At 35.4% G+C, this 70,236-nt stretch overlaps 6 protein-coding genes and 1 non-coding gene across 14 annotated transcripts; 3 read left to right on the forward strand and 4 right to left on the reverse strand.

The window, feature by feature from the left end:
• The first annotated feature begins 3,262 nt into the window (after positions 1-3,262).
• Positions 3,263-5,477, forward strand: LOC112749524 (transcription initiation factor TFIID subunit 14b). Its single transcript, XM_025797797.3, has 6 exons — positions 3,263-3,619; positions 3,812-3,900; positions 3,991-4,212; positions 4,348-4,535; positions 4,619-4,740; positions 5,100-5,477. Exons 1-6 carry the CDS (start codon positions 3,503-3,505, stop codon positions 5,190-5,192), a joined length of 831 nt encoding a protein of 276 aa, XP_025653582.1. The 5' UTR covers positions 3,263-3,502; the 3' UTR covers positions 5,193-5,477.
• A 1,082-nt stretch (positions 5,478-6,559) lies between these two features.
• LOC112749525 (WEB family protein At2g17940) lies at positions 6,560-7,837 on the reverse strand. The gene is made up of 2 exons (XM_025797798.3): positions 7,464-7,837; positions 6,560-7,352 (listed from the first exon to the last, which is right to left on the reverse strand). Exons 1-2 carry the CDS (start codon positions 7,605-7,607, stop codon positions 6,843-6,845), a joined length of 654 nt encoding a protein of 217 aa, XP_025653583.1. The 5' UTR covers positions 7,608-7,837; the 3' UTR covers positions 6,560-6,842.
• A 5,381-nt stretch (positions 7,838-13,218) lies between these two features.
• Positions 13,219-35,535, forward strand: LOC112749526 (uncharacterized). Its single transcript, XM_025797799.3, has 35 exons — positions 13,219-13,730; positions 13,845-14,566; positions 15,205-15,330; positions 15,410-15,495; positions 15,886-15,994; positions 16,413-16,508; positions 17,056-17,118; positions 17,209-17,268; positions 17,426-17,494; positions 18,218-18,299; positions 18,458-18,510; positions 18,621-18,686; positions 18,764-19,996; positions 20,657-21,649; positions 21,754-22,089; positions 22,425-22,680; positions 22,773-22,995; positions 23,083-23,473; positions 24,732-24,881; positions 24,966-25,187; positions 25,290-25,511; positions 26,179-26,826; positions 27,142-27,402; positions 27,490-27,837; positions 28,096-28,508; positions 28,589-29,018; positions 29,280-30,578; positions 30,940-31,200; positions 31,290-31,580; positions 31,658-32,143; positions 32,930-33,361; positions 33,510-33,788; positions 33,921-34,469; positions 34,776-34,982; positions 35,126-35,535. The coding sequence occupies exons 1-35, from the start codon at positions 13,673-13,675 to the stop codon at positions 35,243-35,245; spliced, it is 11,640 nt and encodes a 3,879-aa protein (XP_025653584.1). The 5' UTR covers positions 13,219-13,672; the 3' UTR covers positions 35,246-35,535.
• A 2,206-nt stretch (positions 35,536-37,741) lies between these two features.
• Positions 37,742-42,708, reverse strand: LOC112749527 (ureide permease 1). 7 transcript variants are annotated; one of them, XM_072218622.1, is made up of 9 exons: positions 42,575-42,702; positions 41,903-42,401; positions 40,774-41,076; positions 40,424-40,562; positions 40,072-40,246; positions 39,365-39,384; positions 39,170-39,264; positions 38,692-39,066; positions 37,742-38,107 (listed from the first exon to the last, which is right to left on the reverse strand). In XM_072218622.1, exons 3-9 carry the CDS (start codon positions 41,008-41,010, stop codon positions 37,949-37,951), a joined length of 1,200 nt encoding a protein of 399 aa, XP_072074723.1. In that variant the 5' UTR covers positions 41,011-41,076; positions 41,903-42,401; positions 42,575-42,702; the 3' UTR covers positions 37,742-37,948. The 7 variants fall into 7 exon arrangements, with proteins under 7 accessions (XP_072074723.1, XP_072074721.1, XP_072074722.1 ...); XM_072218620.1 differs by lacking the exon at positions 41,903-42,401 and having other exon boundaries at positions 42,575-42,708; XM_072218621.1 differs by lacking the exon at positions 42,575-42,702 and having other exon boundaries at positions 41,903-42,549.
• A 1,857-nt stretch (positions 42,709-44,565) lies between these two features.
• On the reverse strand, positions 44,566-46,254 carry LOC112749529 (uncharacterized). Of its 2 annotated transcripts, none has more exons than XM_025797802.3 (3): positions 45,992-46,254; positions 45,391-45,827; positions 44,566-45,306 (listed from the first exon to the last, which is right to left on the reverse strand). In XM_025797802.3, exons 1-3 carry the CDS (start codon positions 46,071-46,073, stop codon positions 44,743-44,745), a joined length of 1,083 nt encoding a protein of 360 aa, XP_025653587.1. In that variant the 5' UTR covers positions 46,074-46,254; the 3' UTR covers positions 44,566-44,742. The 2 variants fall into 2 exon arrangements, with proteins under 2 accessions (XP_025653587.1, XP_025653586.1); XM_025797801.3 differs by having other exon boundaries at positions 45,980-46,204.
• Positions 46,255-47,334: 1,080 nt separating this feature from the next.
• LOC112749530 (E3 ubiquitin-protein ligase At1g63170) lies at positions 47,335-51,959 on the reverse strand. Its single transcript, XM_025797803.3, has 5 exons — positions 50,472-51,959; positions 49,369-49,488; positions 49,089-49,221; positions 47,967-48,131; positions 47,335-47,872 (listed from the first exon to the last, which is right to left on the reverse strand). The coding sequence occupies exons 1-5, from the start codon at positions 51,041-51,043 to the stop codon at positions 47,699-47,701; spliced, it is 1,164 nt and encodes a 387-aa protein (XP_025653588.1). The 5' UTR covers positions 51,044-51,959; the 3' UTR covers positions 47,335-47,698.
• A 792-nt stretch (positions 51,960-52,751) lies between these two features.
• Positions 52,752-52,825, forward strand: TRNAV-AAC (transfer RNA valine (anticodon AAC)). The gene has a single exon. It is a non-coding gene; the product is annotated as a tRNA-Val (tRNA).
• Positions 52,826-70,236: the final 17,411 nt, after the last annotated feature.

Below are 70,236 nucleotides of genomic sequence, written 5' to 3' on the forward strand. Positions count from 1 at the left end.
TAATTTAAAGAATAGATAATTTTTCAGAGACAAATTTAACTATTAACTCTTTATTTACAGTGTGAATTTGTCAAAATGACATTGGAAACCATTTCTTCTTTTATAGAAACTTAATTCTTTAAAATGTGTAGCAAGTATAAAGTTCAGTTTGCATAAAAATTTTAATTAAATTCCTTTTAAAAAAATAGTTTAAATAATAAATATTTATATTAAAAATAATTTATAAATGAATTATTTTATATTTAATTTTTTAATTTTAAAAATATTTATTTTTAAAAATAATAAAAAAATTTATTATTAAAAAAATTATTTTTTTAATTTCTTTTTAGATATTTAAATAATTTTTTAAAAAATTATAATTTAATTTTTAAAATTATACCAGATATTAAAATATTATTACTTTTTATAAATCAAAAACTTTTTTAGACGAGTCCTAACTCCTAAGTGCCTTTTGCCACATACGGTACTTTTTTTCGATTTGATGTTTTTTTTTTTCTTGCAATAATAGAGTGAGAAAGCTTATTTTTAAATTTATAGCTTGTTAGGTACATTCATAATTTTGATCCAAAACTATATCTATTGAATTTGATTTTTTTTAAGATCTTGCTATGAATTTTATGGTGCTTCTAAAAATAAAAAAGCACACTTTCGTAACTTTTGAGATGGGTTCTAAACTCAGATCTACGTTCTAAGGTGTTCTTTCATTAAATTTACAAGTTTGAGGTCTTATTCATTTCTAATTTGCAGCAAATTACTCAGAAATGAAATGATGAAAAAATTTAAACTATATTTGTTATTTGTTAATAATAGGGTTAAGTATGATTTTGGTCCCAAAATAGAGGCCGAAAATCGATTTCGTCTCCAACTTTTTTTTCGTTACAAAATGGTCTCCAAAGTTTCGGTTTGTTTTAAAATCGTCATTCAGATGAAAATACCCTTCTCTCTTCACCCCAAAATCAACCACCACCACCAGAACAGAAGTCTACGTCTAACCAGAACCACCACCACCACCACCACCACCAATATCATCATGGTCATCATCATCATCATCAGAACTTTTTCCAAAATCAACCAAAATCACCCAGAAGCCCAAGTTGAAAAAGAACCCACCACCACCACCACCATTATCATCATCAAGGACGAATCTAAGTAGAGTGGTGTGGGGGCAAGCGCCCCACTACAATTTGAAATTTTTTTGAGTAGTATATAATAATAATATTTATTTGCCCCATTATATTATTAAATTTGACCCCAAAAATAATTTTTTATTAAACTTTTGGTACTTAATCGTCAATTTAAAAATTGGGTAAAGTATGCTTTTTGTCCTTAAAATTTGACAAAAATTTCAAAAATACCCTTAAGTTTTATTTTGTTTCAATTTTGTCCCAAAAGTTTTCGATTTGCATCAAATATACCTATAACGGCTAAATTTTCAAAAAAATTAAGACCAATCTAACAATAATGCATGAAAACTATGCTTGATTTACTTGTGTTGAGGGTTGTTCTTATGAAATTGTTGTTGAATTGGTCTTAAATTTTTTGAAAAATTAGCCATCTGAGGTATATTTGATGCAAATCGAAAACTTTTAGGACAACATTGAAACAAAATAAAACTTAGGGGTATTTTTGAACCTTTTGTCAAACTTCAGGGACAAAAGATATACTTTACCCTTAAAAATTTTATATTAGATATTCGTTAGAATGATCAATTCTCATATTTAAACGAAATTAGTATTCTTTTTAAAAAATCAACTCAAAAGAATATTATTGATCTTCTTTTTAAATTAGCTTTAATTTTTGCGTAGCAACTATATTAAGGCCCAGTTTGGGTAACTAACTTAATTAAGCTCATTTTGATAAAATAACTTAAACAATAAATAACTCTGTTAAAAGTAACTTATAAATAAGTTATTTTGTGTTTGAATTTTTAACTCTAAAAGTGCTTATTTTAAAGAAATGTAATGAAAAGTAGAAGTATTATGAGAGAAGTCATTTTTTTTTAACTTCTCTATAAGCTCCAAAATAGCTTCTTAGAAAGTTGCAATTTGGTTTTGAAAATTGCACCCGACATTAATGCTACTACTTTTCATAAGTCAAAAGTTAAAAAAAGCTACTTCTAGAGTTTTCCAAACGGGCCCTAATTAAAAGAACTTTTTTAACTATGAATATCAATAAGAGTCGGCTTCTAATTGTATTGGGAAGTGAATTTTTACATAATTGTTTAGTAATATATATGAAAAGAGAGAAATTTTGATGGTAGTGTTAAGAGAAAAATTACTTAATTTTTTAAAAATATAAAACCTAAAAGAATAGAATTTTAAATTATATATTATTATTTAAATTACTATTTTAGTGTTTTAATTTGTATATTAGATATTTTGAAGGCTAATCATATTTTACAATAACAAAATATAATCATAACAATAATTATGCTATATGTACATAAAAAATAATTATCTGTATAAAATATATATTAAGATATAAAATACACCTTGAAAATAAGTTAAATAATACATGTATTTATACATAGATATATAGTGGTTAATAATAATTTAATTTTAATTTTTTATATACACATATAATTTTTATTATAAATTATTATCATGTTATATAAATTTTGCCTCCACTACCAAAATTTTCTGGATCCGTCACTGATCATCATGGTCATCATCATCATCATCATCATCATCATCATCAGAAAATTCAAGCAACATGCACTTTGAACAATAATTAACAAATTCAGCAACAACAATATTTCAAATTCAAATTTCAGCAACAACAATATTCCACAACAAATTTCACAAAAAATCGAGTTCAAAAAAGAAGAAGAAGATGATGGTGGTGGTGGTGGTGCGGTAATGCGGTCCGATGCGGCAAGGCGGTAGTCCCCCTTCTCTCCCTCATCCTTCCCTCTCCCCCCTTTCTTTCTCTCTAATTCTCTGTATCCCTTTTTTTCTTTTTTTATTTATTTATTTTATTTTATAATTTTTTTAATGAGAAGTAATTTGGTAATAAAAAAATAATTTTGATAAAAAAGACAATTTTAAAACAACTAAAACTTTAGGAACCATTTTATAGTAAAACAAAAATTGGAGACAAAATCGATTTTCAACCTCTACGTTGGGAATCAAAATCATACTTAACTCTTAATAATATAAACTCAATAAGAGGTAGCTAGTAATATCTCCTTTTTTTAATGATGATAAACAAATATTATTTTTAAGAATTTTATGTATTCTCATAAATAATATCGGAGCCTGTCATGTAAGCATTTCTAACTAACTTTGATTAAAAAAATAGGAAGCACTAAAGTGTGGACAACCGCCAAGGAATCAAACGATAGCAAAGAAACACAGCAGAAAATCCCAAGTGCCTGAGCACCGAGGCCTAAGGTTGTGCCTTCAATTCCCTTCCTCACTCAAAACTAGAACCCTAAACCCCTAATCTCCCCTATTTTCCGTCTTTCTGAATTTCCGCGCAAATTTTTATTTATTTTTTTCAAATGTCTCAGCCTTTGCCCCTCAAAAGACAAGGTGAACACCACCCTGATGATGGCGCCTCTCCTATTAAGCCTTCTCGCCTCAAAATTGCACTATCTTCCGAGGATTTCGACAAAAAGGTATCATTTTTTTAGGGTCCTTAGCTTTGATCACTGAGGTTTTTCAGTTTTAATCCCTTACTGTGCCACCTTGTTGCTTTGCTGCTTTGTTTTTATGAGTTCCGTTTTCTGAGCTTGTAAAGTTCAATTATTGTAATTTTTCACATTCCTTTTTGGAGTGTGAAATGACAAAGCTTTCATTTTTGGTTTCAGAATGCGAACAAGAGGCTCAAAGATGTTGAAATCTGTGTCCCAATAGTGTATGGGACTACTGCATTCTACCTGGGTAGGAAGGCCAGCGAGTGAGTTCTATTCTATGATTGTGCCCCCTTTTTTTCCCCTTCTTTTTCTCTGCAATTTTCTTTGTGTCTCTAATCCTTGGATGCTGCTAGGTCTCAATCTCATAAGTGGACTGTGTATGTACGTGGTGCTTCAAATGAAGATCTTGGAGCAGTGATAAAGCGTGTTGTGTTTCAGCTGCATCCTAGTTTTAACAACCCTACTAGAGTAGTTGAATCACCGCCTTTCGAATTATCCGAATGTGGTTGGGGTGAATTTGAAATAGCAATCACCCTCCATTTCCACAGTGATGTCTGTGATAAACAGCTGGATTTGTGAGTTTTAGTTACTTATTATGCTGTCTTCATGTTTGTTTTGAATTTGATATGTTTAGACTTTAGAGTTGAGGAACCAATTTTCATTTATTTATTTTTATTAGTTATGAATGGTACTGGATTTTGTGCTTGTAGGTATCACCATTTGAAATTGTATCCAGAAGAGGAATCTGGTCCTCAGTCAACAAAGAAACCTGTTGTTGTTGAATCTTACGATGAGATTGTATTTCCTGACCCGTCTGAGGGTTTTCTGGCACGTGTGCAGAATCATCCTGCTGTTGTTGTGCCTAGGCTTCCTGCTGGTTTGAATTTGCCTAGCCCAGGTGAGTTCTTTCAAATGTTCTTTTTCATTCCGCACTCTTTGTGAAGAATCCTTTAAATGTTTCGATTATTTTGGCTTATGCAGTACCAATTGAAACTGGGAATGGAAAGGAGAGAGGTGACACCAAAGATCATCCTCTAAGCCAGTGGTTCTTGAACTTCTCGGAGGCTGACGAGCTCTTAAAACTTGCAGCAGCTCGCCAACAGGTTGCATCCGCTTTTGCTCTGTTATCCCCATTTTGTCATAGTAGTTAGATTTATTGATGACATTTGTTCTGCATTAATTTTGTGGGGATGCTTCCCTCCCTAAAGAAGCATAATTATATGCAGTTATGGGGATTAGAATCTTGAATTAAATACAACAGATTAATTCCCTCTTTGCTCGTAGTCTAGTTGTAATTTATTGTGCACTCGCACTAGTTACATTTTATCTTGCTTGCTTGTTGAAACTTGAAACATATTATATGGTAATTTTTTTAAAAGTAAGGCTTACTGGTTGAAGTTTTTTTTTTAATCCTTTCCCAATGTCATATGCATTATGCTGACTGTATTTTGCACTGTCCTAGGTTCAAGCTCACATTGTTAAACTGCGACGACAATTGAGTTTGGTGGAAGGGATGCCTCAGCTGTCAAAACCACCATCAACTTATGAATCATAATATGGTTTTCTCTTCTGAAATTCTTAGGGTCCTCTTCTTTAGGGTAAAGTTGGAAGATTAGTGATTGATATGTATATTTGCATATGGTAGCAACTTCAAAGACCTTCCTTGTAGATTGTCTCTTAATTTCTATATGTAGAAACCACTAGATTGGAATCTTAGGTTTGTGGTGATGTGTACCAGACTAACGGCTATGTCCTCATATTTTATCTTGAACTTAGATTTCTATGTAAATTTCCTATTACTATGATTATTAACAAGCTTGTCCACTTAAAGTTGACTTCATTTTGGTGTAACCAATTCTCTCTAGATATTTTCAAGTAATATTATGATCAAAGTGCACAACTTTGTATTTTATTTTATTGTTTTATTCTTTTCAAATTAGAGTTAACTACCAATTTGGTATCCGAAAGATTCAGGCACCGACAAAAAGGATTTTGAAAGATGTTATTGACAAAAAAACTCTTGAATGATTTTAAAATTTGACGAACGTGTCTATCACTTTCACTTTGTCGGAGTCCATTTTTGATAAGCATAATGTTGAGATGGTCACCGGATTTGGAAAATTTGTCTAGCTTTGAAGGTAAATTACTCATCTGGCATTATAAATTAATTTAATCAATGTTCAATTCCGATGGCTGGATTAGTAATTTAGCTTTAGAGTCAGCTAGATCATCTAATTTTTGGGCTACCTCAGCATTATGCTCATCGAAAATAAGCTCCGGCGAAATGATAGACATGTTTGTCAAATTTTAAAGTTATTTAGTGACTTTTTTATCGATAACATCTTTTAGGATTATTTTTGTCCGCGCCTGAATATTTCGGGTACTGAATTAGTAGTTAATTCTTCCAAACTACTATTAAAAAAAAAAAGAAGGAACATCACCAACAGGTTTGATACTATTTTTGTCCGCACACACCTTTAATAAGTACTAAACATGACTTTGAGTCTTTGACATATAAAGTAGACCAAGAACAAATGTTATCTTATCTTATCTTATGCCGCTAAAAATAAGAAAAATTTTTATTTTATGTTGCCTATATGATTATGAGTAATTATTCTTGAAAAATTATTCGTTTGTTTATCAAACACTACATAAATATAACTATGCCGATAAAAAAACGACTTTTAAAATATGATATAATACTAATTTAAACTTTTATTTTAGTTTTTTTATTGATTGTATATATACAACGGCAACAATAAAGTTTTATCTCATTAGTTAGAGTTGATTATATGGATCAAACAATGTCATTGAATTTTATTATATATTATGTCTAAAGTGATATTCTTTAATGATTGTGAGTATAATAAAAGTAATATATCAACAGTAGTTGAGAAATCTTTTTAGAAAGAGTGGAAAGGATTTGAGAGAAGTGCTTTATTTATTTTGTCTATATTATAATCATGATTTCATACACTTCCAGAAACCTCTATCCCTTGCTAATGAGGCAGTAAACATTGGCAAATACAAGTCACAAAAGTAACAAAATTGAGAGAGGACACTTAATTGATTCCTCCTCCTTGTTTTACACATGAGAAATCAGAGAATAATAATGAATTACAAGTAATTATGACTAATCAGAAGATTAGAACACACATCATTATGAATAAGGAAATATTCATAGTAACTGAAAGCATGCTAGTGCTTAGGCTCTTGGAGAATCAAGTTCATGGCTTCCCTTCTTTTTAGAGAAAAACCATCCTAACAAAGGCATCATTGGCTTCTTCTTACCCTTTTTGATTGAAGGGGGTCTCTCAAGAATCTTTTCATGTTCCCTATTGGGAATAACTTGAGCCAGTGCATGAGGACTAGCAAATTTCACATATCTTCTTTTCTGAAACTCTGCTGCTTCCTCATCAGCTTGAACTTGTGCCTTGATCTCCACGTTATTGTTTGTTCCATTTGAGATGAACTTAAGGTCTTCAATCTCTGGATCACAATCCTTTTGTCGAAGCAGCTTTGATTCCCTCACCTTTGCTTCTTCTAGCTCTTTCTTGGTATGCTCGAGCTCCTTTCGCAGCATCTTGATTCGTTGAGCCATGGAGTTAGCTTCTTCTCTGGCTTTCTCAAGGCTTTGCTTTGTTTCTTCTAACTCAGATGTCAATGCTCCAACTTTGGATTGTGCATTCCCAGTTTCACTCCCTTCAACTTTCATCTTAATCATGCATGCATCCACAAAATTAACAACATTAATTAACTCTACACAATACTAACTCTAAAACCTTATTATATATACATTGATTATACAGAAAAACTGAAGTGGAACCTCTTTGAGCTTGTTGGCATAAATCTCTCCAACTAGTACTTTCTCTCCGAACAATGAAACTGCTTCCTTGACAGACTTGAAAGGGGCTCGAGTATCGATCTCCGCGCGTCCTATGATCACCAATTTACCTTCAGAACTCTCCATCTGTGTATGGTTATGCAAGATAATTAACTTATAATTACAATATGTTGATATACATATAGTTGCCAAAAACTATGGTTTGAAAAATGTACTGAATCAATCAATGTCTTAAGGGCAAGGCAGCACAAAGAGGTCCATTAAATAGAAACCATAGGGAGAGTTGGAATTCTTATAATGTGATTAGTAATGGATATTGGTGCTGTAATAATTGGGCATAGCTTTAAAAGAAACTTAGTAGAATATAATCAAACATACATGGGTTTTATTTTCTTGTTTTCTTTGCGTTCACTTCACTGGTATTTGGCTAATTGAAGTTGACAAGAGTGGTTGGAGGGTCTTGATAATTTAGTTAGTTCAATCTATTTGAAATCGAAGTATTTGAAAGTACTCTATATAGCAGCATCGATTAGGACTTGTCTCCTTTCTCAACTATACTGGATACACTATACAAGTACTGTGGTATCATTATTTATGTGTTCTTATATTATATTATATGGTGGACCCTATACGTGTGTATTCAAAAAATTATATTGGTGATTAAATAAGGTGACTAACGCCCTTTAGTTAGACCTACTTGAAAATTTTAACAAACATCATTACTTAAATGAAATATACTGAGATTTGTTATATGTATTAACTATTATGGAATGGACGCGTTGGTTCACTTCTTTCTTTTATACTCTTAAGATGTTCGCGTCAAATACTTTGTTGTGTAAATGTGTAATCGTAGTTGTATGCTTTCATGTATATGGGGCTATGGGCTAATCTTCTAATTTTTGTGGTAATTTGTATATGGGCTAAGCTGATTAACCTTATGGTAGTGCTGACAAAACAATGCGAATTTATGGGCTGCTTTGGGCTTTCTCATGGTGATTTTTTTCATAGTAGATGTTTTAATAATAATGTTTTCTTAACCCATTGACCAGCCAACAACCTTAAATGGAATTCAGTATCCCAATAGATTAGTTTTTGGCATGTCAGAATGAGAATATCTCGGTGGATCCTCTCTAGTAGAAAAAAAATTGGATGGTATTTAGTGTAGATTCTTATTTTCATTACTCTCTCTCCTATTTAATTTTGGTTTCACTTATAGAATTAAAGGTGAGATCACACTTTATTCTCTCAAATGTTAAAAAAAAAAAATAGAGAGAATTCATTTCCGAATACCTTAGGACACCAAATAATAATAATAATAATAATAATAATAATAATAATAATAATAATAATAATGTTTTCTTATGAAAATTACATTAATTTTATATTTGATTAAATATATTTTATTAAACTATTTAACGATTCACAATGTAATCTTTATATAAAGATATCATTATTGGCTAAAATAAAACTGAGTAATATTCTAAATCATTCTTTAAGTATTTTTAGTAAAAAGCTTTAGCATCGAAAAAATTAATTACTAAATTAATCTTTAAAAATTATTTTTATTAAACAATACAATTTCATGTTAGTTTTATCATTACTTCATTAGTGTGTAACAGTATATGTATGAGTTTTCAAATCTAAGTTGATTTAAACTAAACCGCTCATTCAATTTAATCTAAACTGAAAACACCATACTAATTTAAATTTGATTGAATTTTATTTTTAGTAAATCGCATAGATTGAGTCAAATTTCAGATCAACTTTTAAAAACCAATCTAATCCAATTCAAATCATACAATGTGCTATAATATTATTATTTTATTATTATATTTAAATTTTTACTTATAATATGTTCAATTTGTTATAAATTTTTATGTTATTCATATATTATTATTTAGTAAACATGTTATGAATTCAGAAAGATATTTATTTATCTATTTTAATTAACTTATAATTTTATTTCTATTGTTATGTTATTGTTGTTTTGTAAAGCACTCGTCTTTTGGTCTTCTGTGAAAATTTTTTGTTTTAGTTAGTAAAACTTAAAAAGGTTTCAGAGTAATATCCTAAATTACTTGTTTCTTGATTATTTCAATGAGTAATACTATATAGACAAATGTTTCCGTAATCAAGTTCAATCAAATTGGTATAAAGTTCATCAGAAAAAAAAAACACAAATTAATGATATGGCACATAAATCTTTGCACATAACACACAAAATTTTGCTGCGAATATATTTATTAGTTGGGTGAGTCAATGTTCTAGGTACGTAGTTCTCTACAAATTTTCATACTGTACATCAAAATTTATCTATGCACTAAAATTTTTGTACTATACACCAAAATTTATGTGTTGTGTGTATTTTATTGGTATAGTATATGTATTTTGTTAGTTGGGCGAGTCAATATTCTAAATATGTAATTTTTCAAAAATTTTTGTGCTACACATACATCAAATTCTTATGTTATGCACTAAGTTTTTTGTGCTGTACATACAAAATTTTGCATATAATATACAAATTTTTGCTGCGAATATATTTTATTATTTAGGTGCTATGTGTATTTCATTGGTTAGGAGAAAAAAAAATGAAAATGACGATGACAATAGTAATAATAAAATAGGATAAGAAGAAAAAAGAAGAAGAAAAGATTAAGTTAAATAACAACAATATAAAAAAAAAAAAAGAAGAAGATAGCAGTGGCAATGGTAATAACGACAACGACAGTATCAATAACGACAATGATAATAACATTAATGAAAAAAATACACCAAAAAAAGAAAATAATAGTGACGATAATAATAATGATCACGATAACGAAAGAATAAGAAGAGAAAGAGAAAAAAGAAGAAGAAGAAAAAGTCCCATATTTAAAAGAGATGAATGTACAAAAATATAATTAAAACTTTAGTTCAAAATATACTTAAATGTCTAATTTTTTTATATTTGAATATTAATAGAATTATAAATTTAGACATTTTAATTTTCATGATAAGTAAGTCCGTCTTTAAAAATTTTTAAAACTTATAACTTAATTGATAAAAAATCTAAAATAATAACATTCGTTTATGTAAATATCAATACTTTTAACAATTGCAAAATAATATAGAGATTAATTTGTCCATTATTTTGCAGTAACAATAGTCAAGTAGCGAGTTAACACTCGACAAACTCGCACGCGAGTGAATACTTATACTTAAAAATATTTGTGGTGTAGTTTAAATTAATTTTGAGTTAAAAAATCATCTTATTTTAATATTAATTTTATTTATAATGCAATAGATTGAATGTTAGTTTTAAAAATTCAATTCAATTCGATTTAATTTAAAATAATTTAAATTATATTAAATTTATAATTTTATAAATTAAAAAGATAATACATAACAAATTTTAATATTAAATTTTAAATAACTAATAATGTTATAACAAGTATTAAGTTTAATTTTAATATACAAATAACATAAATATTTTATATAATTATATAATTATATTTATTTTTTTAGATAACTGTTCACGTAGTTAATATAAAAAGTAATTATTTTTTGTTAATGTGACGTTACATACTTGAATATATATATATATATATATATTTTACATGAACAGTCATCAACATTAAATTTTATAACACCATCTTATAAGAAAGAAAAGCAAATAACAGACTATAATAAAAAATTATCCAAATTATCTTTTTCTCCTCAAAATCTAAAACTTATAAATCAGATATATTTTATAAAAGATAAAAAAAAAATTGTATTTCTCGTATATAATTTGGAGAGTTAAACCTTAAAATGGTCTCTAAAATTGGTGTTATGCACTAAAATCGTTCATGAGATTCCAATTGCACCAATTATGTCTCTGAGATTGAAAAAAATGCACCATATTAATCGCTGACCTATTTTCCATTAACGACGTGATGACATGGCATGATGACGTGAACTGTAAGTGACACGTGTCACTTCATGATTTGGTCACGTGTAATGGTATGATGATGTGGTGACCAGTGACATGTGGCATGCTGACGTGGATGGTTGTGCCGTATGTCACAATGTTATTTGGTCACGTGTCTGTTTGTGCCATGTGTCGCAATAGTATTCGTCCACGTGTCATCCATTATGTTATTGTTGTATATACACCAAATTAGTCTCTCACTTTGCATTAATGGTGTGTTTGTTTGAGGTGACAATGGGAGGAAGAAAAAAAGGGAGGGAAAGAAATAGGAAGGAAAATAGTTATTTTCCCTTGTTTCATTGAGTAGAGAAATGGAGGAGGAAGGAAAATGGATGGAAAATATTGGTGGGACCCACTAATTTTTTTCCTTTCAACAATAGAGAGAAAATGGAGAAAAAATTAAATCTCTCTCTCTACTTCCAATATTACCCTTTTATTTTTTTTCTATATCATTTATAATATAAGGATAAAATTGTCTTTTTATAACATTTCTTTCTTTCTTATTTTCCTTTCATCCAAACACATTTAAAGAAAATAAAAATCCACTCAATTTCTTTCTTTTTCTTTCTTTCCTTTCTATTTCTTTCCTCTCTATTTCTTTCCTTCCAACCAAACATAGAAGTGACTCATTTTATTCACTGAAATTGAAACTAGTCCTTTTACCATTTTTTTTCTCATTTTTTTAATTTAAAATTTTAATATCTTGGATACACTAACTTCAATTCTATTTTTTCATATATCATTTAAATACAAGTGCTTTTATAAAAAATTTTAAGATTTTAGTTTCGATTATATAATTTTTTTATAATTTAACATTGGTAAATTTTGTAATATATAAGTATGTTATTATAAAAAAATAATTATATAATTGATTAGACACATTTTTTCATAAAAAACATGTGTTTTTAACAAGAAATTAATAATTAAAATAAACATTTTTTTCTTATAAAATACACGTTTTCGTTATGTGTAAATGAGTTAGATTGAAGGCACTTCAAGCACTCTCACTACCATCTTTGGCCTCTGCAATCTAGACGAAAGAGGTCGGAGATGGTAATGAGAAAAGCTTAAAATGCCTTCACGTCAACTCTAAGATGGCGGTTATTAGGGGTATCCGCAAGAAAAAAATATTTTATAAGAGTACTGAAAGAGGTCGGAGAATGGAGATGGTAGTGAAGGTAGTTGAAAAGTCTTCACGTCAACTCCAAGTCGACGGTTAGGGTATTCGTAAGAAAAAAAATAATTTATAAAAACACTTTTATTTGAAGAACATGTGAAAAAATAGAATTGAAATTAATGCATTCAAAAATATTGAGAATTTTGAATTTATAGAAAAAAATAAGAAAAACTGATAAATGGAATAGTTTTGTGCACGGCATTCAATTTTAGGGACTAAAATGAGTCATTTAATGCAGGGACTAATTTGGTGCATATACAACGATGACATAATAGATGACACGTGGATGAATACTGTTGCGACACATGATACAAATGGACACGTAGCTAAATAACATTGTGACACATGGTACAATGATTCACGTCAGCATGTCACGTGTCACTGGTCACCACATCATCATACCATTACACGTGGCCAAATCATGAAGTGACACGTGTCATTTATAATCCACGTCATCATACCATGTCATCACGTCGTTAATGAAAAATGAGTCAAAGATTAATATGGTGCATTTTTTTTAATCTCAAGAACATAATTGATGCAATTAGAAATTTTAGTGCACCACATCATCATTTTGGGTTTTAACTCATAATTTGGACGATGATTCATATAATGGTCATATTTCATTCTTATTTGCTGCTTAATACAAAAATGACATGAATTGTGCAAATCTCGGTGGTGCCGAGTGGAGTTACCCACTTTTCCCCCTTGAACACTCGAGAACGATAACAAGAACGCAAAAGAGGAGGGAAAATCAAACACAGCCCCTATTTTAATCTCTGCGTTTTTCTCTTAAGCCCTAATTTCCATTAATACATTCTAACCCCACACACATCATTGTTCTTCTTCTTCTTCTTCTAACGAGAACGAGAATCACAATCTCCGTTGCTCTCAGCTCAACTTCATAGTGCATGGTGCTCTGTCACTGCCACTTGCGCAAATTCCCTTCCCTTTGAACCCTAGAATCACACCATAGACTAAGCTGAATCCGAATTCTTCAGTCAACCTATTAGCCTAGGGTTTTAGCCCCTTCTCATTTGTTGTTTCACGCCTAAACCCTCCAAAATGAGTCCCGTTCAGAATTTCGAGCAACATTCCCGTCACCTCGTCGAGCCTGACCTCCGTATGTTTATCTATTTCTCATCTCTCTTATTTCGTTTTTATTACTGTTTAATTGCCTATAGAAATCGCTAAAGTCTTTTTTTTGTTTATTTTTTATTTTTGGGGGCGAAAATAGCGATTCAGACGAGGTTGAATATGGTGATGGAGGTTAGGGATAGTCTTGAGATTGCTCATACCGCTGAGTACTTGAATTTTCTCAAGTGTTACTTCAGGGCGTTTTCTGCGATACTTCTGCAAGTTACTAAGCCGCAATTTGTTGACAATCCCGAGCACAAGCTTAGAAACATTGTGGTTGAGATATTGAATAGACTGCCACACAGCGAAGTTCTACGACCGTTTGTACAGGACCTCTTGAAGGTTGCTATGCAAGTGCTTACCACCGATAATGAAGAAAATGGATTGATTTGTATCCGTATAATCTTTGACCTTTTGAGGAACTTTAGGCCAACTCTTGAACATGAAGTGCAACCATTTCTTGACTTCGTTTGTAAGATATACCAGAATTTTAAATTAACTGTTAGTCATTTCTTTGACAACATGGCAATGACTGGGGAAGAGGTCAAGCCCATGGAGACTTCACTTTCAGATCAGGGCATAGGCGGTTCCAGTGCCACTGCCACTGGTTCACAGCTTAATCCGAGTACTCGTTCCTTCAAGATAGTAACGGAGAGTCCGCTGGTTGTGATGTTTCTGTTTCAATTGTATAGCCGTCTTGTTCAAGCTAACATCCCTCAATTATTGCCGTTGATGGTTACTGCTATATCAGTTCAGGGCCCTGATAGGGTTCCTCCCCATTTGAAAACTCATTTCATTGAACTCAAGGGTGCACAAGTTAAGGTAAGTTGCTTGTTGTGAAAATCTTAAGGTTGGCTAAATACTGGACAAGAGTTTAAATGAGGTGTTTTTTCATTAGATGGAAAATTGTAATATTTCATTAATTGAAATTTCTCACAATGTATCTGGCCATGGTTAGTGAGATATATAGGAGAGTTCGCGTCACAATTTTAAATCATGGCAACTATTAGGCGGTTGTAAGAGAGACTTAGAGATTGAGACTCGGAGACAAAGATTGAAAGACAGACAGAGACTAAATTAAATCTTTGTATTATTAAAATTTTAGTTCCCATTCCCAGAAATTCTCGTGTCCTTTCTTTTTGGAGGTAGTGAAGGGACTGCAATTTTATATTCCAGAACTGAAATTTTAGTTCAGTCTCTCTGGCCACCAAACACAATTCTGAGTCCCAGTTCCAATCCCAGTCTCAGTACCTTAGTATTTTGAATTGCCAGCATCTCATACTTTTAGCACACATAGTTATAGTAACAAGGAACTTTAGATTTCCACTTGTATCATAGAACATATTGGGTAAATAATGTAAAGACCACGTTTATATTGAAGTTCTATTCATTTCCTTAATTATTCTTCTAACTGTTATCCTACTTACCATGATTAATAGTTTCATTTCTTGTTATTGCAGACAGTTTCTTTTTTAACTTATCTGTTAAAAAGCTATGCCGATTATATAAGGCCGCATGAAGAAAACATATGTAAAAGCATTGTGAGTTTGCTTGTAACATGTTCTGATTCAGTATCTATTAGAAAGGTAATTTTCTTGGGTTGTTTTGCCTTTCTTCTATTGAGTTTCTCTTTCTTTGTTCTAAACCCAAAATTGTTGGATGCAGGAGTTGTTAATATCCCTGAAACATGTCCTCGGAACTGATTTCAGGAGGGGTTTATTTCCTTTGATTGACACTCTACTGGAAGAAAGGTAACATTAGTATCTATTCATGTATTGAGCTGGAGATATCTGTAGATAATTCCAAAAGTGGGATTCTTGTGAATAATATTTCATGAAGTACAGATGATCACTAGATGTGTGCAGTTCTTAATGTGATACCACATATTTGTTATTATTCCTCAATAGTAATAAATTTATCTATGACGATCATGACATATGTTTGTTAGGAAAGAACTAATGAACAGTTAAGCTCCATGAACTATCTTCGTATTGGGAACTCATCTGGCAAGTTTGTTTGGGGTCATAACTTATAACTAGGGCAAGTTGTGTAGTAATGTATGTTTTGTGTAGTTTATTTATGCTTCAAGATTTGTGTCCTCAGTGTTAGAATGTTTTCTTATGGTTATTCAAACTCTTTAGGGTTTTGGTTGGCACTGGGAGAGCATGCTTTGAGACATTGAGGCCGTTGGCTTATAGTCTTCTGGCAGAGATTGTGCATCATGTTCGGCAGGATCTCTCCTTATCACAGGTATGCTTTTTCTTTTATCTCATCATATCTCAGATTGAACTTATCTAAAATGATATATTCTTCATAACAAGGTACTAAGTATGAAACCAAAACACGTAAGTTATACTGATATATAAATTTAGAAATGCTCTTCACCTTTAATTTTCGGTGTCAAAAAAGAATGCAGCACAAAGGCGTTGGTTACGAGGATTCTAAAAGTAACATAAAGCATTATTATCTTTGACCTCAATTTATATATTTTCTTTACATTTTCCTGCAAATTTATCTTATTGGTTTTATAATCTTTAATTCAGTTGGAAGCTTTTTTTTGACTCGTGTGACAGTTTTGATATTATGTTGTTGCAAATATCCTTCACTGATGATGAAATTTTCATTATATGTTGTTCTCTTTACTAATCTGAATTATGCATTGCTGCAGTTGTCGCGAATTATTTACTTATTCTCAAGTAATATGCATGATGCTTCATTATCATTGAGTATCCACACCACATGTGCGCGCTTGATGTTGAATCTGGTGCTTATCTTAAACTCTTCTCTAGAATATAGCTGGTTCATTCTGTGTTTTGATTCTCCAACCTATCCAACCTTCCCATGTTGATTATTAACATCAAGCTTTTTTGTAGGAAAGAAATAAGATATAACTTGGTTGAGACGTTCATTGGTGCTGTTATAAATGTAAAATACTCTTGTTTCATTAGCTTTGGGTAGTTGGACAAAATTATTTATGTGGATTTTATGTGGTGCTTTGTTGACTTTGGTTGGATTAGTCCTTTCTCATGGGATCAAAGGTTCTAGTTGTACAATTTCTTATTTTTTTCTCTATTCTTTGTGACATCTGTCTTTAAGGTTTTCTTTTTGGAGTACATTTTGTTTTCTTTTGTTATCTCAACTGTCTTGGTCAGCAGAACCCCCCCTCCTCCCCAAAAAAAAAAAAAAAAAAAAAAATAAAAACCTAAATAAAAAATTGCTTTTCCATCGTGATAGAAATAGTAGATAATTGGTCTGTTTGCTGATTAAATTCCCAAACGGCTCTCAATTTTTGCTCTATCCATATGATCTAGGTGGAACCAATTTTTGAGAAGGGGGTTGATCAACAGTCTACGGATGAAGCAAGGGTCCTACTGGTCTGTGACATGATTTCTGCTAGATTTTGACAAATTGATATTGTAATTTTTTCCCTAGTTGGGATTGACATGCATTGTTTTATCTTGTAGGGTCGCATTCTGGATGCTTTTGTTGGGAAATTCAGTACTTTCAAACGTACAATACCCCAGGTTATTTATACTTTTAGTAATGTGTTGATGGTAAACTTTTTGGAGATGGGTCTGTCATTTTGTCAGAGCATAACACGTGTATGTGTGTGCAAGTACTTACATTTCAGTGGCTGGAATAGTGTTGGGTGATTGGCTTTTATTTTATTTTATTTTTTAGCTTCTGGAGGAAGGCGAGGAAGGGAAGGATCGCACTACCCTGAGATCAAAGCTTGAACTTCCTGTACAGGTCAAGATGAATTTTCTTTGAGGATTTATTTCTGCTTGTAATATCTTCACATTTGAATTTGTGTCAGACTAACATTATTCTCTTAACTTCATACTACGCTATTTTGGAAGAAAGAACAAAGAAACATAACTCAGTCATAGAGAAATGAAACAGAAAGAGTGCCAAAGTTTTGTATGCTAGTGATTATTTCCCTCCTAACAAGCAATTGAGATGAGAGTTTTTTTTTATCTCAAAAAAAAAAAAAAATCATGTGAGAAATTGCTGGTCCTATATGTTCTTAGCTCTGATGTTTTAGTATTTCTTAACTGCTTCTTGCATCCACTCACTTTACACTATATTCTTGTTCTATGAAGTAAAGGGAAGGATTTAAAGCTACTGTGCTTTCATAATACATGCATCCAAATTGATTTGTTAAAGCTACTGTGTTTTCATGTGGTTATTATAGGACCAAAACCTTTTTAGTAACTTAATCTTTAGTGTTTCCCAATGTTGTTTTACCTGTCCTTAATATAGTTTAATTGTTTTTTGACAACTTGGTTGCATAGTTCTAATTGATGTTTACCAATTACAACAAATAGTAATGTTCCCTGGACTTTCTTGACTAGAACAGTAAAAGCATTTTTCACTTGTAAGAAAATGTTATAAAACTTTGAGTACTTTTATCTTTGCCGTTATGGGAGTTTTGTTTGGCTTGACTCTGTTTGCGGTCCGTGTTCTTTTCAGGCAGTCTTGAATCTGCAGGTCCCTGTAGAGCATTCGAAGGAAGTCAATGATTGCAAACATCTTATTAAGACATTAGTGATGGGTAATTTATTTCCTTAACCCTTCTTCTTCACCTCTCCGGTATAACATTGAGCGTAATGCTGGATAGTTTTATTGCCCCTCGTCCTTTTCTAATTTTAAGATTGTTTAGTATACCCTTTTTATATACAATTAAATTTTAAAGGCTTTTTATTTCTTCAGGAATGAAGACCATTATATGGAGCATTACTCATGCACATTCCCCGAGATCTCAGGTAATGAATCACAGGCATAGTAATTTCCATTTATGGATTGGCCTTCTCTATATCCTTCTGTGTAATATTTTTTATTGTTAAAAAATTTGCATATTTATGGAAAACTGCAGGTGCTTGTCCCACCAGCACCTAATTTATCACCACCCCAAGCATCAAGAGGCATGAGAGAAGATGAGGTACTGCAGATATGCTGATTAGCTCTAATGTTTTTGTCCTAATTTGAAGGGGTGTACTTGACCTTAGTGTTGTGCAGGTCTATAAAGCCTCTGGTGTTCTAAAAAGTGGTGTACATTGCTTAGCACTTTTCAAGGAGAAGGATGAGGAGAGGGAAATGCTTCATCTGTTCTCGCAGATTTTAGCCATCATGGAACCTCGAGACCTTATGGATATGTTCTCGCTCTGTATGCCTGAGCTTTTTGAGTGCATGATATCGAACACTCAACTTGTCCATATATTCTCAACGCTTCTGGCAGCTGTAAAAGTGTACCGTCCATTTGCTGATGTGCTTGTTAATTTCCTTGTGAGCAGTAAACTTGATGTGTTGAAGCACCCAGATTCACCTGCAGCCAAACTGGTTTTACATCTCTTTAGGTTTATATTTGGTGCTGTTTCAAAAGCACCTGCTGATTTTGAACGGATTTTGCAGCCTCATGTGCCTGTTATAATGGATGTTTGCATGAAAAATGCAACCGAGGTTGAAAGGCCTCTTGGTTACATTCAGTTGCTTCGTACAATGTTCAGGGCACTTTCAGGGTGCAAATTCGAACTGTTGCTTCGGGACCTGATCCCCATGTTGCAGCCTTGCCTTAATATGTTGTTGGCTATGCTGGAAGGGCCAACTGGGGAAGATATGAGAGATCTTTTATTGGAGCTCTGCATGACCTTACCTGCCCGGTTGAGTTCTCAGTTACCATATCTTCCTCGTCTGATGAAGCCATTGGTATTATGTCTCAAGGGAAGCGATGAACTAGTGGGTCTTGGATTGCGAACACTTGAATTTTGGGTTGATAGTTTAAATCCTGACTTTCTTGAGCCTAGTATGGCTAATTTCATGTCCGAAATTATTCTGGCCTTGTGGTCTCACCTAAGGCCAGCTCCCTATCCCTGGGGTGCAAAAGCATTGCAACTTCTTGGCAAGTTAGGTGGCCGAAACAGACGCTTCCTCAAAGAGCCTCTGGCACTTGAGTGTAAAGAGAACCCTGAGCATGGGGTCCGTCTAATTCTGACGTTTGAGCCTGCAACACCATTCTTGGTGCCACTTGATCGTTGCATAAATCTTGCTGTGGAAGCTGTAATGAATAGGAATTGTGGTATGGATGCTTTCTTCCGGAAGCAGGCTCTAAAATTTCTTCGTGTTTGTTTATCCTCTCAGCTCAATTTGCCTGGAACTATTGCTGATGAGGGAGTTACATCCAAGCAGTTGTCTGCATTGTTGGTTTCTACAGTTGATCAATCAATACGGAGGTCTGAGTCAACAGATGTAAAGGTTGGTTTGATATTGTTGTGATATTTATCATACCCTACAAAGCATTCGTTCTAGCTCATGCATGTAAATGGATAACTTCCTGTTTCCCATGTTTTATGGATCACTTCTTTGTGAACAGTCAACAATATAATTGAACTATACACATTTCTTTTTTTGTTTGACCTTAATGCTTCCTTAACTTGATAATACCGGATACTTTATTCTTCATCCAGTCTCTACTATCCTCCCTGATGTTTTACTTTTTAGTTCATGTCTTTCTATGTGGGATGGGTTTATGCTTCAGTATGTTAGGTAATGTTTATTTTCAGAGATTGGAACTGGGACTGGGGGACTCAGAATTGTGTTTGGTAGCTAGAGCCAGACATGAAATTTCAGTCCCTTTAGTACCTCCAAAAAGTGGGACACAAGGGACTGAAATTTATAGGGACGGGGATTGACTTTAACATTTTCTTTAATAACTAAGGGTATTTTAGTAAATATTCTTGTTGCATCTTCATATTTATCTTGAACCAAACAAGATAATAAGATATAACTCAGTACTGTACACTTTACACCAAACATAATACAGAGACTTAATTTAGTCTCAGCCTCGGTCTTTGTCTCCGTTCCAAACGCAACCTTATTGTTGTCAGTACAATAATGTTTAACACCTGATTTCAGGCTGATTTAGGGGTAAAGACAAAGACTCAACTTATGGCTGAGAAGTCAGTTTTCAAGATTCTTTTAATGACTGTCATGGCTGCCAATGGTGAACCAGATCTAACAGATCCTGCAGATGATTTTGTTGTCAATATATGTCGCCATTTTGCAGTGATATTTCATATTGATTCTTCATCCGGTAATCTGTCAGCGGCTGCACTGGGTGGTTCGTTACTCTCAAATAATGTTCATGTTGGTTCTAGGCCAAAACCTAATGGCTGTTCAAATCTGAAGGAGCTGGACCCTCTAATATTCTTGGATGCTTTAGTTGATGTACTAGCAGATGAAAACAGGCTCCATGCCAAAGCTGCTCTCTCTGCTTTAAATGTGTTTGCAGAAACACTTGTATTCCTAGCTCGTTCAAAACATACTGATTTTATAATGTCTAGAGGGCCTGGTACACCTATGATTGTCTCTAGCCCATCAATGAATCCTGTGTATTCTCCGCCCCCAAGTGTTCGTGTTCCAGTATTTGAGCAACTTTTGCCCCGTCTTCTGCATTGTTGCTATGGACTTACATGGCAAGCACAAATGGGTGGTGTCATGGGACTGGGTGCTTTGGTAGGGAAGGTCACTGTTGAGACACTCTGCATTTTTCAGGTAAGAATTGTCCGTGGTCTAATATATGTCCTCAAAAAACTTCCCATATATGCTACTAAAGAGCAGGAAGAGACAAGTCAAGTGCTCACACAAGTTCTTCGAGTGGTGAATAATGCTGATGAAGCAAATAGTGAGACACGTAGGCAAAGTTTTCAAGGAGTAGTAGATTTTCTTGCTCAAGAGTTGTTTAACCATAATGCATCTGTCATAGTGAGAAAGAATGTACAATCATGCTTGGCACTCTTAGCTAGCAGGACCGGTAGTGAGGTGTCTGAATTACTCGAGCCATTATACCAGCCTTTGCTCCAGCCTCTTATAATGCGTCCCCTCAAGCTAAAGACTGTTGATCAGCAGGTTCCCTGAATTCTTTATTTCCAGATGGCTACTTATTTGCTCTTGCTCTATCTTTGAGCATTTATCCATTTATTAGTTGACTTGAGTATATTCTTTTTGTTTAGGTTGGAACAGTTACAGCTTTGAATTTTTGTTTGGCTTTGAGACCTCCTCTTCTCAAGTTGACTCCAGAGCTAGTTAACTTCCTGCAAGATGCATTGCAAATAGCTGAATCTGATGACAATGCTTGGGTTGCTAAGTTTATCAACCCTAAGGTCGTTACATCATTGACCAAGCTCCGGACAGCTTGCATTGAGCTGCTGTGTACAACAATGGCATGGGCTGATTTTAAGACTCCAAATCACTCTGAATTGCGTGCGAAGATTATTTCAATGTTTTTCAAGTCTCTGACTTGTCGGACACCTGAAATTGTTGCTGTTGCAAAGGAGGGCCTACGACAGGTACTTTATGATGTATTGTTTCGTCATCACTGGCTTGACCAGAAAGCATTCACGGATATTGTGCTAATCCAAAAAATGTGGCTGCTCGTATTTGAAAATTTTGATATTTGAATGCTTAAGTCCTGTTAATCTGTTATGTACGAGATCAATTGTTTCTGATTATGTGGTCCATTTCATAAAAATATCTTTTTACTTATTTTTAAATTTATGGTACTGTTTTGATGGTACCGCAGAAAATCAATGGATATGTGTTTTGCTGTGTACATTTATTCTTTTGGAAGGATGGTGATTTTATAAAAAATATATTTATTTTATTTTGTTACCATGTCAATTAGGTTATTAATCAGAGGATGCCCAAAGAACTTTTACAAAGTAGCCTTAGGCCTATATTGGTCAATTTAGCGCACACAAAAAATCTCAGCATGCCACTTCTGCAAGGGCTAGCTCGCCTCCTTGAGCTGTTGTCCAATTGGTTTAATGTCACGCTGGGTGGTAAACTTTTGGAGCATCTAAAGAGGTGGCTGGAGCCTGAAAAGCTGGCACAGAGTCAGAAGTCATGGAAGGCTGGTGAAGAACCAAAAATTGCTGCAGGTATAACATCTAGGGTTTAACAACCTATTTAATGTATGTCTCTGATACAATTTCCTTAACTCGTGCACTGATGACATTGTGTATCTGTGCAGCTATAATTGAGCTTTTTCACTTGCTTCCTGCTGCTGCTTCAAAATTCCTTGATGAACTTGTAACCTTGACTATTGACTTGGAAGGAGCTCTTCCCCCGGGACAGGTGTACAGTGAAATCAACAGTCCATATCGACTTCCACTTACGAAGTTCTTAAATCGATATGCACCGCTTGCAGTTGATTATTTTCTTGCTAGATTAAGTGAACCAAAATATTTCAGGCGGTAAGCTTGTGCGCTTAATTTCAATTATAAGTCTATCAGGTTGGATGCTGACATTTTTCTGTTTCATGCTTTTCTCTACAAATTCAGTTTTATGTATATTATTCGATCAGAAGCTGGTCAGCCTTTGAGAGATGAACTTGCAAAATCACCACAAAAGATTCTTTCAAGTGCATTCTCTGAATATCTGCCCAAGTCTGATGTGGCAATGGCTCCTGGATCCACAAGTACGCATACTGGTTTATTAGCTGAAGATAGCCTTGCTGCTCCTTCGACTGATGCTTCTAATCCGCCTGCTCCTGTTCCGAGTGAAACTTCTAATGCTTATTTCCAGGGACTAGCACTTATAAAAACCCTGGTCAAATTAATCCCTGGTTGGTTACAGAGTAATCGGATTGTGTTTGATACATTAGTACTTGTTTGGAAGTCACCTGCAAGGATATCCCGACTGCAAAATGAACAAGAGCTGAACCTAGTGCAAGTAAGTCAGCAATCTCAATTTAGGTACTTTTGTTTCATGATTATTAACGGAAGGAATTACTTAATAGCAAGTTTTTTTCCATCCTGTCACTGCATGGCATTGATGAGTTGGGTTTGTTGCGTCATATTAAGATGTTTCTATAATTTTGATTGCTGTTTTTGGTTTTGATTCCATTCTTTTGCATCTTAACAAAACTACAAAAGACTGTAGAATGATGGAAGGCATGGGATCTGGACACTCAAATGTCAGAGTCTTGCTGTTATTGAAATCTTTGTTGGAAATATTGGTCATGTCTGTGCTATTTGATTCTAAACTTGAAATTTTGTAAAATTCTTAAACTTGTATTTGATGCCCTGCTTTATGATCTCTTGTTGCAATAATCTCCCTTTTCATCATTGATCCATTATTATGATGTATTGAGGGGTATCACATTTTGGAAGAGAAAATGGTCTCTTATATTCCCCACTTTTGTAGCGTTTACAACTCATGTTTTGCATGCCACTAGCTCTAGTCAGCTTTCAATGTCAATTTCAAGCATTTTAAAATATGTGCTCGCGCGTGCGTGCGTGATTCTTTTTTTTTTTGCTGACCAGGCACATATGTGCATATGAATTAGGTGCATCTTTAAATTACAGTGGACTTATTTTCTAGATTTTGCATTTACAACCTTGTTCAAGTTGTTTGCACTTATTTTGTTGGTTTCTTTTACATGTTATCTTCCATTAGGACTTTGTAGGGAATATTTTTGGATGCAAGAGGATATGTTTTTAGTGGGATCTTTTGATTTGGCATGAATGCAATCACATTTGCCCATGTCATATCCCCCCACTTTTCTTTTAACCTTTAATTATTTCGTGCATTCATCTTATGACACCATTATACAATATTCCTGTAATACTATTAATTAAAAATTGGACGATAAGGTCATTCTTCCTAATAAACAATCCAATGCTATATTATATCTAAAATTTTCTTTATGCTGTATTAGATAATTCCACCATGGCAATGACAACTTCATCAAAGTAAATGTGTCATTTGATAATGAATGTGTCTGTGTCATTAGAAAATGGATGTGTCTGGATAATGTTTTTGGTTTGCACTTGTTACAACAATAATTATCTACAGCCCTTTCCATGTTTTCTCATTTCAAATTTGATATTGTAAAGGTAGATCTTAGACAGTTTCAACTCCCATGCTCAATTGTTGATTTTAAATGGTTTGACATGGTTGACTGATCGAGTTGTTTTTGTGATCCCAGGTTAAAGAAAGTAAATGGCTTGTGAAATGTTTCCTGAACTATTTGAGACATGACAAGAATGAAGTGAATGTTCTCTTTGATATACTTACCATATTCTTATTTCATAGTCGTATCGACTACACATTCCTGAAGGAGTTTTACATTATTGAGGTATTTCATCTGATTTTTTTCCTTCTGTCTGATCACAATTCATTGTTAAATTTGACTCGTACTGACTATCTTGATATCCTTTAGGTTGCAGAAGGCTATACGCCGAGTATGAAGAAGGCTCTTCTATTGCATTTTCTGAACCTTTTTCAATCAAAACAACTTAGTCTTGATCATTTGGTGATTGTTATGCAAATGCTTATCCTTCCCATGCTTGCACATGCCTTTCAAAATGGCCAAAGTTGGGAGGTTGTTGATCCAGCTATTATAAAAACAATTGTTGATAAACTTCTTGATCCTCCAGAAGAGGTACAATATACTATGCTAGTTTCTTATTAAGCCTTCTTTCATGCCTTGATGATTCAGAGCGTCACTCATTCACTTTCATTGCATAATGTCCATCTTCTGTAGGTTTCTGCTGAGTATGATGAGCCTTTAAGAATAGAACTACTACAGCTTGCGACTTTGCTTCTTAAGTATCTTCAAAATGATCTCGTGCATCATAGGAAGGAACTGATAAAGTTTGGATGGAATCATCTTAAGCGTGAAGATACAGCAAGCAAACAGTGGGCATTTGTGAATGTTTGCCACTTCTTGGAAGCATATCAAGCCCCAGAAAAAATAATACTTCAGGTAAAGAAACCTTAACCTTTATACATGAAGATAACCGGGCTTGCTATTATGTAGATGATCGATAATATTTTCTTATGGAAAGACAGTTCCTTCAAACCACTTGGGTTAATTTCCTTTATTTAAATTTCAATGACTAATGTGAAATTGTTACTCTGAGGGATAGATGAAATATATTCCTAAGAAGCTGTTAAAAGCCAGAGCTGGCATAATGATTCAAAATATTATTTTTGGATTATAGGGGGGACAGTGTTTGGATGCACTGGCAAATCCACTTTGCCTAATCAATTTATACCAGTTTCTGTATTTATTTATTAAGGCAATTTTATTACTTTCTTGACAATTGTGACATCTATCATGTTTATAGTTTAATCGTTGTTTTCATCAAGAGTGTGTTTGGCTGGGGTTAGTTTTCTGAATGGCATAAAACCAAATAGAACTCACTTAGTGCAACTCATAAGAGGCCAGCGGAGTATGATGAATCATGAGCTTTCAAGTTAAAACTATATTTATGCATGCTGAACAAATTTCTCATCAAGCATAGCTGGAAAGAGTTCTATTGCTTCATCTGAAAATTTTATAAAAAGACCGACTTTATTCTGTGTATTAAGAGCATATTGATCAAGTATTCGTGAGGATGCACTAGCACTAAACTGTTTTGTGATCACAGGTTTTTGTAGCTCTTCTTAGGACATGCCAACCAGAAAATAAAATGCTGGTAAAGCAGGCTCTTGACATACTGATGCCTGCACTACCTCGACGTTTGCCCCTTGGTGAGTCTCGGATGCCCATATGGATAAGATACACTAAGAAGATTCTTGTTGAGGAAGGCCATTCAATTCCGAATCTCATCCACATATTCCAACTCATTGTCCGCCATTCAGATCTGTTCTACACCTGCAGAGCACAGTTTGTTCCTCAGATGGTGAATTCTTTAAGTCGCTTGGGATTGCCGTATAATACCACAGCAGAAAACAGACGACTCGCTATTGAGCTTGCAGGATTGGTTGTTAATTGGGAAAAGCGACGACAAAATGAGATGAAAATTGTTACTGAAAATGATCCTTCCCACCAAGTCAATGATGTCTTCAATCCTAGTATATCTGATTCTAAGCGATCTGTTGATGGTTCCACATTTTCTGAAGAAACATCTAAGCGAATAAAAGCAGAACCTGGTCTGCCATCCCTAGGTGTGATGTCACCTGGTGGTCCATCATCAATTCCCAACATTGAAACCCCAGGATCTGCCAGTCAACCTGACGAAGAATTTAAACCAAATGCTGCTATGGAGGAAATGATTATAAACTTTCTTATCAGAGTGAGGCTTACTTTCTAATATTCTTTTTAATGTTTTGCCTAGTGTTGGTGCTGCCAGATTAAGGCTATATCCAATACTTGTATTCCCTGGTTTCTTTCTTCCATTTTGTCTTATTACATGGTTTATGAGGCTCTTCCTGCCATTATAATACATTAATTGTTCAAAGGATCACCTGAGACAAAAGAGATTTAGACCTGTTCTTAAAGTTTTGAGCCAAAAGTTAGTTATTGAACAGTTAAACAATCCTATATTGAAGTGTCACTTTTCAATACACTTTCTTCTGAATTTATGATGATTCTGCATCTGACTTTTTAGGTTGCCTTGGTCATTGAGCCTAAGGACAAAGAAGCAAGTGCAATGTACAAACAAGCTTTGGAGCTTTTGTCACAGGCATTAGAAGTGTGGCCAAATGCAAATGTAAAATTCAATTATTTAGAAAAGTTGCTAAGCAGTATTCAGCCATCCCAGGCAAAGGACCCTTCCACGGCACTGGCACAGGGTTTGGATGTCATGAACAAAGTTTTAGAGAAACAGCCTCACTTGTTCATAAGAAACAACATTAACCAGATTTCTCAAGTAGGTCAAATTTTATTTATTTATTTATTTATTACCGATTTACGAAATAGTTTGCTGGATATAGTAATGAAATTGTCGTTCCTCCAGATTCTTGAACCATGTTTCAAGCACAAACTTTTAGATGCCGGCAAGTCTTTTTGCTCCCTGTTGAAGATGATCTTCATTGCGTTTCCTCAGGAAGCAGCCACAACGCCTGCTGATGTTAAGTTGTTGTACCAGAAGCTTGATGATTTGATACAGAAACATGTCACCACTGTTACAGCTCCTCAAACATCTAGTGATGATAATAATGCTAGTTCAATTAGTTTCCTGTTGCTTGTCCTAAAAACTTTGACAGAGGTACAAAGAAACTTTATTGATCCTTCATTTCTAGTTCGTATTCTTCAGCGGCTGCAGCGTGATATGGGGTCAACAGCAGGTTCTCATTTGAGACAGGTACGTTGGTTTATTCTCTTTATTGTGTTAGTAAATTCTTTTGTTTCATGATTTCTTTTCAATCTTAGGTAAAATATACAATTTCGATCAATGTGAAAATGAAATTGAAAACAAAGGAATCAGTGGTGATTGGAAGTATTTGCTTTGTTCATATTGTTTTGTCTTTTATATGTGCCAGTTCTTATTTTCTGCATTATACACGCTTTAAATAGAACTTGAAGGTTTCTTTTAAATAAGAATTTTGTCCAACATAATTAGGGCCAGAGAACAGATCCAGATTCTGCGGTCACATCCTCTCGTCAAGGAGCTGATGTAGGAGCCGTTATTTCAAATCTTAAGTCAATCTTAAAACTAATCACTGAAAGGGTGATGGTTGTTCCTGAGTGCAAGCGATCTGTGTCTCAAATATTAAATGCTTTGCTCTCAGAGAAGGGTATTGATGCTAGTGTACTCCTTTGCATACTTGATGTGATTAAAGGGTGGATTGAAGAAGACTTCTGCAAACAAGGAACTTCAATGATGTCAAGTGCCTTTCTGAATCTCAAGGAAATAATTGCTTTTCTGCAGAAGCTTTCACAAGTTGATAAGCAGAACTTCTCTCCAGTTGCTCTGGAAGAATGGGACCGGAAATATCTTGAACTTCTTTATGGGATTTGTGCAGATATAAATAAGTAAGTAATGCATCTTTGATTATTCTTTCCTATGCATTGGGTTCCATTCTGTAATTACTTATATTTATATTGACTTTCAGATACCCTACACATGTGCGTCAAGAGGTTTTCCAAAAGGTCGAAAGGCAGTTTATGCTTGGTTTACGAGCTAAAGATCCTGAAATTAGGATGAAATTTTTCTCTCTCTATCATGAATCCCTTGGGAAGAGTCTTTTCACTAGGCTTCAATTCATTATCCAAGTTCAGGACTGGACAGCTCTAAGTGATGTCTTTTGGCTCAAACAAGGCCTTGATCTGCTCTTGGCAATATTGGTTGAGGATAAACCTATAACACTAGCTCCAAATTCTGCCAGGGTTCAACCACTTTTGATTTCAAGCACTCCTGTGGAATCATCTGGGATGCAGCACAAGGTCAGTGATGTTTCTGAAGGAACAGAGGATGCTCCACTAACGTTTGAGGCCCTTGTGAATAAGCATGCACAGTTTCTTAACAGCATGAGCAAACTCCAGGTAAATGAACTGAGGTTCGTTGACTTGTATGCAAGTACTTTTTTTGCATATTATGTTAACTTGTATTATGTGGCAGTGGATGGACTTCTCAGTATATTAATATTAATATTAATAATTATTAAATGGTGGTCTTATGTTTCTCCATTTTTCAAATTGTCAAAGTGCTATGTCCCCTTACTGTTTTGCTATGGTCCTAACTTCGGTGACAGATAGTAGCAAATGTGTTCATTTTGGCTTACACATTGATAACAAATTTTCCAGGTGGCTGATCTGTTAATTCCGCTGAGAGAGCTAGCCCATACAGATGCTAATGTTGCGTATCATTTGTGGGTTTTGGTATTTCCAATTGTTTGGGTTACATTACATAAAGATGAACAGGTAGCACTTGCTAAACCGATGATTGCTCTTTTGTCTAAAGATTACCACAAGAGGCAGCAGGCCAGCAGACCAAATGTAGTGCAAGCTCTATTAGAAGGGCTTCAGTTGAGCCATCCTCAACCCAGAATGCCAAGCGAGCTCATCAAATATATTGGAAAAACTTATAATGCATGGCACATTGCACTGGCTTTGCTGGAAAGCCATGTTATGTTGTTCCCAAATGAATCCAAATGCTCTGAGTCTCTTGCTGAGCTCTATCGATTGCTAAATGAAGATGATATGCGATGTGGGCTATGGAAGAAGAGGTCACTGACTGCAGAAACCAGGGCTGGGCTTTCCCTTGTTCAACATGGTTACTGGCAGCGAGCTCAAAGTCTCTTTTTTCAGGCTATGATGAAGGCAACTCAAGGAACATATAACAACACTGTGCCAAAGGCTGAGATGTGTCTTTGGGAAGAGCAATGGTTATACTGTGCTAGTCAACTCAGTCAATGGGATGCTCTGGCAGAGTTTGGTAAGAGTGTTGAGAACTATGAAATTCTGCTGGACAGTCTCTGGAAATTGCCTGATTGGACATATATGAAGGAGCATGTCATGCCAAAAGCTCAAGTGGAAGAAACACCTAAACTTCGTCTGATTCAAGCATACTTTACACTTCATGACAAAAGTACAAATGGTGTGGGGGATGCGGAGAACATGGTGGGTAAGGGTGTCGATCTTGCACTGGAACAATGGTGGCAGCTGCCTGAAATGTCTGTTCATTCCCGAATCCCCCTTCTGCAGCAATTCCAACAAATAGTTGAAGTTCAAGAGTCAGCTAGGATTATAATGGACATTTCCAATGGAAATAAACACTCTGGAAATTCTGTTGTTGGTGTGCAGGGAAATCTTTATGCTGATCTGAAGGACATTCTTGAGACTTGGAGACTTAGAACTCCAAATAAATGGGATAACATGTCTGTTTGGTATGATTTGCTGCAGTGGAGAAATGAAATGTATAATTCTGTGATAGAAGCTTTCAAAGATTTTGGCTCCACGAATTCGACACTTCATCATCTTGGCTACCGTGACAAAGCATGGACTGTCAATAGGCTTGCTCACATTGCTCGTAAGCAAGGCCTGTTTGATGTTTGTGTCACCATACTTGAAAAATTATATGGTCATTCAACCATGGAAGTGCAGGTATGATACCTAGTATTTATTTCTTGTAGGTTTGAAGAGATTTGTTTATCTTTTGCCTTTATATTATTGTCTATTCATGGAATTATTATAGTTTTCTTTCCTTGTGTGGTTATTACATTATGTAAATTCTGAGAATTTAGTATGGCCGCTCCTAGGTTTTTCCTCATTCTGTCTTAAGCCTAGTCTCTAGCACGACTTAACACACATCAATCATGTGGACAATCTTTGATAAATTGTGTTTTGTTTTAGGTTGCCTGTTTTGTTTGCTGATTACATGTCCTTTGTTAACAACAGTGAAATCTGAATTATGTTGAACTCATATAAGATGTTATCTAAATGACTGTTTTTGATGTATTTTCAGGAAGCCTTTGTTAAGATAACAGAGCAGGCAAAGGCATACTTAGAAACAAAGGGGGAACTTACAAGTGGTCTTAATCTGATCAACAGCACTAATCTGGAATATTTTCCAGCAAAGCACAAGGCAGAAATTTTCCGTCTGAAAGGGGATTTCTTGTTGAAATTGAATGACTCTGAAGATGCTAATCTTGCTTATTCAAACGCCATTAGTCTTTTTAAGAACTTGCCTAAGGGATGGATAAGCTGGGGAAACTATTGTGATATTGTAATCACTCTTATCTACTTTCGATTCTCGTTCATTTCAATTATTCCTAATTTGAGCTTTATTACTTATCTGTCATCTTCTTTAAATAGGCTTACAGAGAAACTCATGATGAGATCTGGTTGGAATATGCTGTTAGTTGCTTCTTACAAGGTGTAAAATTTGGTGTGTCTAATTCAAGAAGCCATCTAGCTCGCGTGCTTTATCTTCTTAGCTTTGACACTGCTAACGAGCCTGTTGGGAGGTCATTTGATAAGTTCTTTGACCAAGTACCTCATTGGGTTTGGCTCTCTTGGATTCCACAGCTTTTGCTCTCCCTTCAGAGGACAGAAGCCCCACATTGTAAACTTGTTCTTCTGAAGATTGCAACCTTGTATCCTCAGGTAACCGTTATTTGCATATGTTAATTGCAAATTCATATATCTTAAAAGTAATCTCAACTTGCTGTTCTCAATTTTAGGCTCTGTATTACTGGCTGCGGACATATTTATTGGAGCGGCGTGATGTTGCCAATAAATCTGAACTGGGTAGATTAGCAATGGTTCAGCAAAGAGCACAACAAAGTGTATCTGGTTCTAGTGGAGGCTCTCTAGGTGGGTTGGCCGATGGTAGCACAAGAGTACAAGGTCCGGGTGGTACCACCTTGTCATCTGATGTTCAAGTTCACCAAGGCTCTCAATCTGCTGGTGGAATTGGATCCCATGATGGTGGAAACTCACATGGGCAAGAAGCTGAAAGGTCTACAAGTGCAGAAAGCAGCATGCATAATGGTAATGACCAACCACTGCAGCAAGGTTCTGCAAACCTCAATGAAGCTGGGCAGAATACGTTAAGGCGTGCTGGTGCTTTAGGTTTTGTGGCATCTGCTGCCAGTGCTTTTGATGCTGCAAAAGACATAATGGAGGCTCTTAGGAGCAAGCATGCTAATTTGGCTAGTGAACTTGAGGTGATCTTTATTCAGTTGTTTTACGTTGCTTCACAGTAAATGCATACCCCCTCACCTTCCCTAATCCCTATACTTATGAGTGTGCATGCATAAGGCTGCTCTTGTGCCTCAAACAAATCATGCTTGCAATAATAGTATTTCAATAGTTGTACATTTTGCTTGTTAAATGGACCTTTGATTCAGTGGTGATTGGACATGAAAGACATATTGTTCTAGGCAAAAGGAGTTAGATATATAATAAACTTATATATTAAGTGTTTGACGGTAGTACAAGTCTCACATCTTTTAAAGATATAGTCTCTAGAGAGTTTATAAATGTGAGACATCATCACCTTTAAAGTTAGCATTTGGGTGGGTTAGGCACACTTAATTTCTAAGATGGTATCAGAGCATAATCGATCCAATGTTGGGCCATCCGGTAGATGTTCATTCCTGCAATCAAATTTCACACTTCAGATGATCATCCCTGGGTGTGAAGGTGTTTACCAGTCCCACAACTTTCAAAGATATAGTCTCTAGAGAATTTATAAGTGTGAGACAACTCTCATCGCTTAAAACTGGCTTTTGAAGTGAGTTAGACCCACTTAATTTCTAAGAGATGGAATTATGAATTAAAGTAGTGGAGGAGGGATGACTTGTACCATATTGTATTATGGCACCAGTGTTAAATAAATAAAAGACTTCGATATGTCTGGCTTACATCAATTCATCTAGGGATCAGATCTGACTCTGTTTCATATACTAGAATTTAATTGGATGATATATGACAAACTATTCATTTTTCAGATCCTACTAACAGAAATTGGCTCAAGGTTTGTCACTCTCCCTGAGGAGAGACTTTTGGCGGTAGTTAATGCTTTGCTCCATCGCTGCTACAAATATCCTACTGCTACAACTGCTGAAGTTCCTCAATCTCTCAAGAAGGAGCTCTCAGGCGTTTGTAGGGCTTGCTTTTCTGCAGATGCTGTAAATAAGCATGTCGATTTTGTGAGGGAGTATAAACAGGATTTTGAACGTGACCTTGACCCAGAAAGCACAGCCACTTTCCCATGTACCCTCTCTCAACTGACTGAGCGGTTGAAGCACTGGAAAAATGTTCTACAAAGTAATGTGGAGGACAGGTTTCCAGCAGTTTTGAAGTTAGAAGAAGAAAGCAGGGTGTTGCGGGACTTCCATGTCATTGATGTGGAAGTACCTGGGCAGTATTTCATTGATCAGGTGACACTTGAGTTGATTTTCTTCGACACTGCTAAACTTTTGTTTCTTACTAGTATATTAATTTTCTATTTTATATATATTGTTTGCTAAAGGTCGGGCAATTTTGGTGCTTCCTATTGCTGATTCTAAATTCTTCATTTTTGTTCAGGAGATTGCACCAGATCATACTGTGAAGTTGGACAGGGTTGCAGCAGATATTCCAATTGTGAGAAGGCACGGGAGCAGTTTCCGGCGTTTGACTTTAATTGGCTCTGATGGTTCCCAGCGTCATTTTATCGTTCAGACATCTCTGACTCCCAATGCCAGAAGTGATGAGCGCATATTGCAGCTTTTCCGTGTGATGAACCAAATGTTTGAGAAGCACAAGGAATCCAGACGCCGTCACATAGGCATTAATACACCAATAATTATTCCTGTTTGGTCCCAGGTTAGATTATGATTATGTAATTTTTTCTTCTGTTTTGTGGGATGGACCCATAGCCTTAACTGGAATTAGACTACCAAGAGTGCAGATGGAAACCTCTACCTACCACTAATCCTTGAAATGATGCATGGGCAGGTTCGCATGGTTGAAGATGATCTGATGTATAGTACTTTCCTTGAGGTCTATGAGAATCATTGTGCAAGGAATGATCGTGAGGCAGATCATCCAATTACCTACTTCAAGGAGCAGTTGAACCAGGCTATATCTGGGCAAATATCACCAGAAGCTGTTGTTGATCTACGCCTGCAAGCCTATAATGAAATAACAAAAAATCTTGTTACTGACAACATCTTTTCACAGTATATGTACAAAACTCTGCCAAGTGGCAACCATATGTGGGCTTTCAAGAAGCAATTCGCCATCCAGTTGGCTCTTTCGAGTTTCATGTCTTATATGCTACAAATTGGTGGAAGATCCCCTAACAAGATTTTGTTCGCAAAGAATACTGGAAAAATATTTCAAACTGATTTTCACCCTGCGTATGATGTAAATGGACTGATTGAGTTCAATGAGCCAGTCCCATTCAGGTTAACAAGGAATATGCAAGCATTTTTCTCCCATGGAGTAGAAGGTCTTATTGTATCTTCAATGTGTGCAGCAGCACAGGCCGTGGCATCACCTAAAGTAAGAATTAAGTAAAATTACTTGCACACCAGACACACCTATCAACTTAAAACATTTTTAACCAAGTCTTGCGGTTAGCCCACTAGTTCGCTTAAGAAAGTGTCAGGGTTCGAATCCCACCGTGTGTATGCACCAATCCATTGGCCAATAGCAAACTCTTAAATGGATTTTCCCTTGACCTGCTGGGTTGGAATATACCGGGGAAACCAAAAAAAAAAAAAAACATTTTTATCAATATTGTTTCTTTTAATTATTTATGCCATCCAAGGCTTCCCATTGATATTTTTGGTGTTTTTCCCGATGCAGCAAAGTCAACATCTGTGGCATCATCTTGCAATGTTTTTCCGCGATGAGCTATTGTCATGGTCTTGGAGAAGGCCGCTTGGGATGCCCATGGCCCCCATGGCTGGTGGAACAATGAGTCCCGTTGACTTCAAACAGAAGGTTATCACAAATGTGGAGCACGTTGTAGGAAGGATTAAGGGGATAGCCCCACAGAACTACTCTGAAGAGGTGAGCAACTAAACAAATTTGTGTGTTGCTCTTTCTGTTCATATTTTTATTCAGCTGCCTCCTTAATTTCTGTCATTGGTGTTCTTTTCCTTTATTTTTTCTGCTATTTAAAACTGGAGCACTACTGATTGTGTCGTATGTAGGAGGAAAATGCCATGGAGCCACCCCAACCCGTGCAGAGGGGTGTTACTGAGTTGGTTGAGGCTGCCTTAAACCCAAGGAACTTGTGCATGATGGATCCAACGTGGCATCCCTGGTTCTAAGATCCAAAACTAGTCTCTTGTAAATACGTGTCGATATTAGGCTATTAGGTTTATCGAGCGATAAAACTTATCATTGGGAACCAAGGTGTAAATAACTTGGGTCACTATGATCAGGTGTATATGAGGGTGACACAGATACTGAAGTCTTTTCTATAATTGTATACGGCGTGGGAGCCGAAAAGTAAATTCCTCATGGGATCGAGTAGTGTCGAGAAGAGGCTTCAAATCTGATGAAAAACTAATTTATATGTAGAATTTGTTTAAATTTAAATTATTTTTTATTTCCTTAATTGCATTCTGTTTCAAACTATACTTGGATCCAAGGTGTAAACTTGGGTCACTTTGATCAGTGTAGATGAGGCTGACACAGTAGCTGCTAATTTTATCATGTTGTGTACCTAGCAAACGGTCAATCAAGTGGATCATTAGGTGCAAGCTTCAATGAAATTACAAAGTATTTTTGTACAGCGTGGGATAGCGAAAAGTAAATCCTTTTTGGGATCGAGTAAGTATCGAGAACGAGAACTGGTGGCTTCAAATCCGATGATATTGTCACAATCACCTAAAGAAAAACTAATGTAGAATTTCAACTAGGGCTGCACATGGATCGGATAATATCCGCATATCCGCGGTAATTATCCGCATCCGATCCGAATTTTGCGGATATTATCCGATCCGCAGAGCCATCGGATCGGATCCGCACTATGGTCGGATCGGATTGCGGATTTGACAGTGATATCCGCGGATCCGATCCGCAAATCCGCATATCCGCACATCACATATAAATAGCATAGTTTAAGAAAATAAATCCTAATGTGATATGAATTTTAGTGTGTTATTTATGAATTTTATGATATTTTGTTTTTAATTTTTTATGTTGTACTTCAACTTAGAATAATTAAACTTAAATCTTGTGTTATTATTTTGTTTTTGTTATTCAAAAGAACTATTATTGATAATATTTTAGGAGTAAATAGGTTTAAACAGATAAAAAAATGAATTTTTTGGATTTTTTTTGTAAAAATAGTCAAATTGAATCTTAAAATAGTTTTTTTTTTTTTTAATTATGCGGATATACTCGATATTCGATCCGATCTGATCCGCAAGTATGCGGATCGGATCGGATCCGGCCTAAAAAAATGCGGATATCGTATCCGATCCGATCCGATGAGTGCAGTGCGGATCGGATAGAATTTTAGGCTATATCCGATCCGATCCGATCCGTGTGCAGCCCTAATTTCAAGCTTTTATTTCCTCAAACTAGCATTCCAATTCAAATTATACTTGGATCCAATCTTTTATACTTCGCATTTATATATCAAAAGATTTTGCATTTTAATTTTTTTAGCTAAAGAACTATTTTATGTAGAATTTTTTGAATTAAAATTTTTTATATTATTAGGATTTATAATTATACTACGTGTATATTAAAATTAGCTCATTGAGAGGCCCAAATGGCCTACCAAAAAAGCCCAAATCATTTTTTATGGGTAAATACAAAAAACTTGACAAAACGCTAACAAAACAGATATCCAAACGCTAACAAAACGGAAATAAAAGTTAAATAAACTAAAATATCAAAACAGTCCATCAAAAGTCCAAAAGTTATATCAAAACAGTCTATCAAAAGTCCAAACAGCCCACCGAGAGGTCCAAAAGTTTTTAAACACAAAGTACCATGACTTCTAAAGGCAAAAAGTACAAATTCCAACATACTCAGAACACACGAAAAACCAAACTCAATCAGCATGGAGACCAAGCTTACCCTCATGCTTCGAAGGCAACTGTTCAGAATGTTTGGATTTTTATCGAGCCCAATATAAATTGGCCTAAACATTTCTGCCATCTTAACAGTCAAAGACCATCTTTACCTCCTATCTACTTTTCAAAATTATATGAAGTAGGACCCCTCCCACAAAAATAAAATAGTTTACACCACTTATAAAAGGAGAGCTCATTGTTCTCTCAGGTATGATTTATTCTACACTAGCATTTATCCCCTTACCTCTCTAGCTCTAACTTGGGCATCGAAGTGCCTTTATAGGTACCACCAAAAAACCAGGCTTGTCATTCTACCAGACCAACGAGTATCCAATCCATCTTCACCTAAACGTAACCCACCTGAACATTTTGTATTTTAACTGTGTATTGCCTAACGATGAAACAATTTGGGTGAAAGGAAAGGACGATGAAACAATTTGGGTGAAAGGAAAGGATCACATACTGAGGGGACAAAGTTTTGTTAAGAAATGCTCAAAAAGTATAGAAGTGTGTCGTTATTCCAGTAAGATGACTTGTATCAAAGTTCCTTAAATATTTTGTAAAAAAAAAAAAACTAAAAATAAAAAATCTAACAACTATCACCAGACGCCATCTATACTAACCCCGTTGATCTATATTTTTGCCCAACATAAGCGACTAAGTCTCATTGTTTTGAAAGCATTTTTTCATTTTCTTTTTTCTTGATGTATAAAATAACAATGAAGAAAACAGAGGTATACAGAAACATTGGAAAAATAATGTGCAACATATACAGCTTGAAAGTTGAAAATGTACATGGAAATAAGAAACATTTCAACCTACTGAATTTCTGCTTCTCCATCCCCCTTTTCGTAGTAGTTTGCTTTGTCTAGTTGACACCAATGAACAATCAGAATACTAAATCTCTTATTTACTAATATGACTACATTGTCTATAAAATGATCATTGGTATTTCCTATGCCCTGATGAAGCCATTAGGACAGCAACAGCCACAATGAACATGAACAACATGCTCCCGAGCAGCATGTATGTTCGCTGCGATGATTTCCGATATTCCCCGAATAGAACAATGCCCCAAAAGGTGCTTACTAATGGAAGCGCCTGTTTGAACAACGGGTTCAAAGAATCAAAGTGATAAAATGATTCAACAATTTATTGTACACTGTAAGTCACATAAAAAAGGGGGGGGGGGGGGGGGGGAAATGTGTCTAAGTTGTTCATAACATTTTGAATATCTCAAGGTTTTCTGAGAAATATAGGGATTTGCGTAACAACAATTTTATTTGCCAACCAAAAAAATTGGATCACCTCTCTTCCTTTTTTAAAAAATTCTCCATCTTTGGATACCAACTTTTGGTGTTGGAAAAAAATTTTAATGATAAAAGTAGGTAATTAGCATGTAAGTAACTATGGTTTGACAATATCTTGAATTTGGTTGAAACTCACATGCACTGTCTTTATGTAAAGTTAATAGTTGAAAATTATTCGATGATAATTTAGTCAAACATGTTAAATCAACTAAGGATTTTCAGCTAGACAATTGCACGTGAGTCTTCACTTTTGAATTTCTATTGGTTGAAACTTGAAAGCAAAAAAAACTATATTTTGCTGTTAGTGAATAGAATATATTCTTAAGCCGATCAGTTATTGACTTAATTGCTATTATGAAAGGAAAAATACTTCACCTGAACAGCATCTGCTGCCGCATATCCTGCTGCTTGGCCTCCCATAAATTGGAGACCATTACCAAATCCACAAAGGAGACCAGCCAACAAGGCCCAACCTCTGCCATCCCAGTCTCTCAAATACGCCGTCAACGATGACTTGGGCAAGTTTAAGACAGGGTGGTAAAGGAAGATGAAATTGAGAATAATCGCAATAACAAAACATGAGACTGAGAAATAGAAGAAGGCAGTATAAACAGTCAAATGAGGAACCCCTTCCTTTAGTGTATGCCACTGATCATTTGTTGCTAAGTTGAATGCTGGTGAGAACAAAGAGAAGCATATTCCGGCAAAAAAAGTTATAGCCAATCCAATGAAAGTGTTCTTCCCAAACACCTGCAGAAGAATTCAAATTAATGGTTTGATTTCTTTCAAGTGAATCTGTCAAACATGGTAGATTAGTGAAATGCTGCTAATTAATGATGTCATCGTCACCTGCCTTAATAGCTCTTCTTTTCTCAAGATCTAAAAGAAAAACAGCAGTTCCTGCTTTAATTTTTTCGTCACCGCCGCTTTCAAGATCCATTGGTTTTACTGTAAGAATAGCAGTAGGATAGGTAGAAGTTTAGGATCTTATCAAAAATTTAATAATCCCCAAGAAGATAGCAAATTACACCTTATCTGAGCTTCTTACCTCCCTCTGTGAGAGAGTCCCTGGGAAAAGAAGAGAATTTGCTCATTAGATTCGCATTATACTAATCATTACATGGAAGAAGAAACGCTGAACTGAAACAATAGAACTAGAACTGATGGATGCTAATACTAGCAAAGAAAATATGTTGAAGAGTACAAACAATGAACATGGCATTTGTCAAATAGTAGTCATTTAGAAACCAAAATTCAAACCAACTGGATTGCTTCGGCTTCCAAAAGTAGAATGTTAAAAGTAACAAAAATAGATGGAAATAAATGATCCTTAGGAACAGTGAACTGCAGACTGTACTTAAAATGGTCTTTAAGAAATGCAATTCATAGAAGAAAAATAATGCAGAAAAAGAGTCTCCTCATTTGCCGAGTTACTGCTTCTGCTGTAACATTAATTGATTTGGTCGACTAGGTTTTTAATACACTGTAACAATTGCTTTCACAAATTTAGATTATTGTACATAATCACTACTAAGTTCCCAAAGCATAGGCATTTGGTAATTTTGTTTCCAAAGAGAAGCTAAAATAGAGGCTTTGATAATAATTTCCTTAAGGCAATGGTGCACAAGGATGAAATGAAGTACAAGGTCAAAATCAAGATGCAATTATACTGAGTCATTAAAGGAGCAACTATCTAACGTCTATAATCAATAGTCACGTTCACGTATCAAATTAATTGTAACTAACAACACATACACTGATCCAGCGTTATAATCACTTGATAAATTGCTGAGCTTGACTTTATTATCAGCAGTATTCGAAGAATGAACAGCAGAACCTAGACAAACTGCAATCAGAAAGCAACCAACTCCAGGAAAAAGAATCTCAGCTCTATTGATTTTTCCATCCAAAAAGTAATTCAAGCTTGTGCCTGTCAGAGTTGGAACAAGATAGTGCAGCAAAATTTCAGTGAGAAAGCAAGCTAACAAAGTAACAATTATTGCAAGTAACATAAGATCGTAGCATAAGCACACTCATCCTGACACAGTATGTTCAACTGCATTATTCTGAATATGTTATAATTTTTGTGTGATCAGTTAATTTATACCTATAACAACAGTTATGCTTGCAGTGATGACTTCAGTAACTGACAACCCAACAAAAGCAAAAGCATATTGCGAGGCCAGATTCCCAAGGCTTAGGACCACACCACCCCCCATTGCAAACAGAACAGAGGGCCAATTATCCTGCACATAAGCAAATTATTGAACCAATTGTAGGCAATAACACACAATGAAGCTAAGCATGCGGTTAATGTGTATGTATTACTAAAATATGAAGAATTAGAATATGAGCTTTGTTAGTGTGTAACTATGAGGGATCCAAAACATAGAGCTTTTGGAAAATCTGGAACATTCAAGGACGTAGATTTTACAAAGCCATTTTTAAGAGACTCACCTGAGCAAGTTGAGCTAAAAAATTTGGCTCACTTGGTGTGCTCTTGCCTATCTGACCAACTGTGAATGCAATAAAAAGAGCAGCAAGGAAATTGGTGAGCGAGTAATCAAGATAAGTATGCTGAGGAAGACGCCCTCGCCTCTCTAACAAAGTCAAGATAGCAGGCCATGTCCCCAAGAAGAAAAGGGCCAAAAGCATGCAAACTATGGCACCCGCCTTGCTCTCCAACAAGTACATTTCCAAATCCGTACACAAATTGCTTTCAGAATTTAAGGTAATCCACAAGGATATAGCACAGAAATCCTGAAAAAAAAAGGCAGCAAAATTCAATTATACTTCAAAAGAATAACAAAATGATAAAATAATATAATTTTACTAGTATTAAAGATATAAGTGAGAGTCAGTTAGGTAAACGATAGTAGTCCGTAATCGGTTACTCTCATATAACAGTAAAAATTCAAGATTAAGTTATAATTTTCAGCAGCAAAGTGAAGCATATGCACATAAAAACGCAGAGAGAATTGAAAAAGAATAATCCCTGATACCTTGGAATCCATAGTCTATAATCAGAAGCAACATAAAGAAAAAGAAATAAATGACGTGTATATTTTATAGCAACAAATTTCAAAGAGTTACACAGTCGTACAAGATGATTATTATATAAAGAATCTAGCACTCCATAGACCCTATAGTAGGGCCACAAAGAAAAACCAAGAGTGTACATCACAGCATATGAAGGAGGCGAAGGGCCACGCATCTGTTATCATCATAAACAAGTAACCAACAACAAAAAATTCAAAAACTATTCAAAAAACTATTTTACAGAGTGTTACGGCCCAGTCCCAGAATTGGTCCACTCTGTCCCATACTCCCATCAGGAAAGCTATGTGGCCGGAATCCCCAGTAACCCGGATCCACTCGAATTTCTACCAGATTCACCTGCCGATCACTAAAGACAGGGCTTAAGCACACGGCCGACGTATGCTATCTAATTCTAATTCTTATACCTCTTGGATTGCCACTAATATGAGCGTGCCCGGCCCTGTGAAAGTAAGTCTCTGTCCCTCTCCCTAGAACTAGTTCACCCAGGTAACTTTCGTTGAACACAGACAAAGAAAGCCTTCAGTACCTAACAAAAGTGATGACTCTGTCACTGAAAGTGATTCGGTCAACGTGAAAGTGATTCGGAGAGATACTGTTTGATTCTGTGAGCTGGAATCTTGAAAAGTGGATTCCTACTTTTTTTACAAGAGGAATTAATGAATTATTGTATTTTTTTTGTTTGGTCATGGGTCAAGATCCACTAACAGACCCGACCCGATCCGAAGACACTGCCCTCTCCATCAGAAGCCCATTCCCCAATCCGGAATCTATTCTAGCGCTATCGTCCACTCCATGACCGCTGATGAAGGATGAGATCATGAGATTCTTGTGCCATTGATGCATCCCTTGGCCGGTCTGTTTCCGCCATAACCTTCCCGCTACGATGCCGATCAAGAGCTAAACTATTACATCTTCTCTCCTGTGGCTCTTGTATTCCTATCGAAGCTCTGTCCCGTATTTCCACCGACATCGTTCCTTTTCCATGGCCATCTCGAGCTTCGGTGTCCATATTTTGCTGTCCGATGCTGCATGAGCATATTAAATATTTTTTTTGGGTATTTTTTAGAAAGAATTGATGATTTTTGTTTTAGACGTTAATCATCGAGTATTTTGATTTTTTGATAATTATAGGTGAATAATAAGTTAATAACAAAAGAGAAGTAAAGCAGGAACAAAAAGAACCAATAAAAAAAAGTACCTTTTAAGAGAAAGAGAAGCTGGTGTGCAACACTCCACTACAGGACTTGCCACACGCCCATATGGGCGGCCAAGACAAGGAAGCGTATTTTTCGACGAAAAAATCAATTGACTATTTCTCCTGTTCGTATTTTTCGATAGTTTGATGTTGATATTAAAAAAAAGGATAATTAAAATAAAACAATAAAACTGATATCCTGATTTTCGATTTTTTTTTTTATGATGCATTAACTTTTTTTTTATTATTAGGAGTTAAAAATATTTTTATTTTAAAATCGATAAATATGATATTTATTTTATTATTTAAAATTATCAACATCGTTTACCATAAATAATTTTAAACAGTATAAATTGTTTTCTAAAATCAAATAAATGGTGTAAATTTAATGTATAAAATAGACTTTTAGAATATTATTCTTTTTTTAATTAAAATCGAGTCGATTTTTATTACAAAAAACGAAGTCCCGTGCTCATTTCCCGGTCCAAAGTTCAGAAACACCATTTCATCGTTAACTCTCAAATTCACACCATTTTTATCATTAATCCGCGTCCATTTCCCCCAAATTTTCTATTTCATGACTAACCTCCAAAGTCACACCATTTTCAATCGTCGTTATCCGCTGCCGTTGTCGCTCTGCCATGGTTGCGCCGCCGTCGCTCCTCTTGCTCGCGCCGTCGTTACACTCTGTTGCTATTGTGCCGCTTCGCTCCCCACGTTCGCGCCATTGTCGCTCCTCTTGCTCGCACCGCTGTCGCTCTGCTACTGTCATGCCGCCGTCGCTCCTTCTCTTTGTTGCCGCCATCGCTCCGCCTACTTTGATCCTTCTTCGCGTTCTCTCTCAATCGAGCTCACAAGAACCAAGTATCTTTTTCTATTACTGTTACTAAACCTTTTTCAAAGCCAAATTCAACTATCATGCATTACTATTTCTTAGTATAAGGAATAAAATTCATAGTTTCATAATTTATTGTAATGAATCAGGAAGTTTTGTCCTGGTTAATCTTCTTGTTGAGACTTTAAATTGAAATGATTAGTTGATATGTTTCACTTGTCAAATTCCAGTGGCTTTGGTGTTTTAAATTGTAGAGCCGTAAATTAGGTAGGTGATGATATTTTTCTCTTTTGACTCTTTAACTGAGGAGTAGTGAGCATACATAGATACACATATTTTTGAAATTTAAGGAGTAGAAAGGTTTAGCTTTGTTCTTCACTTTATGTTGGATATGCGGTGAACGATGATATTGTATTTTTTTTAGTTCATTGGATAGAAATTAGCTCTGATTTGTTCTGCTGAATTTTAGTGCAGAACTAATGCAAAATCAATAAAGTGAGATATAGATAATCCTTATATAAATGCCTTTTGTGTTTTGACGTTACTGTACACACCTAATAATGAACTTGAAGATACTAATAGTGAGTAGTTAAAGATTTAATCCAACAGAATTTCTCATTCACTTTGTCATAATGTGCACACGTTAGAACACTTGATTTTGTGTAGGTTTAGGAAGCTCTTTTAAAAATTATTCTAGTAGGTAGGTAAGCCTTTTAAATGTGTGTTGGATAAACAATTTGTATTTCTTTATGTTAAGTAATTATAGCTTCTCATCTTTTTAACTTGTATTCTTTTGGTAATTAATTGTGGATAACATTGGCAACTAGACCTACAAATACAATTGGTAGCAAACTTAGCAACATGAAAATAAAAATCCATATAAGATCAAGTATCACATGCACAAAGCAAGTAGTGCATCTAAACAAATTGCACACTGACACATTATAATTTGTGTCACAGTATAAAATATATGTTAAAATATAAATATATTAGTAGTTAATTTTAGTGTATAAATAATATTTTTGTAAGCAAAAATATTTTCACATTTTTTATACTACGCATTTGGTATTTTAAATTTTAAGCTGCGTTTTGATTATAAGACAATTTTAAGTGTAACATTATAAAGAATAATTCCATAGAAAATGATTTAGTAAAAATATTAAAATAAAGGAAACTATTTTATTGTGGTATTTGACCACACCAATTGTGGTCGCTAACTGGTTTCAATTGACAAAGCAAGTCAGATGTACTCCAATCCAGCCAAAGGAACAAAAAACACAAGGTATTAAAAAGCTTAAAATGGTGTCAAAAGAGACAACCGGCAGAAATTCTCATCCTATTTCCCTTCCTCTTCCTCCGAAAAGCGTAGATGCTTTCCTTTTGGGGTTGGCAATCCTTTCAAATGCATCACGTTTGGCGAAGACGACGACGAAGAAGAAGAAGAACTGTTTCCTCCTTCCTCTTCTTCTTTGATGAGCTCGTCATCACTGTTGTATACAAATCTTATGTGCTTCCCTGCATATGTGCTACCTTCATTCATGCTTATCTTGTTCAAGCCTTCACACAGTTCATCAACATCATATCCTCCTTCTTCTTCCACATCCTCATAGTAATCTTCCTCCTCCTCTTCTTCGGCTACTTCCTCCTCCTCATCTTCTTCATCACGGGTGCTTGCATTCACCTGTATCGACCAAACTGAAGCATCGTCGTCCTCTGAAATGGTCTTCTGTGTGTTGCAGCTACTATCCACACTTCCTTGCATCACTTCACTCAGCTCAGAGCAGCATTCTTCGGATATCTCAGATTTTTCAGAGAAATCAAGAAGTAATGACCTTGTTATCAAACTCTTTTCAGATTCGGAGTTCTCTTCATTCTTCCCCTCAAATACATGATTCACCACCTGCCACAACAAACAACAACAAAAGTTATTCAATTTATATTCAGCTTAACTGAATCCTGTCAAACCATAAAATTGAAAACGAACCTGAGAAATCAACTGCTCTTGGACAATGGGAGAAGGTGTGACAGAAACCAAACCAGTGTCAAAAGAACCCGAAAGATTCGGGATTTGTGGGGTGTTTGCAGGGGTTGGAGCAAGAAGACCCATTGGAGAAGTCACTAGTTGAAGAAAAGGACGGCTTTCAAGTGAGAGTTTGGAAAGCACAGCTTCTTCTTCAACCTTCTGCAACAGCGTCTTCACCTGACCCCTTAGCAGCGCCTCGCCGGAACCCGGCGTCTTCTTCACCCTGCTGCTGCTTCCCCTCTGCTTCCCACCCAAGGGGGTCTCCAGACTTCCCCCATTCGCCAACCCCACGATCGGAGAATCGTTTGTTATGTCGATCAGCGCTGATCGATCTTGCTGCTTTTGTGTACTTCTTTGCCTTGACTTTGACATGCTCTTTTCAGAATCCTCCATTTTTCCTGATGCAATGAGCAAAAAAGAATTAAAATTGATGTTATCCCATTTGGAAGTAACGAAATGGGTTGATTTAAGTGGAAGAAAATTTTGATCTTTCTTTGTTTATTATTTAGCATTGTTGGAGGAAAAGAAGAGAGGAAAGAAATAGAAATACTGAAATAGTCACTTGAAAGAGGAATGCTGTTGCCGTTGGAAGAAGCCAAGGTCTGTGATCTTGTGACTCTTCTTGCGGATGATGGTGTCTCCATTGGAATTGACTCGAGAAGAAAAACAAAGTTCGAAACTTAGGGGATTACCGCAAAAAGAGAGCGGAAAGAGAGTGTGAGAGAGAAAATTAAGAAGCGACGGTACAGAGAAGAAAGAAAGAAATCATACGCGATTAGGGTTAAAGTGAGAGACTTATAAAAGGAGATTAGATAGCATGAATATGAATATGACCGTTGGGGCCTGCGCTTTCTTTTTTACCTTTCCATGCTAGAAACTGCAACTAGCCGTTGGTATCTCTCTTTCTGATTTTTGAATGCTGGGTACTCTTTTTGGGCTGAGAGGCCCACCATTGCTTTTTTAGAATTGTTATTATGGGATGGATTCTCTCCATTGATTTTTATTAAAAAATTTAATTATGATATACTGTTAATGTAAAATAGCTTTATATGTTTATCCAATTATATAATATCATATTATAAAAAATAATTATTATTTTCGTTCGGATATGATTGGACTATTGTATAAAAAAAAGGATCAAAATTAAACTTTTTACTAAATATGATTTTTTATTATATAAAATTAGAATTTAATTTTAATACACTATCAATGGTATAAAATAATTTTATACATATATGTAATTACATAACGATATATAAGTAAAAACTATCCTTTATATTGGTTACGTAACAGATATGATTAGACAACTCTATAAAATGTTTTATGTTATCCATACAACAAAATTAAACTCAAATTTTTTTCTCACATGATTAAAATTTAATATTTTTGTGTGGCTAAATAACTGTATTTGGGATTTTAACAAAATTATTGTTGCAAATGTAACCATCGTACGTGTGATCCGCGATTTTTTAAACATACAACATTCTAATATAGTTACATCCACATGAAAATTGCACCATATATAAGATTATTGTGGCAATTTATTCGTATTTTGTGGTCACTACGAATTGTAAAGTAATTTTTTCTTACAATCAACTGAATCTAATCTAAACTAAGTAGAATCAGAATCATTTATGACATTGTTTAGACAGCGCAGTCCAAAAGGCTTTGCCTTTCTACTGCCTGCTTGACTTATAAACTTTGCAATGATTTTTCACTTTACGCTACAAATATAAAGATCATTCAGATAGGCTGGGGATTGGAGGAATAACATCTTTAAAGTTTAAAGCAATCAAACGCCCCACCGAAGAGCCATTGGTTAATTATGTCTTATTACAACAACGTAACAAAAAAATATTTAACTCATCAAATACCTACTATGTCAAAAATCATATAACGTAATAATTCATCAAAACTATCCAAGGAATGTAAATTTTATAGACTATACTCCGTTCTGTTCATTTCACAATAATATTTTCAGTGTTAATGATGAAGTTGAAAACAACAAACCGAATTGCCATGATTGTAACCGGCACGAACCAAATAACACTGATATACACAACGAGTTATAAAGTTACAATACCTAAAAATAATCAAACCAGCTATCGCTACAAGATAACAAGCAAATAGCAGCCGCAAGTACCAACTGTTTAGGGCCTGTATCAAAATGTATATATCAACATGCACTGCCTAGTGTGCTGACTGTCAACCAAGGCAGCATACGGATTCCTCAACGAAACATGGCTGCTACAACCTTCGCAAACATCTTCTACACTTCCTCTTGACCGAGGTTGCTACTTTTCAAGATGTTATACTTGCAGAGTGGGCAAGTAGCATTGATATACAGCCATTTATCAACGCAGGAGCAGTGAAAATGATGACCACAAGGAAGTTGTCTTAGTTCAACCCCATCGTCATAGGACGAAAGGCAGATGCAACATTCCTACATCATGGGACAACATTCTTATATCAAAATTACTTGGAAAAGGGAGAAAAACTAAAGTCCACATGCATATAACAGAAATTCATAACAATACCGCATCCTCCTCAGCAAGAACATGTTCACCAGGTGAGTCAGATCGGCATTCGGTCATTACTCCTCCAACAGGTCCTTGTGTATTTCCAGCAAGTTTCTCATTGTTTTCAACTTTCCGAAATTTATACTTTGATAGCTGCTCAATATCCTCTTTTGATGCTCCTTCCTGCTTTTTTACCCACATGTGTGAGCATGGGCACACGCACACTCAAAGATGAAACCAAGGTACAGGGCAACTATAAATCACAGCAAATATCTCCAAACAAAATAGCCCTTGGCTACACAAAAGCATTATCATGTATAATCAAAATAAATATGAACTAAAATAAACTTCATTTATTCAGGCTAGCAACCAACTTACAAGTACCAAGATTGCATATAGATGTCAATAATAAGTGACACATTTATAATCTCCAAAAAAGTCATAGGAAATAAGTTTGAAGATATACTTCATGTGCAGAAACACCTCATGATAAATAACGAAGACATAAGGTTAAAGAAACTCCAATTCACATTAACTGGTTATCTCCAGATAGATCCTGTAGCTCTCCAAATTATAAGTATCTAATGTTATAATTTGACTCATTTTCAGCCCTCAGAATTTTAGGGATAGACATCCATAGTAAGAACAGTCACTTGAGGTTTTGCAAATAAATTGGTAATTGGTAACAAGCACAAAAGGAGAGCCTATGGAGCAAACCATTATTTTTGCACTTGCATCATATTGCTACATTATATTGTAACAATGAGTTCCATCAGTGGGTTAATACAATAAGTATGTACATCTGATTTAACTTTAACAACTTTAATAATGAAACAAATAAATTCATACTTCTCTAATCAGTCAAAATCAGCACACATATAACTCCTGGTTAACACAACCATAACATTAATATAGTTTCGTAGCATTCATTCTTGTGTTTCACAAAATACAAAGATTCTAGTATTATGGGTTTTTTTTTAGCTATAATTATGTATTGAAATAGTTCAATGTTAAAATGCAATTTCAAAGCCCAATTTTATAGGGAATATGAATATAGTACTTCCATTGGCACTTGAGACACTAAATCCATCCAGCTATAACACATAAAAGAACATTTGATGACTGATTTCAGATGCATACCTGGTCTGCAACTGCATAAAGAAGGGCAATGATGCATGGAAGACAACAGCAAACAGCGATACCAATAATACATGCCAGTGCAACACAGAATACAACAAAGAAGACATCAAAACCAAGGAAGATTATACATAGCCTGAAAAGCAAGCAGATTCTGTCAACAGTGTTCAATCAAAATAGGTAAACAAGGGTATACTTGCTAAAAGGTGGGTAAATTGTAAATAGAACATTTGATAGTGGATATATAAACATGCTGAACAACGGAAGCTGAGGGAGCACAAACCAGTAAAGAAGAGGAGATTCTTCGACTAAAGATTGACTACCAGCTGATACCCAGTAGAACCCAATAATCCACCAAATAAAAGAAAACATCGTATTTGCTGATTCCAAATGCTTTGCAACACTGATAAGAAAAAATAACAAACATTAAAAATGCATCACACAAGAAAAATAACAGTGACACGTACATGGTAAGTTGGTAACACAATAGATGGTACTCATGTCATATAAATTAAACTATCACTGGTCTAGTCCTTACACACTTAACTTTTGGTTAGAACCTTGTGACCTAATACCATGGATTTCAAGCCCAAAAAATCCACTGTACTCAACGGGGTAAGGTGCCATATCTATCTTCTCCAGACCCCGCCACCATGTAGGAGCCTCGAGCAGTTGGCTTCCTTTTTATTCTCATAACACTCTCTATCATCTCTTTACCATCAAACTTACATTACCAAATCATTTGAGTAACTCAAAGTAACATGAGAGGGATGTTAGAGATATTCCAATTTAAGAGGCTTTCAGTGAGCATGCAATATTTTTCAAATTAACTTGAATCTCTAGTTCTCTACTATCCTAAAGAGTAAATTACAGCAGCCACATCGGCTCTTTGAGATGTTTATTGAATCTTAGGTAGGGTTGTCTGCTAACAAAGCTAGTCTTTGCTTAACGTCAGCTAAAGCTCATGTGTTCAAATTAATGCAAAAATGTCCCATAGCATATATCCCTGAATCAGCTCTGATTCAATTCTGCCAAAAGCTGGCCATATCAAATACAAGAACTGGTTGAAATAGTAACCAACTTTGCTTTGTGAGGCATAGATTCAAATCTAAGACAAGCACCTCTTATGCTCAGAACTACGATTAATCTTAACCAGCAAAATACATGGTAGACTGAACTCAATAAAAAGAACAAGAATAGGTAAGCAGAATCACTTCACTCAAACCTACAACTCCTAATTATATCAAAACAACATAAAATTCATAGCAAGCATCGGAACAGATTAACAACATGTAACTATCATGTAGATCCAAAATTCTGAAGACATAAACCATAAATGCTTCAATATTCAATACCAAAAGTAACTAAGAAGGTGAAGAAATTCACCTAGTGCTGTCTTCATCCAACTGGCCCAATGTGACATAGTGCGAAGAACCCTCCCTCGAAGGTGAACTCAAATTCCCACTGCTTCCAACCCTTTCTTCTCCACCACCGTTCAGAGACTGCGACCGCTGGATCCTCCTCCTTCTCCTGTACTCAACGCAAACGCAAACCATGTGAAGGACGCACTGCATAGCGTAACCTATAATCCACAGCCTCAGAGGCATTTCCGGAGATTCTTTCCTGCTCAGAAACAACACCGTCGCCGCCACCACGACGAACGCGAAGTTCCAAACCATGTCGAGGATCACCACCGGCTTCGAATACGCCCAATCGCTCTGCCTCTCCTCCAATTGCTCCGCCGCCGTCTCTCGCACCACCATCGACGGCTCTCTCATCATCCTCCTCCCGCTCGCCTGCCGGAGGAACCTCGCCGCCTGTCGGAGGCTCTGCCGCCGTACGAATCGGCGGCCTGAATTGAATTCGTCGGTGGCAGCGCCAGTCCCGGTATTGCCGAGAAACGGCGTGGAATCGACGATGTCCTCGGAGGAACGCGTCGGGGAGCGTGTGTTGGACATCTGTGAAGATCGGGGAACGTGACTCGGCGAGTTGGATAATTTGACTCAGTGATTTTACAGATAGTGTTGTAGTATTAATTTGGGTGGCATAAGAACATAGATTAGAGAGCGAGGGGAGTGAAAAGGATTAAGGAATGAGTAAAATACTAATAAAGTGGTGGTAGTAGTACTCGCAAAAGAGAAAACAGAGAAGAGAACAGAAGGGAAGAGAAACAACAAAGCAAATGATTACGCAGTATAGAGTTGAATTCAATAATGATTAGTCTCTATCTCTCTCTCTCTCTCTCTCTCTCAATATAGGGGGGCCTTTGGGCTTTGGGAATTCAGGAGGGAGCGGATCCCACTAATCTCAACCCTTCATTTACATCAACGGTGATAATTATATATATATATATAAGTAATATAACATCGATCTTTCAACACGCAAACCATTTTCTTCTCTTCTCCGATAAATCGCACCTCTCTTCAAACCATGGATCTTGATGATATCGTGAAATTGATATTTTATTCACGTTTTTTTAGACAATAAATCGCATCACGTCCCCATTGTTAATGGAGTACTATTTGGAGGTTTAAATAAAAATGACTATTTGTTATTTGTTGCAATTTGTTGGTTTTCGTTTGACAATATATTGAAATCACTTCATGGACTGGACTCTTTTAATTGTCGTAGCTTCTGGATTTCTTAATTTTTCTTTGTTTTAGGAAGCTCTTCAATACTAGCTTCTACCTTCGTATAATCACTTTCGTTTACATGTGGTGGTGGTGGTGAGTCGCCTATCGAAAAAGTGATGCAATTTATTAGGACCCTAAACTCTATACGTTAAACCCTAAACATCGATGAAGAGAGTGGTGCGATTTCTCGAAGAAGAATGAGAAAGGCTAGCAAGAAAACTGAAGAAACCTTTTGGATACTGGGGAGGCTCCGTTAGTCCGTTAGCAATACGTATTACGATACGAACGGGAACGGAAAACGTGACGGCGACATGTCCTCCATCCTTCGTATTGACCGCGTTTGTTTACAGGAACATAACATTAAAACAGAGACGTAAAAACATAAAATATTATATTTAAAAATATTAAACACAAAAATACTAATAAATAATATAATTTATTTTTTATTGTTATTAAAATTATATTTTTTATTATTATATTTTTTAAAAATTTTTAAATTTAAAAAATAAAAATAAATTAAATTTTTATAATTTATTTTATTTTATCATTAAACAAAATACAAAAATATTAAATTTTATATTTCTATCTTTTATATTTTGTGTTTAGTATTTTATCTTTTTCAGTTATCAGAAACAAATGCCTAGCCTTTTGAGTTTTGATTGAAGCCTTTAAAGTAGGTTTGTACTTTGTGACATGAAAAGCAAAAAATGCGGTACGTTTTGTCTGGTTTATGTCCGGATTAACCAAAGAAGTTAATTATTCAGCAAATAAAATATAGCAATTTCCTACAAATTGTCTTGGTATACAAAAATTCAGTAAATATTAAGTTTGATATTTAAAATTGCAAACATAGATGTGTTTTAGTTTTATTCTTAAAATTTTAAAAGCTCTAACATCATCCATCAAAGATTAACATAATTTTTTTAAGAAATTTCAAGTATTAGAACGATATAGGCTTGTTACTTTAGAACTTTATGAAGGAGCACTACAATACGAAATAAAATTCTTCTGGAAAAGTAATTTCAACAAAAAAGGTGTCGTGGTGTAGTTGGTTATCACGTCAGTCTAACACACTGAAGGTCTCCGGTTCAAGTCCGGGCGACGCCAATTTCTATAGCATGTTTTGATAATTTGTTATTTTCTATTCAAGATTAATAAAAAAGTATTAACGCAAAGAGATAATTCCTTTCAATCAAATAATCAATTTAAAAGTATATTATTATAATTTGTTTACTTTTATGTTTTGATGTTTGTATATTTCATTTTGTTATATTGAATTTTCTCTAACTATGTTTGTATATTTCATTTTGTTATATTGAATTTTCTCTAACTCCAAATCAGATATATATTTCATTAAGAAATGATTCAAATATTGATTATATATATGTGAATACACTATGTAAGATTATAAGTAGATATACTCATACAATTATCATCACCGAATACGCATTCAGTGACATTCATTAGTATCAATTACACTATATAAAAAAATAAAATAAAATTATTATTATTAATTACACAATAATATTGTACCATAATTTTTTGTATTTTTTAGACAAAAATAATAATAAATTTATTCATTAGATTCTTATATATGTATTTATAATATAAAAAGAGTTTTTGCATAATAATAATAATAATAATAATAATAATAATAATAATAATAATAATAATAATAATAATAATAATAATAATAATAATAATAATATCCAATAAAATTATTAGAGATAATTTTACAAGAAATTCAAAGTTGAAACTATTTGATATTTTTGTATTTAATATAACTTAATTTAGTGTGATAACTAGGAATTAAGTATAATCAAAGTTATTCTTCTACTTTTCACTTGAATCTCAACTTGATCACCAAATTATCAATTAACTCAAAAAACTAACTGAATTTCTACTTCATAATTAGATTTATTTAAGGGTAAAGTAATAATTTGGTCCGTTATGTTTGAGTGTAATCCTGTTTTGGTCTTTAAGGTTTAAAATGTCCTATTTGAATTCAAAAAAGTTTCATTTAACTTCAATGTAGTCCCACCGTAAGGTCAAAGTTAAATGATTAACGGAATGTCTTACATGACAGCAGTACAAGAACAAGATCGATAATCTGGAGAACAAGTACAAGCTCCAGAGGCACAAAATCAACCGTGGATGCATCAATACATTTATTTATCATTCTTTTTAGTTCTATAGAAAATATTTCATTTAAATTGTAAGAAGACTGATAAATAAATGTATTGATGCATCAACGGTAGATTTTGTGCCTCTGGAGCTTGTATTTGTTTTCCAGATTATCGACATTATTTTTGTACTACTATTATGTAGGACATTCCATTAATTATCTAACTTTGACCCCACGGTGGGACTACATTGAAACTAAATGAAATTTTTTTAGATTCAAATAGGACACTTTAAACCTTAAGGACCAAAACAAGATTACGTCCAAATGTAGGAGACAAATTTAGTACTTTACCCTTTATTTAACATACACATCCATGTGGCATATACATATTATTCTGGGAGTTACCTGAAACTGTAATTTGGGCCTGAACGTGAGGTCCAGACTCCTCCTGAGGTAGAATCTGACTTATGCTAATGTCGAGGTACCGCCGTCGAGTTTCTCGCGAGAAAGTAGGGGGTCGTACCTGCAAGAGACTCTGATGCTTAATTTAGCAAGGATTTTAAGTAGATTGGGACATGAATATATCTGAGGAGTATCAAGTGTATTTATAGTAAAGTAGATAACCGTCCCCTTTATCTTGGGATTTTGTTGAGATCTTCCTTTTAGATGAGGTACAGATAGTAAGAAATATTTAGGGGAGTTAGTTACTTGTTTAAATAAACAGGGTTGGGCTACCCATGTCGTGCCCGATCTCTTATAAAGTCGGGTAGATAGAATAGGCTACCTATTTTAGGCGGGCCTTTATCCTTATTGGACATGCCTTTCTGTTTTTGGTTCAGGGTATGAACAGTGCCTCTACTTGAGTCCGAGCTTTTATAAGGTCGGATTCGAGCATTTGTGGCTTCAGTTTCCTTCGTCGGGTATGCCGCCTTCAAGAAGTCGGAAACTCAATGTGTTTCAAAAAATTTTGAAATGTTGCGCTGCTTAATGATGTGGCGTATGTTACGCGGTAGTTTTATTGGGATCCATGCGTGACATTAAAGAGGGGTGCGAAATCTCTCGTTTGCCCCTTGTGTCTTATAAATGCTTCACTTTTTTTCCTCTTCTTTCTTATTCCATTTCTGAAACGTTCGCATTCTCACCTCCTTTCACTTTCTTTGTTCTTTGCCCCATCACCCAAGATCTTTCCATCTTGAACCCTTTTAGAGGGTTTCGTTCGCGCTTTTTGAAAGGATCATTCACGTTTTCGCTGCCTAATCGTGCCCTTCTGTCTTTGCATTTCTTTAAGGTTGGTACTCTTTTTAACCTTTTCATGCTTTCTGTTTCATTTCCATGTTTTGGGTAGTATCTGTGTTTTACTTCGAGTGGTAGTTTGAAATGTTATTGATGATAAAGAATTTACGTTTTCTTTGAAACTGTGACTGTGAACTTTGATGTAGCTGTGGTTAGGGGTGTCTGCGGATCGGATATGGCCAAAAATTCGATCCGATCCGCATTAAAATTATCGGATCGGATCGGATATCGGATATATCCGCAAAACACAAAAATATTTTTAAAAGCTTATTTTTATTAAAAAAAATATCAATAAAATTCATTTTTTCTATTCTTTTAAATATGTTTACTCTTAAAATAATATTAAACATACTTTTCTTAAATAATAAATTAAAATAATATAACATATATGATAATTATTAATTGAAATAAAACATAAAAAGAATATTTACTTTTTTATTTCTTTAATTTTGCAGATACGCGGATATGCGGATCGGATATGCGGATATCAACACAAAATCCGCAATCCGATCCGATTAGTGTACGGATCCGATCCGATCCGATCCAAAAGCCTTGCGGATTGGATCCATATCCGCAATTTTTGGATCGGATTCGGATATGCGGATCGAATCCGATCCATGGACACCCCTAGCTGTGGTTATCCCCAAATGGTGTCACTTTTATGTATTTAGAAGTGATATCATTTCTGTATTTGGAAGTATATTGTGATATTTTGTGTGAGAAATTTTCGAATTTGTACATTTTCAAACTGTTGATAATAACCCGATTTTCTTAGATTAGTGTCCGAGTTCTCTTGTGACGATTTTTGCTTGTTGTATTTGTAGGTATAGCTTTTATGTTTCAATCTATAATTCACAACATGTCAACTAAATTTTCATCCGACATGACCTGGATAGATATAACTGTCCTTACTCCCGTCCTTGTAACTGATAGAAAGTATGCTGAATAATTTCGTAGACATTATAGGCTGTGTGTAAATCGGGAGGATGAGAGGAATTATGAAATAATTGTTGCTGATCCCGAGGAAAGGGTATCTTTTTTCCGACTTGATAGGTCATAACGCCACTTCTTATATGCCTATGATTGCTTCTTTACTAAACTAGATGTTCGTCTCCCTTTTTCCAATTTCAAGATTGATGTCCTCTGAACTTGCAATGTCGCTCCTACCCATCTGCACCTTACTTCCTAGGATTTTCTGAAAATATACCAGTTTTTATGTCGGGAGCTTGATGTCCGACCTTCTTTGAAGGTCTCCTTTTATCTCTTTGTTCTTACTAAGCTTTTTAGTTCTAATTCCAAAAAACAAGGCTGGGTCTCCTTTTGGGCTGTCCAGGGGAGAAAGGTTTTTGCTATCTTTGACGAGTCTTTTTGTGATTTTAACAATTATTTTTTCAAAATCTGGGCTATTGAGAATGTCTGTCCTTTCTTTTTTTACGAGAACGATGAACCCCATTTTTTTTATACTGAAAAGAGAAAGTGATGATATTTAAATACAATTTAGATGATTTAGACGAGTTCGAAGAGAGCGTAATTGGCCTGTTCCATGAGTGTTAGGGTCGTGCTCCTTATTTGGATACCAAAAAATTTTTAGGGAACCCCAACCAACTCTAATCCAAGCTAGAAAGCCTTCTTTATATTTTCTTTTGAGGTGCCGTTTAATCATACATTTGATGCCTGACTTTGTTTTTGATTTCTTGATGTTGTGCAGAAAAGATGGCTCCTAAGTCAGTCGCAATGAAAAATCTACGAACTGCGAGAAAGAGTGTTGTCACTCGCAATCTACAACTGCAAGAGACTAGTGGGGTGGCCTCGCCTTCCAAGTCGGACTCAGGCGCCTCCATAAAGATTACACCCGATCCAGTTCATCGGTTGATTTTCTCCAACTCGGAGAAACAAGTGCCTCCTCCTTCAAAACAAGCAAACCATCCGCCTGCTTCAAACCCTGAGCCAGCCCCCAAGAAGCGCAAGACATTGAGCTCGGGCATTTACGAACAGGGATTTGATGCCTTATCATAGAGTGAGAAGCACATCCTTCCTCATAGTATTATAAGTATGGATGATGTTGCTATAGAATCTCACCTCCTGAGGAGAGGTTCAGACGGCTGGGCTTTACGTGGCCTTGTTGAAGGAGCTGAAGAAGACCCCCTTAGGCGCCATTCAGAGCACTCTGTCCAACTTGCAAGCTGAGGTGGCATCTTTGAGGGAGACGAAGAAAGAGTTGGAGGCTAAGAAGGAGACCCTGGTGTCCGATCTGTCTAAAGCCCGGGAAAAGGTCAAGCATGTAAATCATGTTGCTTGTATGCGAAGTTTGTATTCGTAGGTTTTGATGAATGACAAACCAACAAACGACATGAAAGACAAACCAACAAACAACTTGAATGAACAAGCATATTGAAAGATCAACCAACATTCAACGTTGAGGAATGAAGAGTTGAAAGCAACACAACAACAACAAGAAACTCAAGTCCACAACATTTGAAGACAAGTATAGTGTCTTAGGACTTAGGTAACTTCTTGTTAAGAACCAATTGCTAAATCTCTCAACACACACTCACAAAATGTTTTGATGCACATCTTGCAATTCGATGCTAGCCAAATGGTTTAAAAACTTGTTTTCAAAGGTACAAAAGCATAGGAATTGACTCCAACAAGTTTGAGATCAATCCTAAGCATTTTGAAGTGATTTTAAGCCATTCTTTAAGGTTTGCATCGATGCACACTCATCTTACATCGATGCAAAGCATGCAACGACTTTTTGCATCGATGCAAAGATGTTTGCATCGATGCAACCTAGCTGAAAATTCAAATTTCAGCTTCAAAGACACATTTGCATCGATGCAAAGTGTTATGCATCGATGCAAATGATTCAAAAACATAAAAAACGGCTAGTTTTAACAAAACGGCTCCATCCCATTAACTCCCCAACGTTTCTAAGGTTTGGGAAGTCTATAAATTGATGGATTGAAGCCTTATTTCACACATGTGAGTATTTGCAAACTATCTTGTTCATATTCTTTCATTCTACACATTTTTAAGGTGTTATAATACACAATTTGAGAGAGCAATATCAATTGGTTCAATAGTGCTAAACTTGTAATCATACACTCTTCTAGAGAGTACTCATTTCATCTCAACAATTCTTTGAGAAATGTTTTCTTGTAACACTTTGTAAATTGGAGTGTGATCTCCAAGGTTGAGTCAAGAGTTATAAACACTATAGTCGGTGAGGATACCAAAGAAGTATACTAAGTACTCAAGGCAAATCTTAGAGAAGGTATCTCTAAGTGGAGTGGGTTAGTATACGAGTGGTGATCATATACCGTGAGGTGTTAGAAACTAAGGACTCGGATTGTAAAAGGTTTTGCGCGAGCACCTTGAAGCTTGGCAATAGTGGAACTTCTCAATAGCGATTGAGAAAGAAAGTGGACGTAGGACAAGGATTGTGCCGAACCACTCTAAATAGCATTTGCATCTCTCCAAACTCATCTCTTCTATATTATTGTCTTTTACCTTTGAGCAAATAAATTGTGATCGAAAAGTAGCTTCGTAAGTACTTAAGGAATAACTTAAGTCCGATTGGTGAAAAGCTTGATCAATTTATTTGAGTTGGTGTCTATTGGAAAGTAAAAGCTCCTTATAAATGCTTAGCAATTGAGTTAAGCTCTTGGAAAAATACTAGTACAATAACACTTTTGCATATTGTCTTTAACTTTCGCAAAAAGATTCATTGTTGTTGCTATACTCAATTCACCCCCCCCTCTTGAGTAATTGTGCATAGGTTCTACAAGTGGCATCAGAGCTTAACCCTTTGAAAGACTTAACCGTTTAAGGGAAAAGATCATGGCAAGCACAAGCTTTAACAACAACAACACTAGTGAAGGTAACTCAACCGCTAGACCTCCTCTTTTTAGCGGAACAAATTACTCTTATTGGAAAAATAAGATGAGAATTTGGATCCGTTCTCAAGATGTGAGAATTTGGAAGGTGATTGAGAATGGAAATCACATTCCAACAAAGACAACAAGCGCTAAAGAAGGAGAAGTCTCCGTCTTAAAGCAAGTACCGAAAGGAGAAAATGAATATAGTGACGATGATTGGAAGAAAGTGGCAATGAATGATAAAGCCATCAACTTCATCCATTGTGCACTTAACGAGCATGACTATATGAAGATCTCTACATGTGAAACCGCTAAAGAGATTTGGGATAAACTCCAAATCACTTACGAAGGAACCGACCACGTTAAAGAATCAAAGGTATTTATGTTGGTTCATGAATGGAAAAATTTTAAAATGAAAGATGAAGAGAGCATTGAAGAAGCTCTTGAAAGACTCTCCAAGATCTTCAACAACCTAAGCATGCTTGGCACAAAATACAATGATAAACAAATTGTGACCAAGGTGCTTACAAGCCTTACACCAAAATGGAACTCCAAAGTGAACGCCATTGTGGAAGGAAGGCTCTATGATCAACTTACATTTGATCAACTACGAGGTAATCTTCTCACCTATGAAATGACTATGCTAAATAGACAAAAAGGTGAAGAAAGCAAGAAGAAAAGTCTCGCCCTTAAAACAACATCACTACAAGAAGAGAGTGATGATAATGAAGAAGAAGGAGATGAAGAATTTGCACTCTTATTAAAAAGATTCAATAAGTTTGCAATGAAGAAAAACTTCAAGAGCAAAACAAAGGTACCAAAATGCTATGAGTGTGGAGAAGTAGGACACATTAAACCCAATTGTCCAAAACTTCAAAAGGAGGACAAAAACAAGAAATTTAAGAAGAAGGAGAAAGCATACATATCATGGGAGAACGAGGATGAATCCGACTCCGATGACGACGAGGTTGCAAATCTTTGCTTAATGGCAAGCGAAGAAAAGGTTAGTAATGACAACTCTACTTCTTTTAATTTACAAGATGAATATGATGCCTTACTTGAGGTGTACACAAAACTTACCCAAGATTATTCTCTCCTAAAGAAAAAGAATATGGATCTTTTAAAACAAAATGAGATGTTGAAAAATGAGAATATCAATCTTGGAAAAGATAAGTGTAGCACAAGTAGTGATCCATACAAATCTTGTAAAATGCATGAAAATGAAATTACAAATCTTAAGAACACTTTAGCTAAGTTCAATGAATCTTCAAAGAACTTAGATAAAATGTTGAAAAACCAAAAGCATGTTCATAATAAGGAAGGTTTAGGTTTTGAAAAAGGAAAATTTAAAAATACTAAAACTCCTATTAGGCAACCGCAAGCCCAAAAGGCAAGCATGCCTAAAAGGAATGAAGCCTTTAAACATCCTCCTCAACATGCTTCACTTAGAAATTATAATCACAATGCATATAGATCAAAAGATGTTGCATTTAGGAAACAACCTAGGCAACCATTTAGAAACATGCATAGGATGCATAATCCAAATGTCATATGTCATTATTGCAATAAAGTAGGTCATATAGCACCCGTATGCTTTACTAGAATTAAACATATAAACTTTCGTAGTCAAGATACGAGATGGGCACCTTATGGGCATTATGCTCATACTAACCATCAAGGACCCAAATTCACTTGGGTACCTAAATCCCAATTTTAATTGTTTTGAAGGTACGTGTTGGAGCTAAGGATACAAATTGGTATGTTGATAGTGGATGCTCCAAACACATGACCGGCGATGAATCAAAGTTCACCGCAATAGAGCCTACAAACGGAGGAAACGTGATCTATGGAGACAACAACACCGGCAAAGTAATCGGCGTTGGAAAAGTTGGTAAAAATTCTTCTACCTCCATAGATAATGTTATACTTGTCAAAGGTCTCAAACATAATCTCATTAGTGTTAGCCAACTTTGTGACAAAGGAAACTTAGTCACCTTTGACTCAAAATGTTGTTTGATAAAAAGGCAAGACATTAATGAAATTGTGCTAATTGGACACCGTGTTGACAATGTATACATGATTAATCTAGATGAAGTTTCCTCAAATGATGTGAAATGCCTTGTTAGTAAAAATGATGAAACTTGGTTATGGCATCGTAGAGTAGCTCATGCTAACATGGACCATCTTAGCAAGTTGATCTCTAAAGAGTTAGTAATTGGCTTACCAAAGCTACGTTTTGAAAAAGACGTCCTTTGCGACGCATGTCAAAAGGGAAAACAAGTAAAGGCCTCTTTCAAATCTAAAAACATTGTTTCAACAACAAGGCCATTACAACTTTTGCACATGGATTTATTTGGTCCTTCCAGGACTATGAGCTTTGGTGGCAATTACTATGCTTTAGTTATTGTTGATGATTACTCTCGATTTACATGGACCTTGTTTCTAGCAAACAAGAGTGATGCATTTCGAGCATTCAAAAGATTAGCCAAAGTTATTCAAAATGAAAAGAATTTGCATATATCATCTATTAGAAGTGATCATGGTGGAGAATTTGAAAACAATCTTTTTGAAACTTTTTGTGAAGAAAATGGCATTGAGCATAATTTTTCCTCTCCTAGAACACCACAACAAAATGGTGTGGTTGAAAGGAAAAATCGTCATTTAGAAGAAATGGCGAGAACTATGCTCAATGAGGCTAATATTCCTAAGTACTTTTGGGCGGATGCGGTTAGTACCGCGTGTTATGTTATGAATAGGATTATCATTCGACCTATTCTTAAGAAAACACCGTACGAATTGTACAAAGGAAGAAAGCCAAATATTTCCCACCTTCACGTCTTTGGCTGTAAATGCTTTATTCTAAATAATGGAAAAGATAACTTAGGCAAATTTGATGCTAAGGCTGATGAAGGAATCTTCTTAGGCTACTCTTTAACTAGCAAAGCTTTTAGAGTATATAATAAACGCATCATGACTATGGAAGAAAGTATTCATGTCGCTTTTGATGAAACTAACCGTTGTTGTGCTAGAAAAGATTTTGATGAAAATGTAGAAAACTTTGATTCACTAAATTTGAATGGTGAAGACAAAGAAAAAGATTTAAATGAAGCCTCTACAAGCTCAACAAAGGATAGTGTTCAAGTTGAAGAAATTGAACCATCACAAGCACAAATAAATGCACTTCCAAAGGACTGGCGTACTTCAAAGGATCATCCTCTAGACAACGTCATTGGTAATGTTTCGAAAGGGGTAACAACTCGATCCACTTTTAGAAATTTATTTGCATATAGTGCTTTTGTTTCTCAAATTGAACCATCTACCATTGAGTCCGCAATTGATGATGAACATTGGGTTATGGCAATGCAAGAGGAGCTTAACCAATTCAAGCGAAATGACGTTTGGGAATTGGTGCCTAAACCAAGTAATCAAACAATTGTAGGAACAAAATGGGTTTTTAGAAATAAACTCGATGAAAATGGTACAATTGTTAGAAACAAAGCTAGATTAGTAGCTAAAGGTTATAATCAAGAGGAAGGCATTGATTATGACGAAACTTATGCTCCCGTAGCTAGATTAGAAGCTATTAGGATGTTACTTGCTTTTGCATCCTCTTATAACTTCAAACTTTATCAAATGGATGTTAAGAGTGCCTTTCTTAATGGTTTCATTCAAGAAGAAGTATATGTTGAACAACCTCCCGGTTTTGAGGATTATGAAAATCCTAATCATGTTTTTAAACTCAAGAAAGCTCTTTATGGTCTTAAACAAGCTCCAAGAGCTTGGTATGAACGTTTGAGCAAGTTTTTAATAGAAAAGGGTTTTAGAAGAGGGAAGGTTGATACAACTTTATTTATCATGATTGAAAACAAAAATATCCTTTTGGTACAAGTTTACGTCGATGACATAATATTTGGTTCAACTAACGAATCACTTTGCAAGTTTTTCTCAAACCTCATGCAAAGTGAATTTGAAATGTCCATGATGGGCGAACTCAACTTCTTCCTTGGTCTTCAAATCAAACAAGGAAAAGAAGGAACTTTCGTTGGCCAAACCAAATATTGCAAGGAATTGCTCAAAAGATTTGGAATGGACAATGCTAAGGCAATGGACACACCAATGAGCACTACTTGCTACCTTGACAAAGATGAACAAGGTAAAAACATAGATGTAAAGAAGTATAGAGGCATGATAGGATCATTACTTTATCTAACGGCAAGTAGGCCAGATATCTTGTTTAGTGTATGCATGTGTGCAAGATACCAAGCTAATCCTAAGGAATCTCACTTAAGTGCGGTGAAAAGGATTATGAAGTATCTCATAGGAACATTAAATGTTGGATTGTGGTATCCGAAAGGATCCACTTGTGATTTGATTGGTTATTCCGATTCCGATTTTGCCGGTTGCAAATTGGATAGGAAAAGCACTAGCGGCACTTGTCACTTGCTAGGAAACTCTCTTGTTTCATGGCATAGTAAGAAACAAGTAAGTGTAGCCTTGTCTACCGCCGAAGCCGAGTATGTAGCCGCCGGTAGTTGTTGCGCCCAAATTTTATGGATGAAACAACAACTTGTGGACTATGGACTCATGCTTGATCACATTCCTATCAAATGTGATAATACTAGTGCAATAAATTTAACCAAGAATCCGGTTCAACATTCAAGAACCAAGCATATTGAGATTAGACATCACTTCATAAGAGACCATGTTGAAAAGGGTGATGTGGTTATTGAATTTGTCGAAACTAGTAAACAACTAGCGGACATCTTCACTAAACCTTTATGTAAAGAAAGTTTTTTTAACATCCGAAATGAACTTGGTATCTTGGATTCTAATCTAATATGATTTGTTTGAATTCATTGTATTTATATTGCTATTTTTGTATCTCTTACTAACTTAAGCATTGGAGATATCCAATTAGCCATTGTTTTGTAGGTTTATGAGTTGATGAATGAGTGATTAATCTTGAGGTAGATTGAAGTATTTGAAGATTATAAACAATGGAGGATCAACAAATTGAAGATTTTTTTTTAACATCAAGTCATTTTTTATTGCTTTATGTTTATTTGATTATATGAATTGTTAAACTAACTCATAGTAAGCTAAGGATTTCTTTTATGGTTTAAATACTTTGATATTTTCTTCATAATTTTGTTTAATGATTAATGCTTGTATGCTTATCTGGTGAATAACTCAAAATAGGCTTGGTACCCCTATTTTAAGTTAATGTGCATGCTTTAATATATTTCACTTATTTAGGGGGAATTATGCATGCTTGTTTTATATATAAAAAGAGGAAATCAAATTTTTTTTGAAAGGGGGAATATCTCATCCTTGAAATTAATAGAGAAATTGAACTTAAAAAAATTCATTGTTTTATGCATGCTTCTATGACACATTTCAAACTCCTTTCTTTTTGATAATGTCAAAAGGGGGAAGAGAAGTTTGAGGATATTTGAAATTTTGAACTTTTGAAAAAGAAGAAGTTTAAGGATTTGAAAAGAAGAAATAAGTTTGCGAAACAATGTTTTCAAAAAGACTTCCGCTAAGCAAAAACTTTGATATCTAAATCGTTTTCTTTGAAAAAACGCCCTTTAAGGGAACAAATGCACATATTTAGGGGGAACTCCTGCAAAATTTTTTTGTGAAGTCTTCTCCAAAGCTTTTTATAAAACAAAGTGCATTATTGTTGCTTTCAAAATCATTTATAAATGCATATCCTCAAAATTGGTTTGTCATTATCAAAAAGGGGGAAATTGTAAATCATGTTGCTTGTATGCGAAGTTTGTATTCGTAGGTTTTGATGAATGACAAACCAACAAACGACATGAAAGACAAACCAACAAACAACTTGAATGAACAAGCATATTGAAAGATCAACCAACATTCAACGTTGAGGAATGAAGAGTTGAAAGCAACACAACAACAACAAGAAACTCAAGTCCACAACATTTGAAGACAAGTATAGTGTCTTAGGACTTAGGTAACTTCTTGTTAAGAACCAATTGCTAAATCTCTCAACACACACTCACAAAATATTTTGATGCACATCTTGCAATTCGATGCTAGCCAAATGGTTTAAAAACTTGTTTTCAAAGGTACAAAAGCATAGGAATTGACTCCAACAAGTTTGAGATCAATCCTAAGCATTTTGAAGTGATTTTAAGCCATTCTTTAAGGTTTGCATCGATGCACACTCATCTTACATCGATGCAAAGCATGCAACGACTTTTTGCATCGATGCAAAGATGTTTGCATCGATGCAACCTAGCTGAAAATTCAAATTTCAGCTTCAAAGACACATTTGCATCGATGCAAAGTGTTATGCATCGATGCAAATGATTCAAAAACATAAAAAACGGCTAGTTTTAACAAAACGGCTCCATCCCATTAACTCCCCAACGTTTCTAAGGTTTGGGAAGTCTATAAATTGATGGATTGAAGCCTTATTTCACACATGTGAGTATTTGCAAACTATCTTGTTCATATTCTTTCATTCTACACATTTTTAAGGTGTTATAATACACAATTTGAGAGAGCAATATCAATTGGTTCAATAGTGCTAAACTTGTAATCATACACTCTTCTAGAGAGTACTCATTTCATCTCAACAATTCTTTGAGAATTGTTTTCTTGTAACACTTTGTAAATTGGAGTGTGATCTCCAAGGTTGAGTCAAGAGTTATAAACACTATAGTCGGTGAGGATACCAAAGAAGTATACTAACTACTCAAGGCAAATCTTAGAGAAGGTATCTCTAAGTGGAGTGGGTTAGTATACGAGTGGTGATCATATACCGTGAGGTGTTAGAAACTAAGGACTCGGATTGTAAAAGGTTTTGCGCGAGCACCTTGAAGCTTGGCAATAGTGGAACTTCTCAATAGCGATTGAGAAAGAAAGTGGACGTAGGACAAGGATTGTGCCGAACCACTCTAAATAGCGTTTGCATCTCTCCAAACTCATCTCTTCTATATTATTGTCTTTTACCTTTGAGCAAATAAATTGTGATCGAAAAGTAGCTTCGTAAGTACTTAAGGAATAGCTTAAGTCCGATTGGTGAAAAGCTTGATCAATTTATTTGAGTTGGTGTCTATTGGAAAGTAAAAGCTCCTTATAAATGCTTAGCAATTGAGTTAAGCTCTTGGAAAAATACTAGTACAATAACACTTTTGTATATTGTCTTTAACTTTCGCAAAAAGATTCATTGTTGTTGCTATACTCAATTCACCCCCCCTCTTGAGTAATTGTGCATAGGTTCTACAAAGCAATCCAAGGTAGCTTTGGCCATGGTTGAGGGCTTAAAAAAGAAATCCGAGGAGAGTTACACCAAGGTCTTCGGGGAACAACTTGACTTGGTGGACGAGATTTCTAAGGCAAGGGTTAACTACAAGGATTTAGAGGATAGTGTTGCTGAGGGGATGGACGAGCTGGTGGAGAATTTGAAGGCTCAATTTCGGGTTCTTACTCCCGAGATTGACCTTTCTCCGATCTCTGCTGATAATATTATGGTGGATGAAAAAATAGTCCCTGCCCCAGAGGAAGACGAGGATACTCCTAGGTCCGACCTTAAAGCGTCGGGTTCGCAGTCTGAGGGAGCTTCTCAGGGACTTGTTCAAACGGATAATGAGGCTACCCCATCCCCGCCTAAAGAACAACCTCCTGCCTCTGATTCAATTCCATTCTCTTCTGCTCGGCCCGAGGATGTTATTACTGGCAAGAAGCTCCATCCTTATTAATTTTTTTATGTGTATGGCCCGACCTGTGGGTCTTTGTGGTAGTCGGTTTTGAACAATCCTTAGTTGTAGTTTTTAAACAACTTGAGAACCTTTGCTAATAACCTTTCTTCATTTTGATAATGATTTTAGGTTTTAAGTGATTGCTTACCTTTTTGGAATATATCTTAGCCTATACAGTCGTTTAGTTGGAAAATTTGCTTCGACAACTTTTAATGTTGTTTTTTCGCTAAGTTAAAAGCGATGTCGGCGAAATAGATTAGGGTTCCGACTTAATTGTTGAGGTCTGTTAAAAAATTTCTTATATAACTTCTCACACTAATTTCTACCTCGTCGCTTCATCTTGTTGACCATTCTAGGTCGGTCAATGATTTTCGCAGTTTTTCAAGCTTAAGCAAATGCGTTGGTATAGGGAACCTTAAAGAAAAAGTGGATTTATCATTGATAAATAAAAAATGCCTTACATAAATTTGCTACTAAGGATTTTTTATACCCTTAGCCATTGTTATGGTGCCTTATTAAAACCCCCTTCAGAAAAAAAAATTATTTTCGAAAAAAAATAATGAAGTCGGAAAAAAGAGTACACCAGGGAACAAGGTGCGCTTCCTAACTGTAGTACTTCTTCAAATTACACGCGTGCCATGACCTTGGGAGTTCCTTCCCTTGTAAGTCGGATACTTTGTAGTAACATTTTTCTAAGACTTCAACAATCTTGTAAGGTCCTTTCCAGTTTTCAGCTAGCTTTCCATCACCCAACTTCTGAATTATGATATCATTTCGGATCAGTATAAGGTCGTTCGTGGTAAAGCTTCTTTTGATTACCTTTTTAATGTACTTTAGAGTCATCCTTTGTTTTAGTGCTTCTTCTTTGATCCGAGCTTGTTCTCGGACTTCGGGGAGGAGGTCGAATTCTTTCTTTTGTGCTTAGATGTTAACCTCTTCATTGTAGAATATAACCCTTGGAAATTCTTCAACGATCTCAACTGGAATCATGGCTTATACACCATAAGCAAGTCGAAAAGGTGACTCCCCTGTTGTGGAATGAGGAGTTGTTCGATATGTTCATAAGACCTGAGGAAGCTCATCTGCCCATGCTCCCTTTGCCTCTTGTAGTCGGCGCTTCAACCCAACCAGTATAACTTTATTTGTAGCTTCAACTTGTCCATTGGTCTGAGGGTGTTCTACTGATGTGAATTGGTGCTTTATCTTGAGTTTGGCCACCAAGTTCCTGAAGGTCGAGTCGGCAAATTGAGTTTCATTGTCTATGGTGATGGAGTGAGAAACTCCAAACCTTTTAACAATGTTCTTGTAGAGAAATTTTCTACTTCACTGGGCTGTGATGGTCGCTAATGGTTCCGCCTTAATCCATTTAGTAAAATAGTCAATTCCTACTATGAGGTATTTTACTTGTCCTGGAGCTTGACGGAATGGTCCGAGAAGATTAAGACCTCATTTTGCGAATGGCCATGATGAGGTGACGTTGATGAGCTCTTCAGGAGGTGTGACATGGAGGTTGGCCAAACTCGACCGCTCCTCTTTGCAAAGTCGGCCAAAAGAAGCCGGTTTGGATCATCTTCTTGGCTAGTGATCAGGCTCCTTAGTGGTTCTCACATATGCCATTGTGTACTTTCTCTAGGACCTCTTTGGTGTTAATGGTCGGGACACACTTTAATAAAGGTGTTGATATCCCTCTTTTGTATAAAATATTTTGGACCAAGGAGTAATTTTGTGCTTCCCTTATGAGTATTCGTGCTTCTTTTTCATCCTCAGGAATGATATCGAATTTAAGATAGTTGACTATAGGAGTCATCCATCCTAAATTTTGGTTGAATATGGCGATTATGTCCGAGCTGTCATCTCCTTTTGACACTGGCGGTGCGTGGAGAGTTTTCTGGATGAGACTTCTATTATTTTCCTTGGGTTGGTGCTGGCTAACTTGGAGAGGGCAGCTGCTCGGACGTTGGAATCCCGAGCTATGTGTTGGACCTCTCTTTCCAAGAAGTGCGATAGTTGTTCCCGTGCTTCCTCTAGGTACTTCTTCATGTTGGGATCTTTGGCATGATAAGTGCCATTAATTTGTGAATTTACTACTTGGAAGTCAATAAACACTATCAACCTTTCTGCCCCAACTTCTTTAGCCAGCTTCAAGCTAGCAAGCAAGGATTCATATTCTACTTGGTTATTAGAAGCTGGAAACTCGAATCTTAGTGAAAGCTCTATCCGAGTTTCTTGCTCATTTTTCAGGATGACACCTGCTCCACTTTTGGATTTATTGGATGATCCATCTACATATAAGCTCCAAGTTGTCGAACTTTCCCGACTTTAGTGTATTCGGCCACAAAATCAGTGAGATACCAGGACTTGATTGCTGTCCGAGTTTCATATTTCAAATCAAACTTAGATAGTTCCATAGTCCATTGTAGCATCCTTCCTACTATGTCTGTTTTTTGTAGGATGTGTTTCATGGGTTGATTAGTTCATACCTTTATAGTGTGAGTCTGGAAGTAAGGTCGGAGCCTTCGGGAGGTGAGGATAAGAGCATATGCAAACTTTTCTATCTTTTGATAGTTTCGCTTTACTCTTTGTAGGGCTTTGGTCATGAAGTAGTTGGGCTTTTATCTGTTCTCATCTTCCCGGACCAAGACTGAGGCTACAGCTTGGCTTGCCACTACTAGGTAGAGGACGAGCTCTTCTCCTGGACTCGGTTGGGTTAATATCGGGGGTCGGTCCAGAAACACTTTAAAATTCTGGAAGGCCTGACTATTCACATTGGATCCCCTTTTTGAGTATCGAGTACAATGATAGAGACTTCAATGTGGATCCTGCTAAGAACTTGGATAGTTCTGCTAACCTTCCATTTAATTGTTGGACTTCTTTGAGACAAGTCGAACGCTTCATATTTAATATTGTTGTGCATTTGTCCGAATTGGCCTCTATGCCTCTTTGAGTGAGCATAAAACCTAAGAACTTTCCAGCCTCCACTACGAAGGTGTATTTTAAAGGATTTAATCTCATTTTATGCTTTTTTATTGTGGAAAAAACCTCAGAGATGTTGGACAAAAGAGCCAAGTCATCCTTGATCTTGACGAGTATGTCATCCACATATACTTCCATGAGTTTTCTTAGGTGAGAGAAAAACACCATGTTCATCAGTCGTTGGTATGTGGCTCTGACATTCTTTAGTTCGAAAGGCACTACTATATAACAGTAGTTAGCCTTAGAAGTGATGAAAGAGGTCTTTTCCTAGTCTGATTTATGCTCCAGGATTTGATTGTATCCCGAGTATGCGTCCATGAAGGACAAATACCGATATCCTGATGCTGAATCAACCAAGGCGTCAATGCTTGGGAGAGGGTATGGATTCTTGGGGCAAACTTTATTGAGGTCGGTATAATCAACACACATCTTCCATTTTTTATTTTGCTTTTTTACCAGCACTACGTTCGCCAGCCACAATGGATACTTTACCTCCTTTATGAATCCAACTTCTAA

The sequence above is a fragment of the Arachis hypogaea genome, chromosome 15 (genome assembly GCF_003086295.3).
Source record: "Arachis hypogaea cultivar Tifrunner chromosome 15, arahy.Tifrunner.gnm2.J5K5, whole genome shotgun sequence".
Lineage (NCBI taxonomy): Eukaryota > Viridiplantae > Streptophyta > Magnoliopsida > Fabales > Fabaceae > Arachis > Arachis hypogaea.

Bases quoted from the DNA above. Each gene is read 5' to 3' on its own strand.
- LOC112749524 (XM_025797797.3), top strand. From the start codon at position 3,503: ATGTCTCAGCCTTTGCCCCTCAAAAGACAAGGTGAACACCACCCTGAT. The intron at 3,620-3,811 runs GTATCATTTTTT...TTTTGGTTTCAG, and splicing joins CCGAGGATTTCGACAAAAAG to AATGCGAACAAGAGGCTCAA. The intron at 4,741-5,099 runs GTTGCATCCGCT...GCACTGTCCTAG, and splicing joins TTGCAGCAGCTCGCCAACAG to GTTCAAGCTCACATTGTTAA.
- LOC112749529 (XM_025797801.3), bottom strand. From the start codon at position 46,073: ATGGAGACACCATCATCCGCAAGAAGAGTCACAAGATCACAGACCTTG. The intron at 45,828-45,979 runs GTATTTCTATTT...TCATTGCATCAG, and splicing joins TCTTTCAAGTGACTATTTCA to GAAAAATGGAGGATTCTGAA. The intron at 45,307-45,390 runs GTTCGTTTTCAA...TTGTTGTGGCAG, and splicing joins AAGAGCAGTTGATTTCTCAG to GTGGTGAATCATGTATTTGA.
- LOC112749525 (XM_025797798.3), bottom strand. From the start codon at position 7,607: ATGGAGAGTTCTGAAGGTAAATTGGTGATCATAGGACGCGCGGAGATC. The intron at 7,353-7,463 runs GTTCCACTTCAG...TGCATGATTAAG, and splicing joins ATGCCAACAAGCTCAAAGAG to ATGAAAGTTGAAGGGAGTGA.
- LOC112749527 (XM_025797800.3), bottom strand. From the start codon at position 41,530: ATGCGTGGCCCTTCGCCTCCTTCATATGCTGTGATGTACACTCTTGGT. The intron at 40,563-40,773 runs GTGAGTCTCTTA...GCTTATGTGCAG, and splicing joins TTTTAGCTCAACTTGCTCAG to GATAATTGGCCCTCTGTTCT. The intron at 39,265-39,364 runs GTAAGAAGCTCA...CTATTCTTACAG, and splicing joins GGACTCTCTCACAGAGGGAG to TAAAACCAATGGATCTTGAA.
- LOC112749526 (XM_025797799.3), top strand. From the start codon at position 13,673: ATGAGTCCCGTTCAGAATTTCGAGCAACATTCCCGTCACCTCGTCGAG. The intron at 33,362-33,509 runs GTGACACTTGAG...ATTTTTGTTCAG, and splicing joins GGCAGTATTTCATTGATCAG to GAGATTGCACCAGATCATAC. The intron at 34,983-35,125 runs GTGAGCAACTAA...TGTCGTATGTAG, and splicing joins CACAGAACTACTCTGAAGAG to GAGGAAAATGCCATGGAGCC.
- LOC112749530 (XM_025797803.3), bottom strand. From the start codon at position 51,043: ATGTCCAACACACGCTCCCCGACGCGTTCCTCCGAGGACATCGTCGAT. The intron at 49,489-50,471 runs GTGAATTTCTTC...TTTTCTTATCAG, and splicing joins TTGGATGAAGACAGCACTAG to TGTTGCAAAGCATTTGGAAT. The intron at 48,132-49,088 runs GTATGCATCTGA...GTAAAAAAGCAG, and splicing joins TTTATGCAGTTGCAGACCAG to GAAGGAGCATCAAAAGAGGA.